At 39.4% G+C, this 72,089-nt stretch overlaps 3 protein-coding genes across 5 annotated transcripts in view; 2 read left to right on the plus strand and 1 right to left on the minus strand.

Moving 5' to 3' along the window:
* Positions 1-7,833, plus strand: part of RB195_009384 (uncharacterized protein) — a gene marked incomplete at both ends in the record, with an annotated part of 25,452 nt that extends 17,619 nt beyond the window's left edge. For both annotated transcript variants that reach the window (XM_064189921.1, XM_064189920.1), the window contains 8 exons: positions 2,298-2,450; positions 2,550-2,633; positions 3,216-3,368; positions 3,455-3,635; positions 3,720-3,867; positions 5,760-5,827; positions 5,966-6,108; positions 7,699-7,833. In XM_064189921.1, coding sequence (XP_064047502.1) covers positions 2,298-2,450; positions 2,550-2,633; positions 3,216-3,368; positions 3,455-3,635; positions 3,720-3,867; positions 5,760-5,827; positions 5,966-6,108; positions 7,699-7,833 — 1,065 coding nt within the window. The remainder of the gene's footprint in view (positions 1-2,297; positions 2,451-2,549; positions 2,634-3,215; positions 3,369-3,454; positions 3,636-3,719; positions 3,868-5,759; positions 5,828-5,965; positions 6,109-7,698) is intronic.
* Positions 7,834-12,517: 4,684 nt separating this feature from the next.
* Positions 12,518-40,307, minus strand: RB195_009385 (uncharacterized protein; the record flags this gene model as incomplete). 2 transcript variants are annotated; one of them, XM_064189922.1, is made up of 11 exons in its annotated part: positions 12,518-12,632; positions 15,030-15,151; positions 15,218-15,306; positions 16,802-16,927; positions 17,391-17,499; positions 18,692-18,763; positions 18,872-18,971; positions 19,135-19,202; positions 23,706-23,816; positions 25,788-25,867; positions 40,058-40,307. In XM_064189922.1, the coding sequence occupies 11 exons, from the start codon at positions 40,305-40,307 to the stop codon at positions 12,518-12,520; spliced, it is 1,242 nt and encodes a 413-aa protein (XP_064047505.1). The 2 variants fall into 2 exon arrangements, with proteins under 2 accessions (XP_064047505.1, XP_064047506.1); XM_064189923.1 differs by having other exon boundaries at positions 40,058-40,211.
* A 13,716-nt stretch (positions 40,308-54,023) lies between these two features.
* Positions 54,024-70,395, plus strand: RB195_009386 (uncharacterized protein; the record flags this gene model as incomplete). The annotated part of the gene is made up of 23 exons (XM_064189924.1): positions 54,024-54,045; positions 54,128-54,201; positions 54,261-54,323; positions 54,477-54,591; positions 55,640-55,688; positions 55,745-55,831; positions 55,897-55,999; positions 56,883-56,954; positions 57,008-57,103; positions 57,160-57,231; positions 58,262-58,356; positions 61,672-61,743; positions 62,255-62,360; positions 64,295-64,410; positions 65,505-65,610; positions 66,486-66,617; positions 69,117-69,209; positions 69,277-69,334; positions 69,394-69,471; positions 69,581-69,664; positions 69,881-70,006; positions 70,091-70,152; positions 70,270-70,395. The coding sequence occupies 23 exons, from the start codon at positions 54,024-54,026 to the stop codon at positions 70,393-70,395; spliced, it is 2,007 nt and encodes a 668-aa protein (XP_064047507.1).
* Positions 70,396-72,089: the final 1,694 nt, after the last annotated feature.

The following is a 72,089-nucleotide window of genomic DNA, read 5'->3' on the forward strand; positions in this document are numbered from 1 at the left end:
AAATCTACTCTTTTGAAAAGTTTATCTAAAAGTCCAACATTCCCAAATCTTGAGGAAAGATTAGTATTTTGATTGGTTTAAGTCTCACTTTTTTGCTTTGCCCTTTTAATGCACGTTATAGTCCCTGGAAAAGAAACACTTTCTATGAGCTCCAGTATCTCCCCCAGGGACTGATTGTTCAAAGCTATTTCGTGGAATCTTTTGAAGTAATTACGGAATGTATGACAAATAGAATAAAAAACGAACACTACTCTACTTTTTCTAGTCTACTTTTTTTAATCGATGGATGCTCCTTTGTGTCGACCTCCTCTGTGTCGCCTTTATTGAATTCCTCGATGAAAAAGGCTCTGTCGTGGTCCAAAGTGCACTTATTGATTCAACATCGCTTTGGTTTAGGCGGTATGACCTGTAAACTTCACCATTCTTCTCCAACTGTTCAACTTCTTTCAACTGTCACCTCACATTGACTGCTTCATTTTCGTCCGCTGCGAGATTGAGAAGATTATACATGCATATTCACATTTTCAAGTGAAGAGTAATTGCACTAACGGTGTTGTTGTGGAGAATTCCTGCAATTTGGTCATGAGGGATGACCTTATTATTTATTACGCAGAGCTCTACGTAATCTTTCTTGAGATCAAAGACACCGCAAAATGTGGAGGTGTGAGAATGTTTGGTAGACATAGATTTGCTATACACACTTTGCTTTTGAAATTTACAAAGATTGTAAATTTTTGTAAATGATGACCTACATAGAAGTTTCTTTGTGTGCCGGTCGTTTTACCATAGCATCTTTTTTCGAGTACTTGAAGTAAATTTAATTATTTCCTTATTAGTTTGTAGTCGAAGGAGAGATAAGATTGCTTTTCTCCTTCTTCTGCCATATTTACTTTGTAAACTTTTTCTGGATGCTTATCATCAATGAAAGGACTGATAAATGACTCATTGCAAAATTATTTCGAAGTGAAAAAGTAACCTAAAAATACGAAATTAGGCTCTATTTTCTGAGGTACAAACTGGGGCCTGAACTTTTTTTTTGTTTCGGCATATTTCCTTCTCATTTGTTCCTATACACTTTCTTTTTCGTGTTTTCTTAGAGTAGGTCATGCGCTCTTTATGTATAAGGGAAAGTGTCCAACAAAACTGTGTTCTAGAGAACTTCACACTTAGATCTTCATAATATCATGATCTTCTTCTTCTTTGGGATAGGCTTTAATGAAAAGAGATTCTCTAATTATAATGAGTGCTCGTGTAATATTTTTATTTAGCTGATCTATCGTTGAGCAAAGATCAGAAGCTGATCTGTGGCCTATGTAAACATGATTAAATGAGAAATCTGCTGAGCTGTGAAGTTCTTCAGACAGCAGCTGAGGAATTCGGTTATGAAGCCGCCGATCTCATCTTTTTCCTTAGTGTCGGCGAGATCGGTTAATTGTAGTGGTTTTTGCTGAACTAATTATCTGCAAGTATTCTCAAAGGTTCTGTACGATCCACACGTGCTTTGTGGAACCGAGTAATTCGAAGAAATACCATGCCTTCACGCAATACCTGCAGTTGTTTCCAAGAAATTATTCCCAAGGACTTCTTTTTTTTTGGCAAAGGTGATACTCACTTGATGAACGATCTTTCTTTCTCTACAGTACACATTTTATATCGAGCATTTCCATCCGAGCTGTTCTTTCGTCACATCCTTCATGCAAGGTGTTCTTCAGTCACATTCTTTCCCTTTCCCAAACAGGAAAAACCGTGTGATCGGGTATAAGCGGCAGAAGGAATGCCGGCACTGTTTGCTGCATTCATTGTACTGTAATCTAGGCTGCAAAATGTGTAAATTGACCAGCACAGAAATTTTGCTTAATTTTTAAACGATAGTTTTTTCCAACACACACGCACCTAAAAATTAATAAAAATGCGCTTTCAGTAATGAGATAGTTCGACGAGGATACTTTGGTTTTCACGAGCGAAAAAATGACTTTCTCAGTCGAGATTATGAGCTGAAAGTCATTTTCATTCAAAGTCTCACTACTTTCTGATATCTGCGAAAATGCTCCTGTACGATCTTTCTGAGAAGTCACTAAAAGCACAATAGTTCATTAGTTAATTTCCACTTTTCAAGGAATATAATCGCTAATTTTTAAGTTTCATAGAAGCTTTGGGGACAAATGCGTGAGTATGATTGATTGACAATGTATTAATGGATTTCGAAAACTTGGTTGGAATTGACATTGTCAAAGAGACTGATGATTAGAGCCATGAGGGGCTTTTTTTTGCTTTCACTCAAATCTTATCTTATTAAGGTATCCTCGCAAGATTCGGGACGAGCCACTGGTGGATTGGCGTCGTCCCTCTCCCCTATGGATGAGGCTGGCGACGTCTTACCTATGTACGAGTTTGAAATCCCAAATACGTTAGTTGGATTGATCATTGGAATCAAAGGAAAGACAATTAAGGTTTGTTTTTGCGCAGTTTCGGTTTTTCATTCGGCTTTTTTTTATTCTGGGGACTTTGCCTCAGGCAAGAACCATCTCAGGAGTTTTACGCTTTTCTAGGAACTCAGTACCAGAACGGATGTTCGGATGCTTATACGACAACACCATACCCCAGAAAAAGTCGATACCCATCAAATATGTCAAGTATGTGCTTACTGGTGATCTGTGTTAGTACTTCGAAAAGAATCAAAAACTGTTGAAAACTGCCTGGACACTTCGTTGAATGTGATGTAGTTGATGGGATTCCGCTTTCCACTTCCGTCATCGCGAGCTCTCTGTTTCGCCCATCCGTCATCCTTCCTCTTCTTATTATTAAGATTAAACATCTAGGAAGGATAAATTACCAATATAGGATTTTCCACATCAAAAATGGCCATCTCTTAATTATCGGATGCTAACTACCGCTGCTTTTCTCACTATCCTTGGACTTTTCAAATTTCAAAATTTCTTCTCAAATATAAATTAGGATTCAAGCATGACCATATGAATAGATGTCAGGGAACAATGTCATTATTTCGTGATGTGATCATTTTTAGGTTGAGGGTTGAAGGTTTGAGAAATCATAGGTTCTACCTCGGAGCTTTATTTCTAGCATTATTAGCTCACTTGAGCATGTGGTCAGTAGCACTCCAATGCGCTTGTGAACCTATCATGACACTGACGAATTTCTTCAGAATGAGGGAGAACAGGATAGAGATTTATAAAATTCAATGAGTTTCTTTTCAGGTGCGTGGAAAACGGGAACAAATTAACCGTTGTCTTCAAATGCTGCGTAGACGATTCCCGCCGGCACGATTTCCTGAATTGAATTTACAACCGGTATTACCGCCACCACTTCCGAATAATCTATTCGACGCACTGGCTGCCCAGCCAAGCTGGGTGAGTACTTTTTCTTCCTCCAGCTGATTCAATGCTCAACGTTTCTGTTTGATATTTGGACTTTTGATCATTGTTGCACTCTTCAGCTGACCCTCCCTGATGCCATACCGTGTGAGGTTGTTTGTTCTTCGGTGATTGATCCAGGACACTTTTTCTTGCAACAACCAACGCATCCGTCGTTCTCCTCCTTATCACATCTTGACATGTATATGATTAGGCTTTATAGCCAAGGAACAGACATTCCCGATTTGCCAAAACCCTGTCAAAGTGCGTTCCCACATATTTTGACGCTACATTATAAATATTTTTGTTATTTGCCCTTTGCCTATACTGTAAGTACTGAGATTTCAGCTGGTCTCCTCTGTGCGGCTCCAGTACTCGGTGCATGGTTCCGGGCAGTTACTGTGAGCTACTACGTGGATACAGATGAAGTAATGTTAAGATTTGTGGATTATGGAGGTTACACACGGTTACCAAGAAGTGAATTGAGGCAAATCAGGTACGGGTTGAGCTATATTGTGATTTTTGCTCCGTATTTCCACTAATATTCTAATACTATACAATGTTTTTTGAATACCTGCCATACAATCGTTTTCGGTTTAGTGTTAGGAGTCCAGGACTTTAGATAGTTATCGCGATAATTGCAGAGAGCCATGGTGCATTCTTTTCTTTGATCTTTAAAAATATTTCTGATAATCGAGATTAATGATATCATCCACGTCGTTAGTGTTGAGGTTTTTATTGTAGCTATTTTCTTAAGGGATATAGCTGCCTTTGGACAGGAGAAATATCTGCTTCTTTGTTTTAAATGTCGTCTTAAATCAATCTCTCGCTATTTTGCGCTGTGATAATTAAGGGCTGTAATTAGAGGGTGGTATAGTGAGAAATGATTGTGCTTCGTACTAACAATGCCCTTTGTGACAGATGAGAGTGCACCGAAATGCCAGAGACTGCTTGCTGTGCTTCAACACTGTTCTTTTAAAGGCATCACCCCACGAATCTGAGGTGGTGCAGATTTCAGGTGGAGTATTCGTATACGGGATAGTAGATTACGGCGAGGTGGGTGATTCCGTCCATTTCTTGTTAATTGCTGTAAAAAACGGCCCGGAAGATGCGGCGTGTGCACACGGCTGGTGCGCTCCAATCGAACTCGTTGTAGAAAATAGCGCGCCAGAACGCTCGAAGCCGTACTTCCGGGCCGTTTTTTTACGGCAATTAGGAAGAAATGGACGGAATCACCTCCTCTCTTTAATCTACAATCTCTAATACGAATACTCCACCTGAAATCCGTACCACCTCAGATTCGTGCGGTGATGCCTTTAATTTCGAGTTCATTTAGTAGCACAAGATTTAGAGGGATGACTAATGAGGAAAGTTTCATCCTTCGGATTTCGCTTTTCTTAAGAAATGTGGATAATAAACAAAGATATCATTTCTTCCTTTTTCGCAACCTCTTGCCTGATTCCGAAGGGAAACATCAGCTCTGAATGATACAACTCTTCTTCCTCGAAGCATGATACAGCTCTTTTCTTTCTCGGAGCATTGCTTTAGGAGATTAAAGAAAGTCCGCAGGGAATTAATTAACGCATCAAAAGTTGACCTAACCATCATATCGGATACGCAACTAGCTGAATATCTTGGTACTTCCCCGCCGCCGTTGATCGTAGGATAAGAGTCAAATATGTCCACTAGTGAACGATATAACATCAGCAAGACTTGAAAAGATTATTTTGAACTGAATTTTAATGAAATTGTGAGCAAAATTATATTTTTTTTTATGCAAAAAAGGGGTTTCTACTAAGTACTGAAAGGATTCCGAAAGAAATAAAAATAAGATCATGCAAGAGAAGGAAACGTAGCATTTTTCTGCACGAATTTATACCTATTATTACCTTATTAACCAGGAAAACAGTTTTTTTTCCGCTGCAAAACTACTAAATTTAAACATTTTTTCTGCAAGTGTAACATTATATGCGGACGTCGGTTTTTCAATTCAAGCAAAGGAATTATGTAGTTGACAGCGGCATAGAATTACTTAGTCTTCCACGCGATTTCGATTTCGGCCCGGATATAATGTAAAGTGACGAATTTTCAGCTATTTAACTGCGGAGAAAATCCGGCACGCACTATTTCTGTCAAAATTTAGATGCTATGATTGAATAGAGAAATCTGTTGTAGTCATACCATTTCGCTTCTGGACTCTCAGACCACTTAGATGTTACTTACACTCTTTTTGATTGTTATTGTTTTAAAAGAACAGTCTCTGAGTCGTTCAACGGATTAATTCATCTCGCAAGATATTTTTTCTTTTTGACGAAAATACTGGTTTTTTGCTGCTTCTCTTAGGCGTTCTTTTTACCCGAACGACCACTAACAAATGTTCATTTTCAGGACAGATTTGATGTCATTGCCGTTCCAAGCGATTGAATGTTATTTAGCACACGTGCAACCAATTGATGGTAAGTCTACGCTTTCATTCCCTATTGTGTTTTTGTTGCATGCAATTTGGCCGTTCTAGTTTTTTTTTTTTTACTGATTTGTTTTCAATTCCATGGATGTTGATTTTACACGTTCCATTATAGCAGGAATGGTTTTAGGTACATGGCAGTGGGGTGAAGCAGCATTTGCACACTTCCAAAAATTATGCATGGGTAAAGTGATAAATGCCACAGTTGTTGGGTTCAACGTGAACGACAAGGTTCCGATGGTGGAGCTCACAGTGGTCGATGAAGAAAATAAGGTGAGCGTATCGAGTTACTAAGATTGCGGGATTCCCTCTTAAAATTTTCTTTGCGGATGTTCACGGTTAACAATAAGTTGCTCTATTTAATGTGTAAACTTTAAAAGGTCGAGAATTGAAGTGAGAGGGGAATGTCATTGTCAGAACAAGGTCAAAAATGTCTGTCTTAAGTTGATAACATTTGTCAATTGAGTAGCTATTTCTCGACAAATGTCTAATTGAATTTCGTGTTACTTGATTTTGCACTTAAAGGCTGCATACCACGAATCTGAGGTGGTGCGGATTTCAGATGGAGTATTTGTACACGGGATAGTAGATTATGGAGAGGAGTGTGATTCCGTCCATTTCTTCCTAATTGCCGTAAAAAACGACCCGTAAGATGCACGCGTGCACAAGGCTGGCGCGCTCCAATCGAACTCCTTGTGGAAAATACTGCGCCGGAATGCTCGAAGTCGTATCTTCCGGGCCGTTCTCTACGGCAGTTAGGAAGAAATGGACGATATCACCCTTCTCTCAATAATCTACGATCCCGTATACGAATACTCCACCGGAAATCCGTACCATTCCAGATTAGTGGGATGATGCCCTTAACGTATTCTGCGTGTCTAAATCTGTAGTCGAGTTTCAAACGATCTTCTGACGAACCTTCTTTTTTTCTGGTAGTTGATCGATCTTTGGAAGTCGGGTCTGATCCTTTACGAATGCTTCCATAGCAGTACTTTTTTTTCGAGATTTGCATTGCAGTCAATTCTTAGCTTCCTTGTAATTATTTGAATTTTTTTTGTACTGGTGTCGCAATGAAAATTGAGCAAAAAAATGAAAAAAGTGTGTGCCCCCCCCCAAAAAAAAACTCAAAAAGTATTCACACTAAAAGTACAAGTGCGTAGATGGAAGAGAAAATAATAACATAAAAACCGTGAATCCATAAATCATAGCAAACATCTTTCTTCTGAGTCTTGGTGTTCTCTGCGGAACGAACTACAACAATAGTACAACGTGACGAACGAATGAATGATTTCCGCTGGTGTACATCTCCGACGCATTCATCCGTTTCGTATCGTAATGATTTAAAATAAGGATTTCTAGGTTTCTTGATCACTCTTTTGAGTGATGATGTTCAGGCTGGCGACGCCTTTTTTCTTCTCAATAATGCGCATTTTCGCTGGGGGAATATGGATTCCTATTCTCGTTCTGTTATGAATGATCTGTTCAATAACATCAGCACAACTAATAATGTTTTCAAGCCGCGAAACAGTTATTGAAAGAGCAGCACGAATTGATGAAATAGATAACAGCGAAATCTAAGTTCACATGAACCCCAAAAGCAGGAGCGAGGCACGAGAGCGTCCAACCTTCGTTTTGATACGCTGATTCTTCATAGAATGTATGCGGAAGGTGAAGAAGAGTAGTGAAAAGAGATCTTGCTGATACTGTTCCGGCTTTTCTTTCTCATTTATGCTTCCAGGACTATAGCAGAGGAAAAAAAAGATAGTCGCGATGGTTTCCTTTAGGACTACATGATTATTCCTAGGAAAAGAAGCAGGATCACGAGCACAGAATGATTTCATACATAAAACTGTCTACTTTCAGACGATACGTGTCGATCAGGATCTAATGGAGAATGGTTTCGCTAAGGCATCGGATCCATCGAAACTGCAAAAAGTTGCAGCAGCAAAATCTCGACCGCTCTCCGCACATTCGGCTCCAATGGTTGCCGCTGTTTGACGCATTGTGAGCCTGTAGGGAGTAGCTAGGTGAACGCAAAGGAGTCTTGCCAGTTTCTTTTCACATGATATCACAACGCCTACAGTAGTGGATCTAATAAAGCGAGCAGCTCCGCCATCCTACTTTCATTTTTCATATCCGCGAAAGTTATATAGAATCAAGCAGTCACGACGATCATATATTTAGCGTCTAGAGTTTAGCACCAATAGCCACCTAAAATATATAGCCATTTTGTTGTGTTTGTGGTTGGTTGTTTCTCTCGTTTTCCCATTTTTTTCCTTTTTTCCCCCCGAGTTTTTCTGCTATCAGTTAACGGTTCCGTCCTATAGCTGCATTGTCGTTTTTGTCGTTGATTTTTTTTTCGCCAGGCTGTATGTCGTTCCGAGTGTTTCTCCATTCTATCATTATATTAACACGAAGAATCGGTTCCTATTGTTAATAGAGAAATAGTCTTTAGTGTCTAGGCAGAGAGTTTATCGTCAGTCGTCATGAAGCGCAACCGCCGCCTCTCCCCGGTCTGCTATGTGTCCCACAGTTGCCTTTTCTGTTTTGTTCTGTTTTTTTTTCGCCAGTTTGCTATCAAACATCGACATCAACTATGTTGATGTAAGGTTCTGTCCTGTTTTCTTTTTTCATTGAAGAGACAAAATTTCATGTATTTCTTGGTCACTTCGTCTGTTCTAGGGTCGACCTCAAATGTCGAATGGTTTCGTTCGCTCGTTCTGTTCTGTTTCTCTTTCTATTTTTCGTCTTTTTATCACAGTTTTTATGCTTTTCCCTGAATATTCTACAAGATTGTTGATTTGTTGACCGATTTCCTAATCATCATTATTATTCATTCTTTATTCATTCGTCGATTTTCTCTTAATCAATCCCAATTTACTGCTCTGTTCTAGTAGTCTACACTCTTTCATTCTTTTTCTTGTTCGTAGGCCGTTTTAGGGCGAGAGAAAATGAGTGGCGAAGAGATGTACATTGTCCATTTTAAAGGACTTTTCGAGATTTTTCGTGACGGATGTATACTGTATGTACTGAAGTAGTATGCGTCTGAGCCGAATTTTTCTCTGCAGATTGACGTTTTGTTTGTTTCTACGATTTCTTCCTTATTATTTGTTTCATTAATCAAATCCATCAGCACCCGATCACCGAACCTCCTACCACAACCCTCCAAGTAATATCTGTATATTCTTCTCATCTCCCTGTATCCCCTGAATAGGTTTATTTCTACCCAAGACTTCATAGTGCTTTTAGTGCGATTCAATACATATTTTATTCAACGATTTTTGTTACTTTATAGTTCAGCACTTCTATTTTATAGGATACACGACTGACATCATTCATAAAGTGCATGTTTAAACATCGCAGACCATTGGAAACGGGGCTTCAGCTGTGTAAGATGGATTTTAAATAGAAGCCTCATAGATATTTTGCTCGAAGGCTATTAGCAATTTTTTGGGGTTCTGGAAAAAATATCTGTAAGCTCCAAGGATTTAACGAGGCAGAAATCAGCCGAAAATTGCATGCTGGCTCGTAGCGTCAAAGGACCGACGTCTGAATGGGTTTATGTTGAAAAAGAGGCAAAAATACAGCGATTAAGAGATATTTATTCAAAGAAGCTTGGATTTGTAAAGAACAGAAAGAATCAGCTAAGAGCTCAGAAGGTCAGGCTCGGGGACCTCGCCTACATCACTAAGGGAACATAGGAGCATCCTAGAATGACAATTGCGAGAGAAAGGAACGAATGGATGCGGGGGCCCGCATGATCAGTAAAGAAGAACGATCTAGGTAGGAATGGAAAGACTTCCTAGTAATGCCAAGCCTATGAAAACTGAAATATTCCTGAAATTAAAACTAAGGACATATTCAAAGTTATCGAATGCTTTAGTGCGTGAACGTGTCATACTGGAAAGGAATGAAGGAATTGAACAAAAGTCTCCATATAAACTGAGATAAATCGGCTAGAAATGTTGTTTTGGAGAATTGGAAATTGATTTCAGTTTACGTGAGAACTGCATAGCATTAGTCGTGATGGTGTTATCGCCTGACGTGCGGCTGCCGGCATCTTCGCCGAGGCGTGCCGTCCTTGAGCACAGCTCTGCCCAACCTTCTCGATCACTATCCATCAATTCGTCCGTGTTCCATATCCTGCGCAGCTTAGCATCTCTTGCGATGTGCCCTTAAAGGCATCACTCCACGAATCTGAGGTGGTGCGGATTTCAGGTGGAGTATACGTATTTTATTTTACGTATATAGTATTCGTATACGGGATCGTAGATTAAGGAGAGGGTGTGATTCCGCCCATTTCTTCCTAATTGCCGTAAAAAACGGCCCGGAAGATGCAGCGGCGCACAGGGCTGGCGCGCTCCATTCGAACTCCTTGTAGAAAATAGTGCGCCGGAACGCTCGAAGCCGTATCTTCCGGGCCGTTTTCTATGGCAATTAGGAAGAAATGAACAGAATCATCCTACTCCCCATAATCTACCACCTCGTATACGAATAATCCACCGAAAATCCGTACCACTCCAGATTCGTGGGGTGATGCCTTTAAACATCGAGTGACCTAAGTACTTTCGGTAAACAATAACGAGGTGGAGAGTTGTGACCAATCATTCCTCGCTCCCTCTATGTAACTGACCTATTTGGGATGGGGTTTGGCAGTGTGCTGGACATCAGCACTTTTTTTTGTGATATCGGGTAACTTTCATCATATAACTGTGCACGTTATCGTTGGCTCGTGCGTGTCCAGAGCTTACACTCAAATGTCTGATTGCCTTTAGTACAAATAAGGAAATCGGGAAGGAGGAAGAGGAAAGAGGAAGCAATCAGACTTGCCGTGTACGCAGCCCTTTTGTTAAAGACAGCATACCACGAAACTGACATGGTGAAGGAATCCGCGAGAAAATTTACGAGTTAGGGCTGTGGATTCCGGGATCCGGGATGGTTTCCCTCTTCTCTCTCTAATCGTCGTAAGAAATGGCGTGGGGGACGACGTTTTTTCCTTAAAAGACGATTTCAGTTGCAACCCGGCAGCCTCGTGCACGCGTCGCATCCACGTGCAAGCGGTCGGAGATCAGTAATGTCTTCTCAGCAGCCTTTTCAAGTGAAATCAATGTATAGCCAGCTAAAGGGACAGGAACATGTGCATATAGGAGCATTCTAATGTACCTCATAATGACCAAAGCGGTTCCCACGCCGTTTCTTACGACGATCAGGGAGAGATGAGCGGAACCTCCCTTGATCTCGCAATCCACAACCCCGTCTCCTGCTTTTCCCGCGGATTCCCTCACCACGTCAGATTCGTGGTATGCTGCTTTTAACGTTGTATAACTGAAATGTAATAATGCAATTCAGTGTAATTCAGTAATGGATAGAACAACACATTACAGAAATACAGTAATGTTTTTGTGACAATATTATTTAGCGGATGATTGTAGCAGAGTGACATGAGGATGCGCTGCGTTCAGGAATGCGGTGGTCCGATGGTTAAATACCGGAATCGACCAAAGAAGTCTTTAATCTCTCCGATGTTGACGACTCGGTGTCACATTTGTCTACGCGGGTAAAAATAGATTGAATAATAGAATAAATAATAATAGAATAAATAAACTTGACACATCGAGGCCAAATGAGTTCATAAATCTCTACAATTGTGACATTTAAATACATGGGCGCATCTCGAACGGCATAATCAATCCCGAATGTTTTATCCTTTATTTTTTTGGTATAGTATGACGTATGTTGATGTTGGTAGTTTCTTTTCATCGAGTTAGTTTTAATGATTCAAATCAGAAATAAAATATTTTTATTTGCTGTGGTTTCCTCCAGCTCTTCGAGCTAACTGCTCTCTAATATGAAGTCTTTTTCCTTTAGTATTTACAAAAATCTCGTCAGCTTGACATCATTGGTGTGCGGTATTCCAGAACCCTAGGCTTTTTTTCTAACTCATTGGTGCCTTGTGCACCTTCACCTCCTCGTGTTCTCAGTGTTTAATCGTTCGTGACGCACCATAATCTCGGATAGTTTTGGATATATTCCAGAAAAAAAAACAACAGCAGAGTTATCCAATTATTTATTTAAATTGCAATATCAGCACTATGTACAAAAAATTGACTATTTGGGTGTCACCGCCCATTTCATGTGATCTACGTAAGAAATTTTCCTCATAGCATCAGAAATTTGACTAATACAATTAAAGCTATTAGCGTCAGAAGAACAGAGAAGGCGGAAGAAGAAAAAAATGGGAAAGTGGAGGTCATAATCACAGATCACCGGGTTTCAAGGGACGGCGTGAGGTTGTGCAACTCGGGGATGTCGGAGAGGAACTAGTGAGACGGTAACGAGGAGGAAAAATCGTCCTTCCTTTCTCTACACGCGAACGATCGCTCATCTCATAAAAAAGTGTGCTGTATGGAAGAATCTCTTACGATAATGCGTCTCTAGTTGAATACGTATACGAATGAATACGGTGGTCACCGGCTGTGGAACCGGAAGCCCTGAGCAAAGAGAAAAAGAAACGGAAGAGAACGAAAGAAGAGCACAGCAGGCGACAAGGATTCTGCGCAGGACCCGGCTAGCTGAGTCCTGTTGTGTCTCTAGTAGAGCGCACTACCTATATCAGCTTGTCGATGCTGTCTACAATCGTTAGTGCCTAGTAAGTAAAGTACCCGTGAAGACGAGTGTACGTCTATGCTTGTCGCTTATAGCGCAACGAAAAACGAGCTGTTCGTCCATTCGGATGATAAATGATGAACACTTGGTTGCTCTCGGATACAGTGTCCTCCTTAGGTCGATAACAGCAACTGAAAATGAAGAGAATTAGGAAAAGAAGACCAAAGAGAACGGGGAAAAAATCCCTGCACATGCCATTCACGTGATTGGCTGTCAACACGTGATTTTTTTCTCTTCCGGACCACATCACATATGTTCAAATAAATCTCTAGAGTGGAAATAATGACAAATTTACAATGTTTATTCATCTACATAGAACGAGATTATAAATTGGAGAAGTGCCACAATTTGGCATTGGAGAAGTGCCACAATTTCTGTCGAAAATTCTAGAAAGGGACCAATTTGAAATTAATTTATGTTGGAGGCTGACTATTAGCGCAAGTTGCTCTGAGTGTTTTGGTTAGTAAGAAAAAAAATTCGAGGAAAAGTCGGGGATCTCTCTGCATCGCATCATTTTATTCAAAACCTCGGATAAATTAATGAAAATAATTTGCAAAGCCAATGAATTATTTTCTCTGCGATTTTCATGGAATTTGATCATTTATTTCAGGAAAGAAGTCACTTCCCGTACTCACGAGTTACTGTCATTAGTTTGTCGCACGCATGTCGCACGCAAGCAAGTCCGCAATACGGTTAGTGCGAAAACAGCATATGATTGCGCATAAGCGTAGAATGAACGCCGAATGAGTACGACGCATCTGTCGCAACGCACAATGTATACGGCGCAAGCGCTTGTGTTCTTTCAGTCCATACATTTATTTAGGGTAGACAAATTTTGAATCACTTGAATTACAACAAAAAAACAACATTATTTTTTTACATATGATACAATACAAATTTAGAAAAGCAGAGTAAGCTGATATTATGTATTGAAAGAATTACTTTTGACGTACGAGCTGTATCACAAATTTTAGTAATCCACGGAAAATAACGATTTAATGGTGATGGAATAGCTGAAACCCAGAAGTAAGCGGTTCAGGACGACATCCGTATGGTTCTTGGTGCTTCAAACGACCATTTGAAAAGGAAAGCAAGAAATTCACCTTCAACCGTGTGCTAACCAGTTTTAAAGCTTAAATGGTTCCCGTTTTAAGTTGCCTCATGACTTTTTCTATCCATCATCCATTTTATGGTCGTATACACATGTGTATACCGTAAACAGGATCATAAAAGGACAGCAGGGCAGAAAGTGACGAGGACAATTCTAAGTTAATCTACGATCGTGTGATCATGTGACATCATCGTAACGACTGACTCTCAAAGTAATGGAGTTATAAATAAAGGATAGAAGGAAAAGTTAAAAAAAGATTATTGAAGAAGGGATTACTTCACTTCTACCTAAACGATCCATTTTTAGATCAACCTCTTCTGAACCCCTCCTCTACAGCCCAATAGGGAGAGGAGGCCAAGCAAATTTCAAAAAAAAAAAAACATTATTTCATTTTATTATTGTCATTGTATTTTATAAAAGTTATTTTATGTTTCTATAAAATTTATCTATTATTTATATTTATATTTATCTTATTTATATTTATTTACATATTTATTTAAATTATATTTATTTCGGTATTTTTTATAAAAATGTAAGGTTAGAAGTTAAAATCTGCTATCTATTAAATAGCAGAAAAAGAATTAGAGGTATGTAAGGTCAAGAGTGTAATGAGGTTGCCTCAGCTTGCGGTCTCTGGGTAGTTTCCTTCGTCTTCTATTTTATAATATTCTATTCTATATTTTATTTTATTTTCTCGGTAATGGAAATAGATTCCAAGGGAATTTGGGATGTTTCATCGTTGGCTGTGGACTCGCTCTCAGATCGACGACGAAACCCGAAATTAACGACGACAGGGCGTTCGATGAGTTTATTCAGCTTTGAAGTGTGTAAACAATGCATAGGATGTATCGTTCGGTTGATCGAGGCGGATGTGAATTTCATCTAATTGGTATCGTAATTGCGGAACGCAAAGGGGAAGTTCAACATATTAGAATTCTTAAAACTATATTTACATTATATTTTGATTACACATTGGGCATTTTTTTCGAAGAAAATACGAACTTCAAGTGTTTGCCCGGGGGGAAATAGCTCTCTATTTCTGGATTTCGGTTTTTCTTCTCGGAGAAAACTATGTATTTCTTCACGTATCAATAACTCGTCCTTGTGAAGATGACAGTAATACGATCCTTATCTTCTAATACGTGTCTGAGGTCACCTAGCAAACTCGTTTAATAGAATGCCGAGGCTATGCGAGAGGACAATACAATAGCAGATAAAGGAATCTTATCGTTGTTTGCTTACGACCACTTGGGAAGCGCGACAGTAGGCATTACAGGACTTATGATAAGATGTTTGCCATTAACAATGCTCCTATAGGAGGGATTTTTTTTCCGGAGCGAAAACAAGCGACATCTGATAGCGATGAAAAGGGAGATTTCTCGCCGGGAGGATCTCTTCAAATCCAATGAACGCTCACCTCCGGAAACCGGTCAATCGAATATCAAGTTTATGCTTGATTTCTACGTACGATTGACATCCATACGAGCAGGGGAATTCACCGTCGGACAAACGGAAACGTACCCGTGAACCGTCTTGAACCTGAAATTTTTCGCATAAGTGAAATTTCGGGAAGTATTCGAGGTGTAATCGTTTTAAAACGCTCACGGATATTCTCCAATAACACCTGACATCTTTTCCTGCTGGGCTGTTCAATGTTTGCCACTGATCGGTTGCGTGTAATTCACCGCCACATGCTGAAAGAATTTAAAAATTTCTCATGTATCCAATAATTATTTCATTCGGTAAATGTTACGGGGTTCTATACATTCTTTTTTTCGCAAATAAAATAAAAAAAATCTCTTAACGTTCAAAATATGCTATTTATCTCACGTCCAACAGTCTTCTACTGTTCACTTCCATCTTTCTGGCGGACTCTTAAGGTGCTTCTCTGAAATCCACTCTCTCCTACCTCCTTCCCTCCACCCATCAGTCTCTAATTGTTCAAAAAAGCCGCATTATTTGTCGGATCCACCAATATCTATGGAATTTAACAACACCAAAGCAAAGACGGGAACCGCATAGTATACAGCTGCATATATCACCGTCAGTGTGATACGAAGAAATCCGTTATACTCCCAACATCTCAATACGACTTCATGATCTCCATGATTTTCGGGATAATTTACCAACTAGCCCGTGAGCTCTTGTGGAAGCTATGTGGACCATGGACGAAGATTCGAAGTAAAATCGTCGTCAGCACACTAGGGAAGCTCCTCTAAATCCAAACTTTCGACTTCGCTCAATCCCTTTTGGTCTATAACAATGTATGGTTTACGATGAAAATTTCTTACGGAAGCAAAATTTTCGAAAATTTCAGAAAACTCTAAATGTTTTTGAATTCTAATTTGGTTCCGCGAAAATTCCACGAGAATCTAGCTGTGAAGGAAAAATGCGAGTTGTTATAGCATCAGTGGGACATGTGAAGGTCCCAGCAAGACAGCAGCTCCCATGAAAATTGAAGCGCTCAATCAACCATCCTTGATCATTCCTGAACTATTCCTCGAATTTTGCCTGTCTTTGTCACTTAGTTGAGCTTCATGTGAGGTGTAATCCTGAGCGTCAGCGGTATTGTAGATCGAATGGATGAGGAAACGGCGGAACGCAAAACGGCATATCTCTCATATTTTGCCGAACTATGGTCTAGGGTTTTAAATAATGAGTACAGCCTGCGCCAATGTTAAGATGCTGTCTGAGTTACAGTAGCCACATTGCTTGAGGATGAAGTATATGTTGCGGAGATTGTAAATTTAGATTGTGGCAACTACCGTGGTGAACACAACTGCTTATTATTTACATCAGACATCCACAAAGTTGTCTTGGAAGTTGTCCGCCCTGCCATCCATGATTCAATTTGAATTGTGTCAGGACAGAAGGAGGAGAGAGTGCTTCGAGCAGAGGAAGAATGTGCGGTCGCGTCGCAGTGTCGTCCGGATAAAGAATTTTGGTACCGACTACATATGTCAAAGACACAAAAAACTGTGTTTTTGTGAGATATCCATTTGTGCAGTTCCACGGTCTACGAAAATGTTGTAGTCGTTAAAAAATTACACGAAAACCACGATTATTCAATCGTACGGAACGATCAGCTATCAGAACGCATGTCGACGAGATCACTCGCTGTTTCCCAGCATTCATGGAACAATATGGATAACTGTAGCACAAATATTACTGAAAAAGCCGAGGACTTACGGCTAGGCTGCAACAAACTGCAGTCGGCTCCTCCGAGTCCTTCAGGACATCGGCAAACAGCACAGTTGTTTGGATCCGGATAGCCCCCTGCCATGCAACGTAGATTTGATCTACCAACACAAGCGTCTGAAAAAGAAAATGATCTACATATGGGTCAGTTTACTTATACATTTACCTACTTTCTTGTAATATTTCCTTATATGTGTAAAGGTGTGTGTGCGTGAAAGGAAGGGGAAAACATTATCGAGATTTTCGAAGTGGAATTTAACTCTTAACACGACTATCATCCTACTGCAAGAGGCGAGGAATTTTCCCACCAAGAAAGTTTTTTTTTACTTACTAAAGAATGTAAGCGCTCGAATTTTCGAATTAGATTTTTCTTCTTGTTACTTTACGTTTATGAAAACGAAATGAAAGGCAGAAGAAGTAGAAAAATTAGCAAATATGAATAATTATCTTTTGAGTACTTAAATAAACAAAGTGCTACACGCACACCCAAATTGTTCCAGCAATACATACTGTATAGAAAAAAAAAGAAAAAAAAGAAAAAAGTGAGAATTAAAAAAAAACTCCAAAGTGCTGAACCTACTTGGACAGTAAATATCGTTAATCACTTTTGCATCCAGGAATGCCATCTTCTCGGTGCCCATTGTCGTCACATATTTAAGCTCCTTGGGAACGATTGTGAAATCGGATACCTAAAAACAAAAGCCTTTGTCAGAAAAAAATAGCTTAGAAAAAAGAAAGGCAGAGAAGAGCGTAAGTGAGAAGGAATTATTTTCTTAATATGAGCGAAATATCCTCAATTACATTTTAGAGACTCATTTTATAAAATGATCCTAGGAGTAAGAAGGACGACAATGGTAAACATAAATAAAATTTTATCAAAAACTTTTTTTTTAACTATGTCTATTCTTTTACTTTTTCTCCCCTCGGTAATGTCTCATGAACAGTTTTTATTTGAATTAGATTTCCATATTTGATCACTTCCATAACAGAAATTGAGTTGGGCAGGGGAAGTTCCGCAGCAAGAACTGTACCAACTAACTATGAGCACTCAGTCATTCGAAAATTTGAAAGGGCAAAAAATACTCCGGTATCTTTGGAAAAGAAAATAATGCTTGAATAATGATAATGATTTCTATCGAAGCGTTAGATCAGAAAAGGTAAAAGAGCGGATTGGAGCTTGGATCGCTTCATTTTTTGCGGCAAATAATGAGTGTTGGTAACATTATTATGCTCCTTCAACAGAATCTCCGAGATTTTCCAAATCTTACAGTAATTCCGTGTTCCAGAAGTATCCTCAGTTAAATCTATTTGGTCGGTTGATAGCTGAACTCCCCCTATTAGATATTTTAATTAGGCGAGGTAAAATAATGGCCGAGAAAACAAAAAGTGGAAAAAATAGGAATGATCACGCAATGATCATAAAAACTCGGTTTTTTAAGGGACGCATAAAGGAATTCGTATCCTTAGATGTGCTGATTTAAAACATGTCAAACAATTACATTGGGATTACAAGACCAGATGAAATGAGTCAACAAAAAAAAAGAAAGAAAAAACAGGAAAATCAAGCATGAAGCTAGCAGATGAACAATAATTAGTCGAAAATTTTCACCGAATGGCTGAACCGGGTTTCAAATACAAAGGAGACTTCTTGACAAACCAAAATCAATAAAAAAATCTAGCAGATTAATTAATTTTAAACAGTTTAGAATACTTCACTATTGAGACCTGTTTGGCAGGTTCTCATATTCTGCAAACAAGCCATGAAGGGAAACAAGTTGAAAAAAACAATTTAAAAAATCTGATGATAAGTGGCAGCTCTTCTCTTTTTTCTCTTCCCGCTTCGTTTTTTTCCGTCTGGAAAGGAAAACACCAAGGACTTACTTTAATTGCGTGAGCGACCGCGTGGTAGTGCATCAAAGAACCGTAATCATAAGGTACGCGTCGAGGAGAAACCTACAATTAGCTCTATTCAACTCATTTCAATTAGATCCTTCGGAAAAGAAATTTAGGGACATTCTCAAAGAAGAACATTGCGGGATTTCATGGATTTGAGTGAAGTACCTGACGAATTCCAAAAGCTTGTAACATGCTACGAAATGGCATAAACGATGCTGTCGCTTCTTCCATCACATTTTTCCAATTAATAGAAATATGTCTGTCTCTGAAAAAGGAGAATAGGAATGAGAAAGCTTGGTATGAAGAAAACTCGAAGATTTAAAGGAAAGCACCGTAAACTTCTTCTAGAAAAACACCGTAAAAGGAGTTTATGGTAATTTTCTCTTTGAATCCACGACTTGCTACGGTCTACGAGAGAAAACTCAAACCTGTCAGGCCGTTGATGTGTATGCCAGAAACCAAGAGCATGACCAGTCTCATGCGCTACCACGTATTCCTGAAAAAAGCTAGCTATGATGAAGTGGCGACCTTTTCGAGGAAAAAATTCAGCATTTCCGGGAATAATCGAAAAGGAGGAAATTAAAAAATTCCATTAACAATTATTCAAAGCGACTTCTTTATTTATCATCAACTGGTGTAGGAGTTAGTAAACCTTCCATCGTTTAACCGTGATAAGTTCCATGGATAGGTCCCCCTAGCAAGATTAGTCGGCTCCATAAACGGAGTCGTCAGGACACAGCATATTTTCTTCAAATTTTGTTTTGTTAAGCGTAATTGTACATTCTCCCAGGGAAGTCATTGTATAGGCCAACACGCGTTCCAAGACCTCAACGATTACGAATCCCAGTACAACGCGTTGGCGCATCCGAAGTGGATTGATACGCCAGTGACTTTATCCTTTATTCTTTAATTGTGCATCTTTCTCATCCATGCGTACAGTTTGCTTAAGGGGGTGCTCTTCCACCAACTAGATTTCCGTAAGCTTTTAGGTGAATCCGCATCGTCTATCTCATTGTGATATGACGCAAATGACACCTATTAACTACGGTAATTTTGAGACTGTAATTAGGAATATGTTGCCGCCAGCGTTGTGCGTTTTTTTTCGGTGGATCTCATAAAAGATATAGTTTCGATGAAATTTTTTATTACGTTTTTTTCCTTCAGCACAATTTCTAGAATCATATGCGAAGTGCTATTATTAGATAAGAGAATTAAAAGAGGATACTGTATATAAAGCCTGTAATGTTAAACTAAATATTGGTTATGTTCTTCTAGTTTACTGCTATTTTCATTCCAAAAACTCTCCAGTCAGAAAGGATCAAAAAAGTATCAAAAAACGGGAAGAAACGTGCCGTGTACGATTTGTTGCCATTCAAAAGAATCAAAAGACAAGAAAAATCCAACTAAGTTATCATTAGTACTTTCCTTTTTTAACGAAATAATTACACATGTACATATTGCCAATGATTGCTGACCTACTACCGTAGTGTTTTCTTTGTGATGAGGAACAGGCAAAAAAAAGAATAAAGAAGTTTGAAATAGCAGTGCTGAGCAGAAGATTATCATAGTATTAATTCTATTTTTCATCGCAGTAAATTCTGAATAATAATATGTAAATTAATGGATACGCAATAGGTTTTAGTCTTCTAAAACCCAAATACTATCGATGAAAAGAAGAAGGAATGAAATGCAGAAAAAGAGTTCGGAAAAAGAATAAACTAGGAGAAGAATGACAAAATTTTCCTTCTCAGTTAGCTAATTTCCCCTCTCTCTAATTCTCTTTCACATTCTCGATCCTTTTTGAAAATCAACTATTTTTTCCACCTAATTCGTATCCTTAAACTTAAGACCGGTTCCATCACGGCGCGTCAATAGTTTCTTTCTACGATTTGATTCCTCTTCCATAATTATCTTCTTTTTAGAAGAGTAACGGGAAGAAACGTGCCGTCCGCGTACGATCTGTTGCCAGTCACTGGAGAGCATTGAAAGCAATAAATAGTGATGTTGAATGCTATTTATGAAAAATAACCGATATTGCCGAATAAATCAAAGACAACATTTATTGTATTACGCTTTTTTCGACTAAGAGGTCCATTAAGGCCTAATGGATGTCGGCATTATGGTAAAGGGTGGACTCGTTTCTTGTAGATAAATATCTGAGTGCTACGAATTGGTGAGTGCATAGTTTATTTTCGTGGACGCACATGAGAAAAACTGTGTACATTATGGAAATACCAAAAAATGTTGTTTTATCTGTCAACGGGTTAAGGAAGATTTTAGGATTCGGCGTAATCATAGCATTTTATAAATATTCTCAACATTTTGTTGGAATTTCTTCGCTGAAAAAACCTCCGAAATATTCATGCACGGAACCAAAGGAAGTAGAAACAAAGCAAAAGAAGTTACTAATTCATCTACAGTTAGAAAAAGGATGAAATGCAACATTTTGACGACATTTTCTTCTATTCATTTACTTTATTCTTTTCTTTTTATTTGTTATCAATCTCAAAGTTCACGCCCATTGGAAGTATCGGATATTCGAGAGTATACTCGTGGGAAGGGATGGGGGAAGGAACTGCCATTTAGGTGTTCGTTTCCTCATTCATCCATTCATTCGTTCATTCATTCATTCATTCAGTTAGTCAGTCAGTCATTCACTCATTCATTTCTTTTTCCATTTTTCGCTGGTATATTCGTCCTGATGTTCACAAAAAAAGCGACTTTTGAGAGAAATTAAGCAAATCTGAAGAACAGTGTATAAGGAACAGGAGAGAGTTTGTGAGCAAAAATAAAACAACAAGTTTGAATCAATGTGCTTCAGCGGGAAGTTCAAATAGTGAATTTTCAACTGCACTCACTTCCAGAAACGAAAGAGCGAAGCAGAATCGCCTCAGACATTTACAAAACCCTACTCGCGGTTATCTTTGAGCGGCAGAATTTTTAAATTTCGAGGACAGGACGCAATTGCGTGCGTTTTGAAGGTGTAAATTACACATCAATTCATTTATATTTTTAAATAGGCAGAGAATAGTTTCGTGTCGTTGTGTATGTACTAATTCATTGAATCATTCCCTGCAATAATGCGATGTTCAGGCTTCTCTAATTTTTAAAAATTAAGATGAAGAACAAAGTTTCAGGCGGATGTAGCGTAGCGGTTAGAGGTTCAGCTGTGTCTGTGCGGTCGATCGGAGGTTCCATTCCGCTCTAGCGCCAACCAAGCCTTTCATCCCTCCGGGCTCGATAATTTGGTACCAGACTTGTCTGGGAGGATAAAAACACTGACTTGACACATCGGCTAGCCACCGCAAGTCATTGTGCGGCCAGTTACACGTTCGTGAACCTCAAACGATTCTGAATTGAAGTGAACGTGGGGGCGAATCCCAAGCGGATTGATTAACGCCAGAAATTTTAACTTAAAGATGAGAAAAACGTTTTTCAATAGAACATCGTTACTCGTAACTAATTCCTCATACAGTCTGTTCCAACAGTTAGCTCCTCATATCATCCCGAAGGTCAGAGGTTTCACCAGTGAAGTGTTCAAAACTTACAGCGAAGAGAACTCGTATGAAGGCCCGAGTCTTGAAGTAAATTATTGAGTCAATGAAAATAGAGGAAGAAATCCAACCTCTCCTTCTCTTAATCTACGGTCTTTAAAGCAAGAAAAAAATGCGAGTAGATCGTTAGCTGATTATCTTTACTATCACTTTTCTGTATTACAGGAAGGGAAAGAAAGCAAGTAAGATGGACTCAAAAAGAAAAGATAAAAATGGAAAGAGCGCTTAACGAGCAAGAGAAAGAATTTGAAGAAAATGCAAGAAATAAAGAGAGATAAACAACCAGAACCAGTTGCTGAGAAGTCTGGATTCCAGACTGAAAAGAAGGTGCATAAGAGTTAATTAAAAAGAAAAAAACTTCTCATCGAAATATTTTGTTAGCGCCTACTATTTTCACAAAAGTTTCTGTTACCTATCCTGTTGAAATTAACATCTTCTTGTAATTATACCGCTCCAGTGCCAACCAAGTCTTTCATTCCTCCGAGGTCAATGACGTGCTACCGTACTCGCATCTGGAAGGATAAGAACACCGTCTTGATCGTCCCCTGTCCGCCCGCAAGTCACTGTACAGGTTAGAGATGCGCTCGTAAACCCCAACTATGTAATACGAATTACAGTAAAACGCGTTGGCGCATCCGCAAATGGATTGATACGCCAGAGAGTTTTTCCTATTTGTTTTCATTCTCTTCTTACTTTTGTGATACCATTTATGATCATAAATTCAATTCTAGTTTGTTTTACTGTGATGCCGCATCGGATTTATACGGAACTCCACTACAGTAATTCTTCTTACAACATTCTTAGGATATAATCCTTAGTCCTATCTTCGATGTAGTCGCTTGGGGAATTTCCAGAAAGTGTGGGGAAAATTCTTAACATTTCAGCATTGCGTCGGTCGGCAATGCCCTCGTCAATCCGTTGCCGTCCCTGAAATCCCTTTTCCTCGTGTGTCGGACCGAATTTCCGCTGCCTCTCCGGTCTTTTGTCCTCCCATTGCGTAGCTAATCTACCGTATTAAAACGCTGATTCTATTCACGATGACTGTCAGATTTTGTTAGTTTTGGATAGTCCTTGGTTGAAGGTCATCGGGATCGTGGTGTATGTGGATGTGTGGTGTGCGTGTGCACGTAGGTGTACGTGAGGGGGGAGCGCGATACAGCAGCAGCATCGTCGGCCGGCACAAACCAGTTTCTATTCGATGAACGTTGGAAAGAGCTGCTAATCTGGCTGTTTGTCTAAAAACTGCCATAAGTGTGTGTTTGTGTTTGTGGGTTAAAGAAGAAAGGATAGTCGAGCAATTGGTTGCAATCCATCAGAGGTAAAAGTGAAGTGACTTGAGGTCCTGAGAAAATGGTGTAATTTGGTTTTAATTTCGAACAGCTTAAAGAGTACCGTAGAAAAACAAGGATCAATGCGCGGAAGTACCGTAGCAAAACCTCACTCACCTCAGCACATTCACTTCCAATGATAATATCCTGATGACCACCGTTTCGGCCGATATATTCGGTAAAACAACTGTCGCCTTTCTCCAACACGTATCGGATGGCATCACGTGACTGAAAGACGTGAAAGTTTGAAGGACATTTCCTTAGAGGATTCTAGAAACATGCTATTATTAGTTAGAATTTTTAGTTCGAGTTCATCATAGATTATGTGTCGAGATTTTTTTTCTGTTTTTTTTTCAAATATTTGCTCACGTAAATCTTGTGAAAAAGTAGTGAGAACTGCTCTCCTTTGAATCTTCTGAAATACTCCTTTAAAAATTTCTGGGAGCCTTCAATTACTACTTCTTTGCGCTTAAGTTTATTATTTTTATAGTTCTTTATTTTTCTTCAATTTTTAATAGTATAACATTTCTAAATGTGAAAGTTTAACCAAGTGAAAGCTCATAGTTTGGAGTTATAGAGCTATTTATTAAATTGCAAAATTACAAATCAAGATTAGAGAAAAAAATTTTCAATTATGTGAGTGTTGGTTAAATACTGTCAGTGCTAGTTCCCCGAAGAGTTTTTATTGGGGAATAAATAAAAAAAATTAATAGTCTATGCGATACAAAACCAAACAGTACTGAACGAATTAAAAACGTCATTGAGTTATTTGAGTTACTATTGTTTCTGAGCGAAAAAGGAACTGAAGAAAACAATTTATATATTTTAAGATCTCAGCACTTTTTTTTCAAAAAAAAAAACAACAAAATAAAGAGTGTGAAAATAAAAGTACTGGTAGTTGTGTGGTATTATTATTAAGGGCAAAGCTATCACTATGGCTGTTTGCATATAATTTCCGTTTTTAAATGAAAATTATGATAATAAGCAGATCACAGAGATAGAAAAAAACCAAGTAATTTACCCCCTTAGGTGGTTAATTACTGCGCCTGTACATAAAGTGCAACCCATCACGTACATGTACGTGATAAGCGCCGAAGCGATTAGGAGAGCAGCAGTCGCTCGGATGAAAGCGAATTTCTTTCCACCCTTACATTGTTCTGAATTTAGATCCGCATTATGACGAACGCGCGCCCACGCAGCACGCGCTGCTAATCGATAATGAACCGTGACGCCCGATCGACGCGGTTGCATGCGCTGTTCGCGTTGCGGCAACTCGCGGTACAAAGAAATGATGCAATAATGCTTTTTTTACTACATTAAATCATTGTTCATTTTCAATCATATGAAAAGTCATACCAAGATTCAAGCACATTCTAACATGAGCACTACTAATAATGTTTTTGTTAGGGATTTCCTTGCTCTTCATTTTGTGTACAGAAAGCTATCGCTCTTCAGCACAGCTCAAGTTAGAAGAAGAGTTTTTTCTCCTCACTGACTCATATAGGTTTTAGTACAGAGTTTTTTAGTGTTGAATTCTAAGTTTAATTTTTTGTGTGCAAAGAAATAGCTCATAGCTATACTTTTGTTTTAGTAAAATAAAATAAAATCAAGCCATGTAAGTGAAAATGGTGGTGAGTTGACAAAAGTTCTGAAAAAAAATCAAACCGATACTCTTTTTCGAAAGTAAATCGCCCAAAATTTCTGGCACTTTCTTCTTTATGCGCAGCGCATTTTATACGCTTTCATAGACTTTTAGGCCGCTATTCCGCAAATGTTTTTTTCCTTTTAATATTGGGGCAGTTCCTAGAGTCATACCGGTTTTTTTGACAGCTACGATGTTCATTTCCAAACACCCTCGAGTAGATTTTCACAAATTTTCAAGCTAATCTCTTTAACATGCTAAGAAATAAATGTCCTACAAACGTCAGTCGCCGTCGACGTCGCCTCCGATTTTTCTGCCATCATGATAATTGGAGAAAAGTTTGTTTTTCATACTGTCTGTTTCCATATATGTTTAACAACATTTGTGGAACTAGTTACTGACTAAGGCTTCAAGTTCATGACCAAATTATAGAACTCTGAGTGAAAAATGCATCAATGACCTTCAGAAACCTGACTATTCGTCGAACACATCAACTCTGTCCTTTAAGCCGTTTCTAGAAGAATTTACTTCGAAAAAAAAAACACACACACACGTACCGCCATATTTTCCCGAAAACGCAAACATGTCGACTCCTCCCACATTCGAATCCCACGTCGGATGAGATTTTGGAAATTGTCTGAAACAGCGCCATAATTAGTTCGATGTCGCAAATTTCCGGATTCGCTCTAGCGAATCAGGTGTTTCGTTCCATAGTGAGAGTGAATCCCCTCGATGAGGGACACTGGATTTGAAGGTGAGTTAGAGCGTTTTCGTTCTGGAACGCTTTTGGAGAACGGGTTGGATGTTTGCCAAACGCGTGCGCTTCTCCTCTTAGTGGAACGATCCGACGAACATCGTCCCGATGCAACGACTATTCGGATGTTTGGATGCACATGGATAGTTATTGATTTGTAATAACGCGCTTCCAGACGTGAATGGTTATTGCAAGGTACATAGCTACAAAAAAAGAAGATTGAAGAATTTCGAACTTGACAAAGCGCACGAAAGGACCACATCGGATTTGAGCGCTTACTTTAAGCATAAAATAAAATATCTACGAGGAGGGGTGAATATTATGCGCAATATAATTAGCAATACATAAGCTGAGTTAGTATGGAATACAAAATTCTTCTGTACAGACATAAGCTGAGTAAAGTCGATTCCGATCCAGTGAAGAAATAATTTTGAATTGGCACTTTTTTAAATTTAGTAGTGATTTAGTAGACTGGAGAATTATAGTAAAGAAAAAAAAACGCAATCAAGATCCTCTCAATATCTCAAAAATATCTAAATATCTCAGAGACACAGAGACGTTACGAAATAGAAGAACATCTTAAATTTGTTATCGTTTTCAGCAAATTTTTGTTGACAAAACACTGAACGCAATAGGGAAAGTTTTTTTGTAAAGAAAAAAAAACCGTTCTATACAGTAAATCACACAAAAATTTTAAAAAAGCCGAAAAAATTCAAACATGTGGATACATTCAGAAAACCGAGAAAAATCGAGAATGGAAATAGTTCTATAAGCATAAGTATGCGAATATCGATTTAGGCATGTCCAAGAATAAGTGAGCTGCAGATTTCGACAAGTAGATGACCTCTCTAAACCCATGAAAAATCTTCTAGTTCGATCTCGTATAAGTCAACTAGCAAAATTCATCCATGAAAAACTTTAAAACTGTGAAAATTGTAGATGTTCGAGAAAGAAGACAGAATGGAATGAATTCTCCATGAAAATGAAGAAACCAAAAATGAATATTCAAACTATAACTACGGTCAGTTTTATTAATTGCACTGAATATTGTACATAGGTCTATAGTGCAAACACATGACACAACGAATATTAAATTTATTCTAAAATATCTTTCTCTTTGGATTGTTATAGAATATATCAAAATTTCCATTGAATACGCCAGAATATTATTTTACTGTGTCGAAAAAAGCGAGTATTCTTAGATTAGTGCTCATTTGGACGATGGGCACTAATCTAAGAATACTCGCATCGTGTTTGCTCTCATTTCAGGACATACTTGTTCAAGTATTTGTGACTACGTAAATCAACGAAATATCAACATTATTATTATTTGGCATGTTTTTGTCTTTTTCTTTGTAGACAATCACATATTAAGGAAATAGAACTTGGCTCGGAATTGTTTTTGGATGTCAGTTTTGACAGCGCATTTTGATAGAGGTGCAGCCAAGCTTCAGTACAATCGCAGTCACATGATCGTATAAACTGTTAATCGACATATTTATGCAAAAAAAAGAAAAACAGTTGAAACTAGAGTGATCAGGATGTGGTTCATATTAAATGGAATACAGCCTAATGTATTAGTAATCTACTATGCTCTACTATGTAATAATGATGATAGTTCAATATGATTCGTATATAGTCGACGCCAATTGCGTTCAACCGCGTGGACGCGACGCGTCGACCGCAACGCGCACTTTTTCTCTGCTCAGCACACACACCTCTTTCTCCACTCTTGCCAGCCTCCAAGCTCATAAAGCTAACCCATTTGAACACACTCATCATATGTTTCGAAATGACAATAAGAAGTTACTGTGGTAAAAACACATTAATTAGGTTACTGTAGTCTTGATCACACTTGGAGGTCTCAAACAAACCAGAAAGTTTGCATGGTGAACTCAATCAGGGCTACAATTATGCTTTATGTTCGTTAGAAAAAGAAGCGACTAACAGCCGCAGTAACCAAAGAAACCTCAAAAACGAGTTATTACCGATGAAGTAGGTAGGACAGGTTCCTATTGGTAAATTATGCTAACAGCTATGAATCCTACGGGTTACTGTAGCGAATTATCCTTTTTCCATTCGTTCATTCATTCATTCATTCATTCGTTCATTCATTCATTCATTCATTCATTCATTCATTCATTCATTCATTCATTCATTCATTCATTCATTCATTCATTCATTCGTTCATTCAATAATCCAATCATTTCCTTTCATACTTTCCCCACTCCCTTCACCGTCTTTTTCTTTCTGCAACTCTGAAATTGTTATTTCTTCGTTTTTGTCACTTTTGACTGATATATTGTATAATAACAACAAGCCTTAATTGTTTTCAGGGAACGAGCGGTCTCACAAAGAACGTACAACTTTTTGCAATCCTTCCGATAAAGCGAACCTTTTAAGGAACGTGCGCCTGCCTTCGGGACGGAAACTTAAAGGGATTGACTTAAGCCAACAAGCCGCGCGCAGTGATGTTTATGTGCATAATGAAATCATAGCGATTTGGCTAATTTGTAAAATCAAACACGAATGCTAAGAAAACTACGACAGCAAGATAATTCAATTAAAAATCAATTCTTTCGTCTTTGCTTATCGATTTTTAGGATTTTCCTGGAAAAAAGTCAGGAGAAATTAGAAACTACTGCAATTTCTAGTTCAACGATCAAAAGAGTTACTATGAGCTCTTGAAAAAAAAATCTGGTTTTCTTTGTTTCGGTGGTTTGTTATGCCAAAGTTCCAGGAACCGTCCTCTATCTTTTTCGAATACACAGACATGACGAGCGCTAATAGCGAAGGAATACGTGCGAAGACGGAGGTGGTGAATTTCTGGATTGAATGCTACTACTTTAGCCAGTTACATATCAAAAATATAAATATGATGCTATTTCTTGGTCACATCGAGATTTAAGTGAAGGTGTATATGCTCGGCTAGCGATAATCCTAACAACGAACTATTTCTTTCTTTTCTTTTCGGATTCCAAACGAAATGTGAACATATGAAATTGTGAACTCTGCTGGATGTGTTTTTAAGAAAAAAAGGAGGAAAAATAAAAGGAATGACAGAACTAAAAAAAAAAAACGAAAAATCTCCTATTCGGAAGAAGAGAGATTTAACTGTCAGAACTCTCTAGCCGCGAATCGCTGGAGGATAGATCCACTATCCTAAATTAGAAATTGGAATTTGGAGAAAAACAGCAATATTGGAGTTTTTTTACTGTTTCTTACATTACATTCTTACTCTTTTACTTCTTTCTTACATTCTTTCTTACATTGCAATAGAACTACTTTTTTTTTTTAAATTACAACTACCTTTTAACTACATCAACTCCCATTTATTAGTTAAATTGACGATTCAAAGACTATTTAGTTTATAATGAAAATAACACGTGAACACGTTTTTCGTCACAAGTGACAAAGGAAGGAGTTCCGAACACTTCCTCGGATCATAGGGATCGTCTTACTCATTTGCTAATTTGTTTCGTTGTTTACTATGTTTAATTATGCATAAAAACACTAAAATTAAGCTAAGAATAGATTTACCCTCTAAAAGATAGTGGAATAATAATAATAATGATAATAATAATTATTATAAGTGATTGTTGGTGTATTTCACTTTGTATTCACTTTGTAATAATGATAATGTAATAAAAATTAGTAGTAATAATTGTTGGTGCATTTGATTTTTCGAATAATTCACGATCCCTTTCAATATGTTGAAAAAATTATAATAACAGCTCGAGTGTATAGAAAAAACGACGTTCAGTCATCCTTTTCGATGAATCATGAAACGTATACAAATCGATCGATTTCGTTTCCCATTTGATTGTGTTTCTCCGAGAGCATTGAATGCTTTTTGCAACAATGAATTTTCGTGTGGATTCCCGAACGAATCCATTCAAGGAACGTGTACGATAATCGATTATCGATCAGTACTCGTGTGTTTGTTGGATTGGATAAAGCACTAGGAATGGGGCTAGTTAGCTGCATGATGCTGCGGATTGTCATTCGATGCTATTGTCTCGATCGGGTGGATTGGTGGAGCGGTGAATGACTAGTTCGTCTAATCGACAACGAAACCTAAGCAACTACGTCTCAACTATCAGTAGTACTTGGTATTTGTGACAGTTGTCCGCTCCGCCAACTGTTCGAATATTTGTAACAGATTGAACAAGACTGCTTCTCATCTTAGCGGCAAAGACTAGGCCACTTGGGTCATTCCACAAATAATTCAATATTTCCTACCCGCTTTGTTTGTCAAAATTAAATTAAAAAATTTTTTCGAAGCAAAATATAACTTCTTTCATCTTCTACAATCCTCTTTTATCGTTTTGGTGGATTTTGAATACGCCTCTCCCAAAATTCACTTGGTCATAACGGGAAAAATTTTCTTTTATTCCAAAAAACTTTTCAAAAAATCTTCATTAAAAGAGCGCGGTGAAGGACCGATATTATCTTTGTGGTGACCCAATCCATGTAGCTGTACATAGAAGTTGTAGAAATATCAATGTCAAGTCATTAAACAACGTATATCGATGGATTTGTTTAAAATGAAAACTTCAAATCAAAATTCAACTAAAATACAAATTTGAAGCTTTGTAAAATGTTGAAAAGACACTCAAAAAAGTAGGAAATATTGTAAGAAAAATCTTCTTTTGGTTCTTTAAGTAACAATAGAAATCGCGAGGCTTCCAGAAAACTCTCGCGACATGGTGATCTACGAATCTGTTAATTCACGTGAAAAGTAAGTACTTCATACTTACTCGCATCTCGTCGTCAATACGCAAATTTACTTCTTTCAAAAGTTCTAAATTTTGTAGTTTATTAGCTAGTTTACTTAATATGCTCCATGATAAAGTACGTGCTGTGATCAGACATCTTCGGGAAAACAGTTAAATTCAAAAAAGGCAGAAATCAATAAATCAGTCTTAAATAAATCTCTACGAAGATCTGCATAGAAATACTATGGAAATCATGTAGGCCCATATAGTCGACGGCAGATGAAAGACGGTTTGGCCTGATTTGAATTATTAAAAATCCCATCCGATATTTTTGATGGAATATGAGAACTTTTTTGAAAAAAAGAATTAAGAAAGAAAAATATAGAAATCTTGAAAACAATCCTAGAAAATTTTGAATCGAAATGCTCCAGAAAAACTCTGGAGTCAAAGGTTTGAGAGGAAGTCTTATACTTATTACATAAATATATACATAGCTGAAATTTTGCACTCGAGTAGTTTTGAAGAGGAAATTGACAGGTTGGGGACGACGCTATGTAAAATTTTAAAAAAAGAGAGAAAAGCACAAGAAACGAGCAATTACGAACTGTTTCGAATGCAGGTTTTAAAAAGCAAGCATCCCATCGTCAACGTGAAAGAATTCCCAAATTGTATCGATCCATTAACAATATTTGGGATGATCCCGGTCAGAGGCTGAGAAGAGAATTCTTAAGAATTTGAGTACGTAGAAATTGTACGTAATAAATATTTAAATAGGTGAAGAAATAAGAAAAATCAACAGGAATACTTCAATATCGAGTGAGAACTAATTTGTGACAAAATCTGATCAAAATGACGGGAATCAGTCAATAAAAAAAACGAGAAATCAGAAAACGTTGCAAAATATTCGCCACGAAAAGGACTAGCCAGGTTTCACTCACACAAAATTCATCATTCAAAAATTTTTCATGAAAAATATGTTCTCACTCAGACAATGTGTGTTTTTTTTTCTTTCCTTTTCTGGTGCACCGTTGCTGTATGTGAATAAATCAATAAAGTTTATGGATTTATAAAAGCTATAAGCTAAAAAAAATTGGAGAAATTATTTAATAACCGAACAGAAAATGGCCTAGTGCTCGTGAGCTGCTCAACGTTCCCCCCGGAAAAATCCCACATCTCAAGGGGTCAGTTCCAGTATCATCTCCTCAATGGATTCGATCCCCTGATGTATCGACTTTTCAGTTTGTATATCGACCGACGCAATGTGGTTGTGTGTCGCCGCCCCTCTGAAGAGTTCGACCGGTTATTGTAAGCGATTCATCGCCACCAACACCACTACCACCACATCCAGCACTCACTGTAGCAGTAGTAGCTGTAGAAGCACGCGCAGCTGTAGGCTTTTTTAGGCTTAGTAGCCTTGGGGCGAGCCTCCGGCTACGTCGGTGCTCAGTGGCATTTTCGCTCAGGAGCGAGTTACAGTAGTTGTGGTTTTCGTTTCAGGTTACGTAATCGCGCCGCCTCTCGTCGCGCAATTCACGATATCATCGCCTAGGCGAAAACTCGCCGAAGTGGAAAACTGACAAGCCGCAGCGCGGATTGATAGCATCGGTGACGGGTCGAAGGTGCGGAAAAATAGCTAATCTGCCATTTGCAGTAGCTCATGCGGAAGAAATGAGATGGATTCGATGAAGCCGACAAAATATCCTGGAATGACTGCACTTTTTAGTTTAAATTTGTCTCGCATGGATTGCTCAAGCAAAGCTTAGGAACTTATTTTTCTATGGCTGCACATATGTTTTGACCGGATTTTATAGTCGGAGATCAAGGTATTGATTGGCGCAACGGAAGAGCTGCGATCCGATGTCCATTCGTGATTTTCCAGTCCACAAGAAAATGTACTGTAGACTGGAAAATTTGTTTAAGTATCGATGATATGCCAGGACACGAGAACATGCTTATTGCCTCCCATTTTATCCTTTGCCAAAAGGTTGTCTAGGATTTCATCAAGGGAAAAACACCCAACAGACGACAATCAATTAAATTCGATCAATTTAATCCAATTAAACCTCTTTCTCTTGAAGAGGTTCGGGTATGATTGCACGATCGATCAATGGTTCAAAGCCGCCCTGCTTCTAACCAAGCGTTCCATCCCGTGGAGTCCATAAATTGGGACCCGGCTTGTCTGCGAGGATAAAAATACTGACGTAACACATCGGATCGCTCCCCTAAGGCATTCTAGGGCTGCACGCGTGTTCATAAAATCTCAAAGGATTCCGAATTGGAGTCGTACGCGTGGGCGAATCCCCATAGGGATTGATCAACGCCGCGCACTTTATTCTTTCATCCCTTGAATCTGTCCACATCGTCTCCAATGTGGATTGTTCAAAACTGTCGATAAGGCTAACGAATGTTCCCATCAATCCAAGGTTGAAATTTGTGCTAGACTTGTCTGCAACGACGAGAACGCTGAATTCGATATCGATGGATATTGATCCCTGTAAAGTCCATGTAGGGTTTACAAAGGATTTATAAACCTCAAGTAATCCTAAATTTAGCAAGTCGAAAGGTGTTGACACATCCCAAAAGGGTTTACCAACGATGAACACTTTGGTATTTATCCTATGAAATTAATTAATTAAATTAATTCAGATTAGGTTAATTTTTTTTTTCAAAAGTTATGATTATCCACATAGGTTAATCCTGTGGACCTGTTGTTCAGTTCAATTAGACAGCGTAAATGCAAGTCATCGATGTTTCATCTGTGGTACTTGTCCCAAAGCAATTTCACGATATTCTGAAGAATAGCAAGAAGAAGCGCCAACAAGTTTCCTGGCAACAGGCGAGAAAAAACGAAGAATCTGCCGGGAGCTGCAGGATTTATTGCTGAGATTACGAGCGCGCGGTAACGCGTAATAATCTGAACTGGAAGTAATTCTACAGCAAGAAGTGCTGAGAACAAATTGGCTGCGTGAAATGTGCGTATTGATTGGCACATTGCACACGCTCACATATCGTAGCCACCTCAGCTACCGCGAATGAAATGAAAAATCAACAAATTAATAGTACATTTTATTATATTATCTTTTATCATCATAAGGATATTTTCAACGGTCCTGAGTTCGAGTTAAAAAGGAATGAAAGAATTTTTAGAGGGCAAGCTACCTCCATATTTACTTAGAATACAGTAGCTTTAAAACAGAGGCATTTAAAACATTCTGATTGATTGTTCAATCAGAATAGAACGAATGGAAATGTTGTATAGTTTTATACAGTACTAACTGTTATACCGTTTTAAGTGTCAATCCTAGAAATCCTGATCAACAAAAGATGCTTAAACAACAAATTTAGAATTTTCTCTTTTTGCCCTTATTGATCTGGTGCGATCAGGGAACGAATGCAAGTAGGAGAGGGTCACGTGTAAAACTCCCCCCCCCCCCTTCAAATGGTAACAGTATGGTTTCAGAAAATTTCTGAAAGCTTTAAATGTTGACTGGAACCTGGTGAATTCTTTGTGGTTTCCTGCGGTACAGTATGGCTACAGTAATGGTAAATTCCTCTTGGTCTCTTGTGGGAAGGTCAGCCTTGTTGTGGAACATGGATTTCTCGTAATTAACAATGCAAAATTTTGAAAGTTTTAGATAAGTCCGAAATTTTCTGGTTTTTTCCCCAAAGTTTTAACTGAAATTGTACTTTATCAAAGTTTTGAGGAAATTAAGAAGGACGAGGCAAACTTGCCAAATTTTATCCCAAACTGCCATCACCTCATGAATGAAACTAAGAACTTCACCAGTGATCACCGCATCCAGATCCTATGGAATGCAGAAAATCCACAATGACCCAGTTCTGCCAACATGAAACTGCTCTTCCACTGCTACTGTTGCTGGATGATGGTGTTATCGTGCGGACACATTCGCTATTCGCCCGGTGACACAACTATTTACCAGTATTAATGGCTAATGAACAAGTTTTACGGGTTTTCCCCCCTCGCACTTCATAACGATGACCAAACAAGTTTCACTTGCGACGACCACGACGACGATGACGATCCCCTGGACGACGAAATCTACGAACGTAGCACGACGAACTACTGGCTGGAGTTCTCATAAATCCGCGCGCGGCTCAACGCGAAGGCACGCTGAGCGCTTGAGGATTTCAGTGACTGGCAAAGTCCATAGAGACTGGATTACGCGTGGATTTGGCAGCCGACAACGTCGACGAAATCCGACGCGGGCGCGGGAAAACACGTGCACCGAGCCCGTTTTCGGCAGCGAAAGTTATGCTATACTAGCATAACAACCACATCGCGATGCGCCAGTCATCAGTCATGTTAAAAAAATGGCAGCTTCGCTCGTAAAAAGAGAAAGAAAGAGCCAACCAAAAGAATAGTAATGTAGTAAAGAATGGTAAGTAATAGTAATAATGGAATACAAGAAAAAAAAAACTGGTCACTTGAAAAAATCTAGCCGAAAAACTAATATTGTAAAAGATAAAATAGTGAATAAAGCGATTGGTGTTGATCAATCCGTTTGGGACGCACAGACGCCGTCGACTTCATTTCAGAATCATTTGAGGTTTATGAACGAGTGTCTACCCTGTAGAATGTCCTGCCGAAAGAAGCCGAAACATCAAGTCAAAGGCGCTATTCTCAAAAATTCCCAAATTCTCCCACTAATTTATTGGCCTCGGAGAAGTCAAAGATTTGGTTAGCAGAGGGGTGGTTTCGAACCAGCGAACATATCAACTTGAACCGATACCAACTTATCGTTACTCGGCAAGGATGGGAACGTTCCACAGCCTTGGTGTTAGCGTCGATCCGTCACCGGCGCAAGCGCTGCGGAATTTCATACCATTGCATCGTTCAATAGTGTAATATAAGATAATATTAGTGTAATGAAATCATATTATAAAAATTTGAGTGTACTTATTGTAACGGAGTATTGTTGTAATAATACAGAGTAATATTTAGCGATATTGCAATAATATTATTAGAATATGTATTCATGAGATATGAAACGAGACAAGGATTACTGATGGATTCTTCTCGCACTAAACACTAAACTGAACCAGTCCATTAAATATTTCAGATTAGGTTAAATTTTTTCCCGTAAGTTCTGATTATCCCCTCTGGCTTAACTTTGTAGACCTGTTCAGTTCAATTAGCATAAATGCAAGACATCGATATTTCATCTATGGTACTTGTCCCAAAGCAATTTTACGATATTCTGAAGAATTCTGAAGAGCAACAAAAAGCGTCGACAAGTTTCCTGACGTTAATGAAGGCGAGAAAACTGAAAGATTAGAAAATTGGGGGAAAAGAGTGAAAAATACGGCCGACTAGTTTTAGGTCTATTTAATGTGTTATGCGTAACAATCGAGAAGGAATGCGTAATTAAAAGAAAAATAGTGCCAATTTTACATTTTGAATACAATTTTTGAATTTTTTGATCTGCACTTTTCATCTTCTAGGTTTTCTAGTTTTCTATTAAAACCCCTTTTAGAATGCAGAAGGTACCATGAGGATTAGAAATCTTTTCCCAAATTATTTTGTTTCAATACGACAGGGAATCGATATCACTTTCCAGTGTTCGTAGTTCAGAACCTTTTTCTGCATAATTACGTCAATGCTCCTTCTTTGCGTTCCTTCCTTGCATAACTAATTTTATTTGTATAATTAATTTGCAAAATAATTACCCTATTTCTTTTCACGTTAGTTTTTTCCGGTATGGTTACTCTAAAACGTATTCGTTCTGCCTAGTTGTGCACTTATGGTGACTAGTAGATGGAAATTCACTGGTAGTCATAAGGTTGAGAGTTGAGTCGTCGACTATGAATACTGTATTTTAGAACAACTACGCATATATTAGCTTATTACAGTACACATTACAGTATGATGTATGTAATGGTGACAGCAATCGTGGAAGAACATGTTATCGAAGGTGATTGCAGAAGCAGAAGGGAACTAGATCCGAGGCGTTTTAGTTTTATCCGCAAGCTTTATGTTATACTACGCTAATACGCTGCCTGCATACAATACCACAATAGTAATAAACCTAACAGAGTACGGTAGAAATCATTATATTGACAAAACGTGACTGGATATTACAATAATAGAATGAGATGCTGCTTGGCAACTATTACTAGCACGAAAAAACGTTTAAAAAAGACACCTACCGTATCATTACGTTAAAATATTACAGCAATAGCTGTAAATTATTCCAATCCTGCAATAGTACGGTGTATTTTGAAAATTTGCGCTATTTTACCTTTATCCTACGAGAATCCTCCTCAACGGCAGAGTGCGAAAAAGTGCAAAAGTTTTTCTACATTCCGAAATAAAAGCGTACGGATCTTTCCAAACCTGCTCGAGATCGTGGGTAATTTCCCGGCTGGAAATTTCTTCGTAGCTCGTCTTTAAATAACGAAAACATGTTAGAATGTGATCTCTTTGCTTAGATGCACGAATCATGCACTTTAAGCCTAATTAAGCAGAAATTTCTCAATTACTTAAAATTTTTATTCGCGTCGAAATTCGGTGCAGAGGTGCTTCGAAAAGGAGGCAGAACGGCGACGTGCCGAACAGAATTCTCGTCGCGAAAATCAATAGTTAGGAAAGGTCATTAAACAACGGCAAAAAAGGGGAGAATATGTATATAACTCTTCACTGCCTTACGAACGCATGTTATCTTTCAGTAGACCGCCTTCAATTTATATAGCTAATTTAAGTCATTTTCTCACTTTTTAAAATTTTTCTAGTAACTTTTTCTTTCTCTTTTGTTTTCATAAACTTCTAAAGGTCTTATTGGTTTCAATTCAAACTACAGTCTATTATAATTTTAATTTCACTCAATTCAGCCAATTAACTTGAAGAATAATTTAATTAGGTGAGTTTGGAGATAGAAAATGCCTTTAAACAATAAATAGCTGAATAAAATTTCCTTCAAAAAAACATAAACTGAACATGTCTTTCGATTTATTGGAGAAAGATATGACTCAAAAGTTTAAAAATAATGTCATCACATCGCAGAACATGTCCGAAGCGAAGAAAAAGGTTTTAGTCGTCATGAGAAATGTAAAGATACCATAAACTACGGTAATGACGGTGCTCATGATAGTTGTATTGCCTCTGTAACCATTCCCATCGCTGTTTTGTTCTGTGATTTAGTTAACCGTTTATTTTGGGGTGATACCCGTGTTTGTAGGTGTAGTGGCGCCAGATGTGGCGCCAGATTTTCTAAGAATTATTGAAAAGTGTGAGGTGATCGATACATGACCAACAATCAAAAAAGGAACTTGTGAAAAAAATGTCTAAAAATAAAAAATACATTATTGAGGTTTTATGGCACGCTTATGAGTGCTTACAAATGGATAAATAAATCCTATTCCCATTCTATCTATTTTTGCTTGAAGTTATCCACAATTGAGCACAAAGCTAAGCTGAATTCAACGGCTCTGGGATCGCATAGGAATTCTTCCCATGCTTTTACGTACGCGCGATCCATTACCGCATAACCGCATGGAAAAAAACACACCACCGCTTGCGATGAAGTGAATAACGCGATGAAATCGACCGCCGAACTATCCACTCGTCGTCGACGACGATAATAGGCAGGGAGTGGATTAAATGGATATGGATTTAAGTGCGGTTAAATCTGCAAGCGCACCGCTAAACGCCGTTGTTGTTGCAGCTTAGGAAATCAGAAACTGATCCAGAATAACTGTTTCTATTTTCAGCACCTGCATGTGCGATACGTACTGCGGTACTTAAAAAAGAGCTATAAAAACAAGATGTGAAAAAAGAAAACGCAAAAAAAGAACTATGAAAAAGGACCAGGAAAAAAAAACAAAAAAAAAGCGAAAATCTAAGATTCCAGAACAGATTAAAGAAGATCTGGATTGCAAGTGTTCACTTATTCGTTACAGTATCCATAATCTTCGTCAGTTCTTAGTCATCACAATTGAATTACTCAATAAAAATTGAAAACCCTACTGGAAATTTGGATACGTTTTTCACGTAAGTGCTATTATTGACTCCAGAAAAGAGAACTATCCAGAACGGATGATAACAAATGGACGAAAGGTGTTCATTAATAATTCAGAGTTCTTGCCATTTTATTTGAATCGAAATTCTTAGTGTTATAGTGGTATGTGTAACTTCAGCTGAAATTTTGAAGAAATTTGATAAGATTGACGATTTATGCCCATTGAAGAATTTGTCATTTATTATAAACTCTGCCAAATTCTCTAATCACTAAAATCTAGACAGAAAATCTGAATATGAAGAAACCTAGAGATATTTATTTATATTTTATCGATATAACCTTGCTCATTAAAGAAAAATAGGTTTAGTTAAAGGAAATCGTGGATGACTATTTCATCAAAATAAAACAACAATAAGTTCATGAATAGAACAATAAAACGATGTGATTCAAACAGTTAAGAAAAATATGAATATATAACGTGACTTAATCGTTCCATATTAGTCGAGAATTCATTCCTCTCTCTTTCTCTCTCTCTCTCTCCACTCCCTCCCTCCTTTACTGTTGTTAACAAATTAAGAGCACTGCAGAAAAAAAAAACTAAAAACCCATTATTGAATAAATTAAGTCGAAAGTTTTAAAGGAAATTTCATTTAAGAGCAAGACATGGTGTATTTTTCACATTATTACCAATAATATTGATAATAAACTAGTAAAAAAAACAATATTGCTAATTAATACATCGTTAAAACGTATTAAATTATTTAACAACATTATTTTTACAATATAATATTCGCTAATCATTATTTTATCGTAGCTATTCATTATTTCGTCATCATATCATATCTATATCTATCATAATATCATCCTCTACTATCGTTCTCTAGGAGTCGTATAATAGGAGGAGATGAATCATTCATATCGGACCTGATGCGTATGAGTCCACAATAAGATAAGCAGGAAGATCAATAGGATCAATAAAGATCAAAAAATCATAATAGCGACATGGAATTACAGTAAGAAAATGAGGTACTTGATGATTAATGGAAAAATACAGAAAGTGATTTCGACCTATTAGAGCTCCTTGCACTCTATGAGGCAAGTGCATAGGAGATTTAGAGTCTTAAGGAACTATTCTGGAACAATTATCCGAAGTAAAAATGTGGTTCGCGAAGTAGACTAACGTAAATGTACAGAAATATGTTAGAAGGGAATCGAAGAGAAACTAAGGTGGTGATTTAGTTCCTTAGAGAGGAGAAAAATGTAAAAAAAATGCCCGAATGCGTCCGTAAAAATCAGGGTTAGAAATGATCGAAAAGGGATTTAGTGCGGCGAGAAATTCGTTCGTGAACTCACAATCTGAAAAAGAAAATGAAACTCACAATCTCCTCCCCATATTTGATAGGGGATCTCATAGGAATTCCAGTCGTAGATCGGTCCAGCGATCACTTCTCTTCGATGACGATGCCATTTCGTACGGCTTACAGTTTCAATAATCGTATAATGTGGATATTTATCGGATGCCATTGATTCCATACCAGGAATCAACAACATCGATGTGTTCGCGAATGTTTTCGCTGTGATCACTTCGAATAACGAATATAGAGAGACGAAGTTCAGCCAGAGTAACATATTTCGGGTGGAGATGTGCCGAGTTTGGTGAAGCGGTGAACGAAGTGAATGAACTGGGAGGTGAATGCACTGGAAGTGATGCTGGAAAGAATCGAGACGTTGCCGTTGGCACCCGACGCCGCCACCGTCGCTGTCGTCGCTGTCGTCGTCGTCGTGGACGCTGTCGAAATGTCTTCGTTCGTGCGTCGTGCCTGTGATGGTGGGCGTCTCGCGCGGCCTTCGCTTTGGTGGCGGGTACGTTTAGCACACACACACCACACACACACACAGACACACGTTAGCGTTGACGACCGGGGCCAGAAGATGCCACCCCGCCCACACCGGTCTCACCACATACACACACATACACATACATACATATACCATATACGCATATATATACATATACAACAGAAAGTGCGCAGATGCACATCAAGGAGGTGGAAATTTGGGGAGGAAATCAAAGCGCTAATAATTTTAAGACGATGGTCAGCTAACAGGGTGGTCTCCTGAGCTGAATAGCGTGAAATCTCAGTTAAGGAGATCATACAGTGAAAATTGAACCCGCTTGATCTTTTCTAGGAAAAAAACGTAGATTGCAGGAAATCCAGCAATTAGCAGTGAGCACGTACCCTTTTTGTGTCCTGTGAAGAAAAAAAAAACCATCCGAAGACCTCAAGGAATGCAACATCCAAGAGATGGTTCCAAACGCTCTAATTCTACTATTGGACTCATTGAATGACAAGAGGAAGAAAATTTCTTCTCGAAAAAATAACTAGTTTCACCAGTGAATCAAACTCCCATTACCTTACTAGGTATTGATCCAAAATAATGAAAAAGTTTCCTTCTTGACTACGCAAAGGAATGGTCCAGGCTTTAGCGGAGCATTGTTCACGCAAGTATGGGGGTTTCCAGAGGTAATCCATGGGTTTAAGCCGATCCAAGACAGAACCAGTGCAGGTCTTGAACAGTAGGAGCTTCTTTTCCATCTCTCTGACAAGAATTAGTCGAACAAGTCAACAACAACACTCGAAATCGTTCCATACATTGTTCTCCTGGTCTTTGCATCTCCGTCCATCATCGATCTCTGATCTTCCCATCCACGATTTTATTCTATAAATAGATGCGCGAACAAAGTGTCATTTAGAAATAGAAATAAACAGAAAATGAACGCGAAAAAATAAATTAGGCATTAGGTATCATGCTTAGATGAACGGCGGAAGCAAAAGTCAAAAAAAAAAATGGAAAAAAAAACCAGAAGTTGGAGCACGAATGAAAATCGAATGAGAGACACTACGGTACGGACTACAGCTACCGTAGATTCTGGAATGGGAAAGTTTTCTTAGCGTTTAATGGAAGAATCAATGTGGACTTCTGGCACTACATCATCCAACTAAACTCACCAATTTCTGGTGGGTAGCTTTCCGATCCGTAAGCATCTAGCAAGTTTCCTTTTCGAATAATTTGAATCAACCGTCTAGGACCCTCGGTGGCACCATAATAATAGTAATAGTAGTAGTCATGTAAAGAAATTGTTCCGTGATTACAATGGACAGGGTAGGAAAACAATAAAGAGTTTGGATTACTGAAGTGCTACCGAAAAACGAGGTCTCTTACAAAATCCTAGCTGTTCATTTCAATTGATCTTCAGAAACAGCAGTTTTTAGTTTTTTTGTCTGGTTTTTTTTTTTTCGGAAATGTCACCTGACCAGGTTCTTCCTACTCTTATCTAATCATGAACGGATTTTAAGAGATGCTTTCAAAGTCATTCTTGCTTCTTCTGAGAACTGTTCATTGAACTTTTGCTGATTTTTATGACCTTAAGAGAAGTACTCGGATACTACCTTCAATAAAATCTTAATGACTTCGAATCCCAGGACGCTAAGTGAGCTCAATATCATTGGATCTTTGGATGAAATTTTCTACAGACAGCAATCTCTTTCGTTGAGAGTCCTAGGAATATTTGATGGTGTATTTTTTATTTATTATTATTTATTTTGCTTTCTCCCCTTTTCCCCTTTTTTGAAGCACCCGGGAGCTTTTTTTTACAAAGGAAAGAGGTCTAAAAACTGTCTGCTTGTTGTTGTTTCTATTTTTTAAAGGACGAATAGGGGAAATTAGTTTTTATTTAAATAAAAATAAAGGAAGTAGAACTATAGTTCTCTGAGTCGAATGACGCTTCAAAAAGGTCAACTCGCAGACTACACAATCTCAGACACTTCACTTTTTCTTTAGCTCCTCCATTTTTCCACTTTACCATCTTCTATGACTGGTTTGCTCGCTCAATTGACTTATATGATTTTCTCAGTCTTTTGAGTAAAGAGTTCGCAGTGGACGAAGTGCGGAAAATAAGGAGCAACAAATTTGGAAGATTCAGAACGAGCACATAGCTTTTCCATGCACGAACTGAGGTTCTTTTGAGGTTCAGAACTGGGAAACCTAGCGATAATAACATGGAGAGTTCAACAATTTTGCAGTGAAATACTAAAAAGTGGTGGATCTCTACACGTAGGCAAGTATGTTGAGATTAATAGTCTTAGGATTCGTAAAATAATACAAGAATAAGATCATATTGAATTGATCATTTAATTCATTTGACCATTTCGTATTGATCATTTACAAAGTAGTATAATACAATGAAAGTCACTTTCCATTTATGATAGTGTCCATTTTACAGATAAATCGGTAGCGCTTGTTTACTTATTTGTTTACCAATAATGTTTTTCCGTGTTGGGGCCGATCCCCCGTTTATTCCGAAAGAAGCAAGAAATTCTATGTCGTTCGTTCCAAACTTCTGAATTCACTCCTGAAGTTCTCACTGAGGATAAGGGATGAAAACAGAAGTTGAACTTGACGAAATCGGAACAAAACGAGTGAATCAAAAAATTTGAATGCTTTTTGAATCACACTCTTTGTTTCGTTGTCTTCTTAGGACAACGAAAGTTTCAGGAGGGGTTTTGAACCTCACATTTGGTCTCCTGGACTCAATAAGAAAAATTCTTTCCGATTAGTTGTTCCACTGTCTGTAACTGGTTTCTCTGCATTTTTACTTCAATTCTGTTACTTCAGAAAAATATTGTAGAATTATAAAATTGTAACAAATTTAAGCGCACCAATATTTATTATAAAACTTCAGAAGAGATTTCCAGAACCGCACATGATTTGTCCTGATTTTGCAGGGTTTTTTTGAATAGTTGTGGAACTGTTGTTTAATTGTCTAATACATACAAAAAATTTAACATCTAAGACTTATGTTCAATGATCAAATTGTTGTAACAATTCCAGTTCAACTTGCTGCAACGAATAAAAATAATATATGCTAACATTGTAACATCAAGGGAAACCAGGTTTTCCAAGTTTCCCGATTGAATCCTTGCGGGAAGAAGTAAGAGAATGAAACGACTGTGAGAGTAATAAATCATGGCGAAAGTTTTTGAACTGATGACACTTCTTTGCTTTTAAAACATTAGAGATCGCCCCGTGAAACGAGACGGTTTGGTGAGTTCACGGCATCGAAAAACGTTATTGATTCCTTTTGCTGTTCCTACATTGGAAGCAAGCTATCAAGTGTTTCGGATGAGGAAGATTGTGGAGATTTAAAAAAAAAGCCAGGATTGTAGAATGAATTCTTTATACGAATTTAAGAAGTGATTTCAAAGGAAAACCGGTAATCGCGAGACCGTTCCAACTTTGACTTGAAACTATATTTTCACGATTTTTCCTTTGAAAAAAACGAAAATTTTATTTAAATATTGGAAGCATAAGACCCTTTCAGTTGAGTTTTCAGCACTCGTAGAGTGTTCGGATAACCTTTCCTCAAAGTTATAACTCCAATGTGAGTTTGAATTGTCTTCTTTCTTTGATAATCGATATTTAGTGTAATAGTAAGTAATTATGTAGTTATGTAGTATATGTATTTATGTGAAATGTAAGGGTACTGTAAATTTAGTGTAATATACGATACGTGGACTGGTGGTTTCTCCTTTCGGCGAGTTGGTCCCGCTAATTTCTTCCCGCATTTGCTTGAGCTCCACCTCCGATTTATTAAGGAAACTTTCAAGGCAAATTTATCTCTGTTGTAAATCTTATCAACAAAGAACACGATAACTTCAACCTAAAAACCACCTTCAAGCATCGCAAAGAAAAATCCAATGCCTTTCTGGATCAGAAACGTCACCGGCAGGTTGATCTTGCAGCAACATGTGTCACTTTCGTTCGTTCGAGTGAACAGCTAAGGAGAGACACTCTCACTGCAAGAGAAAAACGACTATTTAGCCCATTTTCCACTCATTCAGGTTGGAAAAGTATGGGAAATAATTCGAACCCTCCGAGGACTAGTTCTCGCTTAGATATTTAAAAAAACATCTTCAGTAGGTAGGAGCATGTTATAATATGAGGTGTTTAAGTTCACATTGTAATGCTGCGAGACATTTACGGTCACACGAGTCGATCAAGGTTCTGAATTTTCTTTGAAATCGGTCGAGATGGATTTTTCTTTCTTGATGCTACTTAACAAATGTTTATATAGTCTAAAACGAGAACTTTGGAATCGGTCATTTTTCAGAGAAAATTTCAGGATATTTATAATATGATGTCTTTGTCGGTTACGGTCTTTTTTATAGTTTCAATGAAAGTGAGACGCGATGTACTTTGCGATAATTATTCTTTAAACTATAATAACTATAATTACAGTATAAATAGAGCTCTATACTGTAGTTTTTTTCCGCGATATGATTCATAGCGCTCCTCAAACGAACAGTTTTTAATCGGACGTGAGCGCTAATATGCGAATCTTTGCCGCAAAGAAAACGAAGAGGTTCCACTTGAGTATGTCCTAACTAGAAATCATAAAAAAAACGAAAGTCTCAAAGGTTCCAGTTGGATCTCACCATATATTGATGCAAAAATTTCGAACCAGTTTCGGTCTGTCTGTGTCTTCGTCGGACGAGAACGTTTTTCATTAATCGGACATATCTGTTTCCGATTCTCATACGAATTGAACGCGGCTAGCGAAATGTGATAAACATTTAAAAAAGAGGTATTTTTCGAGATTTTTACAAAAGGATGACATTGAAATTATTCAGGTCATGGCTGTACAGTTGTACGAATGGATTGTACGTTACGACGACGTGAACGTTCAGTGCAAATGTTGTCGTCGTGATCGATGTTGTAAAAGAAAGAAATTCGCCTAACCGTGGGGAAAAACTATATGGGCAAAACGAAAATTCGTCTCAATTTTTCTTCCTCCACACGTATTTCCATTCGAATTCCTCTTAACTTCCTTGTGATTCGGGAATTCAGTCGCGGGAGAGAAGGAAGGAGTTAGGAGGAAGAGTTTCTAGTGCAGCATTGTTTTTGCTAACGTATTGTCGATCAGTTTGATTTTGTTATTCAAATAAGTAGGATTGTTCGTGCATCCTCATCATTTTTCTTTCGATATCTTTATAGCAAAACGGATTGGTTGGTGTGGCGCAGTCGGTTAGAGGTCCGTTATAGCCACACCGTCGATGGTTCGAAACCGCCCTAATGCCAACCAAGCCTTTCATCCCTTCGAAGTCGATAAATTGGTACCAGACTCTTCTGAGAGGATAACAACTCTGATTTGATCATCGGGTGGCCCCGGCAAGTCATTGTTCCATGGGCCAACACGCGTCCCAAATCCTCAACGTTTACGAAATGCGGTAAAACGCGTTGGCGCATCCTAACTGGATTGATACGCCAGTGACTTTATCTTTTATAATAAAGCTGTTCACTTGTTTACTTGTGCTTTATTGTTATCAAAAAAAAAAAAAAAAAATAATAACTAATAATAATAAAAAAAAATAATAATAATAATAGTAATAATAATAATAATAATAATAATAATAATAATAATAATAATAATAATAATAATAATAATAATAATAATAATAAAAGCAATCTAGCTGTGAATTTCGATTTTTAAAGCAAATTGTAATTTCACACCTTTTTCGGGCACACACTATCTGTCGTGGACAAGTTTCATTTTTCGCAGTTATCGATACGATCGAAGGAGAGTTTTTTTGCCAGTTGACCAGTCAGAGATCATCGAAAGTTGAGCTACTTGTTCGATGAACAACAACACGACAGGTTTTCCATGATTGTGCTGAGTGTTTCATCCGGATAAGTGTAGCCAATGTCGTTGTTACTTGTTAGATCCGTGGATCCGGTAATCTTCATCCGCTCCCTTCCTGGATCACACCTAATCCAGTCTGAAATTATCGCATCGTTTCAGAAGAAACTGCCACTCTGTTCACCTACACCAGATCATCATCACTGTCAAGTGTCATCGAACTTGACGACGATATATGTCGGTGTCAGCGCGGATATTTTGTGTAATGGATGCGAAAAACATTCGAAAAAAAAACACCGAGCGACATCTCGCCTCCTCATCGCATGATACAGGAAAGGTGACTGAGTGTGTATTACATCGAAGAAGATAAAACTGGAACTGGTGCGCGAGAAACGAGCTGCGAACGATCAGCAGCAGCAGCTTCTGCCTGGTTGACCTCCTCCGATCCGCTGAAGATTCTTCTCGTTCGTTCGACGTAAGGACAAACCTTCTCCCTCGTTCAATCGCTCTTTCTATAGCCTTCCAGCGAAACTTGTCCCAGCCGTCCAATCCTCCACCCCACCCCAGCTGATTTAACCCGTTGAAAAAACAAAAAGAGGAAGCAACCTCGATCTAGCTAATCCTGAGAAGAAATTGTGAACCGGACAACAATTAGAAGAAATTGACGCGTTTCCCCGTTCAGGTGACTATGTTATAAAGAAGTTGATAATTGTATTGAGTGTACAGTTAGCACATCCTTCTAAAAAAAACAGAAATCCGAAAAAAAACAGCAAGTAATGATAATGTTTCTTTGTTTTAAATTAAACATTCAACATGTTTTCCTCCACGAAAAAAAAAACTGCACTGACAATAAATTGGGCGTCGATTTTTTTCTCCAAGTGTTCTGTTTCAGACAAAGTGTGTTTTTTTTCTTTTTTTTGTGCACCATTGGTGTATTGAATAAATGAATAAATAAATAAATAAATAGATAAATAAATTGTGTTCGCCTTAAACTACAGGTCTATCTTGCGACGAACTACCGTATCTGACATGGTGCCTCTTTCTACCCTCAACGTAATAGAAAAACTTATCCTTGCTGTTCTGAATTGCATTCCCAAAAATTGACTGATATCTGTAATGTTAAAGAGGGAGCAGGTACGGTTCTCATCATTCTGATCTGGTTTATTGATTGAAACCATGATTCAATCGATAAATGTTGATGTTATGTTGTTGTCATTTTTCACATAATAGCCTGAACTACTAGCATCCATACTGCAGTGAGAGGATGACAGCGTGGAGGCACTCGAACGTCGTTGCAGGACCTGAGCATGATCCTACAGATGGTTCTCGAGGATGGTGGTCATGTAGCGATTTATGCCATTGTTCCTGAGCAGGACTGCCATGAGTCCAGGACAACGGGAGCCTCTTTCTCGTTTCCCTAAGGAGGTCCGTCATGAAAAAAGCTGCGTTAGGCTGTAGCTGTAAGTGAAACGTTGGAGTTTACTATGTAATAGCGCTCCTATTATACGTCGAGAAATGCTTTATCTTCCGCTTACGCTTCCGATTCATCCTATGGAGATTTTGTTACTTCCATTATAGTTTACAATACCATGGATTTCAATTAGGCACGTCTTTGATGCGTGATGAAGGTCAACAAACGAACTACAGTCGTATTCGAAGCGCCAGCGTGCTTATCGTATCGTAATCCTTCTACATGAGGAACTGTAGAAGAATTACGATAATACGATTACTGTAGAACTTCGTTACCTTTAGATTTCCTCCTCTGATGGATTACCCATTAATCGAATTTCCAATAATTCTGTACAGCCGTAGAACCGCTGTAACAGTACAACTTTTAAAAATTATAAAAATAAACTGAAGAGTTTTCAAATTATCTACGCAAGCGTAAATTACCGGAAAATTTTGATCTGTTTCTGCAGAATTATTGGAAATTTGATCAATGGGTAATCCATCAGAGGAGAAAATCTAAAGGTAACGAAGTTTGCCTAAGAGAGAACTTGGAGAGGGCGTCAGGAATGCTATGTTATTTCCTGGGAAGAAGGATCCTTTGTTAACTGAATTTCCGTGATTTTATGTTCAAAATACAGCCAAGTGGAGCGTTAGATAACGTCTATTCCAGACAACGTCCAGAAAGAGTTGTATTGTTGCATGAAATGAGGACGCAACTCTTTCTAGTCGCTTCTTAAGATTTTTAAAGTTATTAACAACTACAATATCAGCTGTATAACATTACAAGTACGCTTGAACAAAGTTCATGAAATGTATGGGCATCGATATTCGAAATTTATGAAAATTAGATTTCGAATATCGATCCTCATGTATATGAATTTCGAACATCGATCCCCATACATAATTATGAAAATGAAAAAAAAAACGGAAAGGATAAATCTGATTTTTTTCCTAGGATCGACAGCTAGTTCACGCCCTATATATTTTCGTATACTTCTAGAACTCTTATTTTTTGGGTTCCATTCATTAACAAAACGGAGAGGAGATTCGAAGAGAATCGTCAGAAATTTCCTAGAGGAGGACAGCTGCATCCAATCCTGCAGCTGAACTTGAACGATTGATCGTGACGAGTTTCGAGCACTCTCTCGAATCCATTAATGGTTGCGCAATGCGCGCGTTGTCAACGCGATGAACAAGTCTCGCGCGACCTTCTCTGCCGCAAATTCGCTTTCCTTGAGATTTGGATCTAGCCATAAGATGACGAGAAAGGCATTGAAGAAACAAGATTCATAGCCGATTTCTTCAACCGCCGACATATGCGTGTGTGACAGGTGAGGATAAGTGTTCTTGAAGCTCAATCCCACGTAAGCTCAAGGACATACGTTGGTGTGGAGGAACTTAGGGACGAAAGCAACTCTCCTATGATCTGTCACTGGCAAGTCACAGCCAGCTCCATGAAATTTGGACCATACCTAGAAGGAACTGCTACAGTATGGTACAGAAGGTAAATGAGAGGAATACACAATGATGCGAACAGAAATGACACTTTTATTCAGAGGGAACAATTACACTGAAGCCACCGCATCCTACAATGAACCCCAGGAAATTACTAAAGACGGGAAATGGATCTTAATAGGGTGTGTGATCACCACGGATGGGAATGCATGCTCTGAAACGTGTTACCATGCTGACCATAAGGTTGGAAAGGAGTTCTCGTGGTAGGGATTTCATTCCTCCAGTAGCGCGGTTGACAACTGCTTGGTGGTGGATCACGCCATGTGACGTCCAGGTTCTACTGCTGTTGAGCGCGGCTGGAGGACTTCTGGTAACATAATGTCGCAATTTTATTCTTTACCATCGAGTTGTTAATACATATGCAATGTTACTTTACCTATCTTGTTCTTAAGATGGCACATCAGTGTAGTGGCAGATCTATTTCATCCATACCAAGTAGTAAGCACTACTGCTACCATTTTATGTTTTTTTAGAGCGGTGGTTCAAATTTTCGTGAGCCTCAAATCTCAACAGATTGATAAACCATCGTTTGCTAATTCAAAAGAAACGAATTGTTTAAAAACCGGCACCTCTTTCTGATCAGGGATTTCCAAAACGTGCAACCTTTTGGAGAGCAAAAGTTTCTGCTCAGAAGAAAACCACCCCGGAGCGTAACCATCGAAGTTAATTAACTGTCAGAAACAATTTTCCACACCGTCATGATTGCTATGGAACTCTTGGCGGAAACGATTCCCATCCTTCGAAAAAAATGATGGTTTGCTAGAAAAATGTTGCCCAAAACTTTGTAAAGAGACATTAAAGGCATCACCCCACGAATCTGAGGTGGTACGGATTTCAGGTGGAGTACGGGATAGTAGATTATGGAGAGAAAGGTGATTCCGCCCATTTCTTAATAATTGCTGTAAAAAACGGCCCGCAAGATAAGGCTTCGAGCGTTCCGGCACGCTACTTTCTACAATGAGTTCGATTGGAGCGCGCCAGCCTTGTGCACGCGCCGCATCTCCCAGGCCGTTTTTTACGGCAATTAGGAAGAAATGAACAGAATCACCCCCACCCCCCCTCTCCTTGATCTACGATCCCGTATAAGAATACTCTACCTGAAATCCGTACCACCTCACATTCGTGGGGTGATGCCCTTAAATCTTCTGCCATATTGGAGAGCTCATGTTTTCTTTAGGGATTTGTTGCGATTTAGTGTCCCTTCACAACGTTTTGTCATCTTGGGGAAATCAACCAAATTTTCCGCAGATTTAGATTTATTATATACACATTTGACATATTTTATATTTATAAATTACCGATTATAGTTACACTTCTTAAAAGAACCTAATCCTCTGGATTAATGAATGAATGGGATAAGTAATGAATGAAGTGAAAATTGAACGTGTTGTTGTGTTTATGTAGGCGAGCAAGGAACCCTAAATTTTGAAGGAATAAAATAAAGCTATCTTCCAAGAGACGCATAGCTATATTTTCACAAACATACCCTCAACTCAACATTCTCCTCCTTGTAAGAGGTCTTTTCTCGGAGATTCTGCTCAGTTCAGCGTCCGTTTGTAGCAAATGTCTAATTCTTTGGGGATGGAATGGCTAATTTAAGAGAACGAGTGAAGTGTTTGATTGTAGGTGCGATATAGGATTTGTGACTAATATGAACGCTTACATTTTACCTCTTTATTTCCCTAACAGAACTTAACAGAAATTCGTCAGATGTGAGTGCAATCATTTGAATACACGCATTAAGGTCCAACAAAGGACGATCAGGACGGTTTATCGAGAAATGTGCGCTTATCTCGTACGTACTTTGATCATAACGCAATTACCTCTGATATTAGGAGAGTTTTCGATATCCTGGACTGTAGTGGTGTTTTTTGAAAGAGCTCAGATAACTATTTCCTGAAAGGAATTAGGAGTTCAGTTCCCGTTCATGTTCCCTTACCATGCCGTTGACGACGAGTTACTGTTGAAGACGTACGGAAACCTGACACTGCTGTTTATGACATGATTCGGTGAAGTTTGCAAGAATAGAATTGAGTTTGACAAGATTTTCAATGATTCCTGCCTTCTGTGACCTTCAGCGCACACAGTCTCTCAATCTACTAGCGAGCAACATTATCTAAGTAGACCGAAGTACTTTGACTTCGCTCCTTCTAAAAAATTATTTGTTCCAAGTCGTTTATTTAATCACGCTCTTAAAATACCAGATCTGTATTTAATACTTATTTGCAGGACCTCTGATGTGCTGAACGCTTTCTTTGGGTAAAGATAGAAAGTTTCTCTAGTACGTTTTTCGAAAAAAAAAAAACAAGCAACGGTAAAGAGGCGGTCAGAAGTTCTCGGGTTTCTCCGCTAGACCTCTCGACCGTAGAGCTCTTCGACTATAGCTCTGTCGTACTACCTTTAGAGCGGTTCCTATACATTGAGTCACACTAATAACTTCTTCGATGAAAACATCTGCCCTATCTTTAGACTCAAAACTACTACTATATAGATGATAGCGATAAAGGATAAAGGATAAAGTTTCTGGCGTTAATCAATCCGCTTGGGATGCGCCACCACGTTCACTTCAATTCAGAATCGTTTGAGGTTTACGAACGTGTAACTGGCCTATACAATGACTTGCGGTGGCTAGCCGATGTGTCAAGTCAGCGTTTTTATCCTCCCAGACAGGTCTGGTGCCAAATCATCGACCCCTAAGGGATGAAAGGCTTGGTGAGCACTAGGGCGGATTCGAACCTCCGATCGATCGTGCATGAGGCGGAACCTCTAATCGCTACACTACACCCGCCCAACGTTTGAATACGTATTCATAAATCACTACTATTCCGAGGCCAAATCAAATGCGTTGGCGGATCTCAAAGAGAGCGGTGAAAGATAAACTCAAAACCAAGTTATGTCTCCGTGAACGCCAAGCACTTTGTGCTTTGAATCCAGAAGCATTTAGTTCCACAGACAAAGGAGTGATCCCTTCCCGATTGTTAGTCGTCGACGCGTACCTTGGTCAGTTCGTACAGTCGTGGTCACCCCAAACCCTAGGGAAAACGTAGAGTTCGGAGTGCAAATTGCGGAAACGAGCGCGGCTCCTCTCATCCCTCTCATCACTTCCTAATCATCCTGAAAAACGGTGTGGGATCCTCTTTAGGTCCTACGAGGTACGTGAGAACGTGCTACCCTTTTACACGGCCTTGTTCGCCTCAGCAGCCCTCATTGGTTTTACTTGGATAGGCTGAAGAGGAGACCTCATTGATCTTCGACCGTTCGCTTGTGGACGCTGCGAGTGTGCCAGGGTAGTCCCAATTTAACCCGTAGGAAAGGACGGCAACTTCCACGCCACCGGAAAACATGAGTGAAACCTCACTTTCTCCGCAATCTAAAATCGGAACCATATGTCTACTCTGAGTTTTCGTACCACGTCAACTTTGTGACACACCCTCTCTAATGCATAAGGGATATCAGATGATAAAATAAGGTAGATACAAAGTTAATAGGCAAATGCATCAGCGAAGGAACGCTTTGGAGTAATAGAAGAGAAGTTCCCTTGGTTGCTTAGGACTCTTCAATCGCTGCTTCTTCGTAAAATTAAAATTTGCAAACACCATAAGCTCTCATGCCCGTAAAGAGGCCACAAATATCGTGAAGCTGACAGTGAAGTCGTGACGCATCCGCCTGCGCAGCGGTGTGAACAGATCCGAAAGCGGTCATGTATTCTGTGCATGTTAGCGCCTTCAAAATTCCAGTTAGCTGTTTTAACAACACGTGTGTAGACATTTTCTGTATGAACTTAGATGTGTTGATATTTGTGCACATCTCCGAAGTAAAAAGATACAAATAACTCCGGGTACTTCGGCGTTCACAAAAGTTCTAAAAAACGTTTCTTAATATATATTGTTTTCACATGAAAATGCTTACGTGGAGTTAAGAGTTGGCTTTTCACTTTTTCATCTCTTTTTCATCTCAGGTACCGTTGTCAACGATGAGAAGACTCGGAGACCTTCTCAGATGGGAAAAAATGATGCAATATTCAAGAGCTTAATGTTGACCGCTCTCACAAGATCTGCTGATGATCCATCCTATCATAATTTTGCTTCAAAAACATTCGTGTTTGATTCAGTAACCCCATTTATTCTGCAGAACTATATTATGCGTCCAAGTTGAGTGATTAAACTATACATCACAGGTGAGATGACAAAAGTGGTTGAAAGTGAGACTATAGAGTGACTAATTACTACTACAAGTGAAATTATGGAAAAATAATTGAAAATATTGGCCGAAATTAAATATTGGCTTGGAGTTTTTTGACTGACACATACACGTGACAGAATGAGCTCTTCATTACATATAGTCAGGTCAAAACGACATGAAAGACGGTGCAGTTGCGTAAGCGATTGCGTTCGACGCGGCGATAGCGGTTGGAATCGAGATGGGACCATCGCGAGCTGCAAGAATGAACTGTGATAGCAGGGATCAACTCCTGACCGCTATGCTCCACCGCACCGCTTCGGACTCAACCGCGCATGCAGCAGCACTGTGCTTCATGTCGTTTTGACTGTATCATAGCATGATAAGCAAAAGATCCCTCAGTAAACATCAACAACTATGTTTAGATGTGCTCACCAACCAACTGAGATGACTGGTTTATTCTTATTGTTCGGTCGTTACTAGGCGGTCCATTGACCTGTACAATGTCAGGCGATATATATCCGAGTAAGCTGTCTTCTTCCACTTCCTCGAATTAAGGAAATCCCAGCGCCTAAGTTGTCTCAAGAGCAAATCGCTTCAATCCTAGGATCAAATGAAAAACCATTAGGAATCCAAGACGGTCGTGGTTCACTGGAGGACAGCGATTCGAGTGGAACATTGGTATTTTTGCTAATGAGACATAATTCTACAATAAGTGCATAGAATTTTTTTTCTTTTAGAGTCTTCATACTCCACAAGCAAAGAGCGTCTCCGCAAAACTAGCATGTGATAGTCCTACAAAGGTTAGTCAAATGTACAAAGCACCATCGCGCCATCCATAATCCAGATCCGATCTTTGTTTCCTCCGTTTCCTTGCTCAAAAGGGTAGAGAGTAATTAGAGTGTAATTAGCAGAGTGTAATTCCCAGCGATGGAATACACATGCGAAAATTTCAGGAAGGAAAAAGATTAATATGGAGGGACATATATGCAGAAATCCCACCACAAAGCACATTTCTTGGGTTTCATCGGAACGATCTTGGGAGTTCGACCAGGGTGGTCCTCGATCAAGGTAAGGCTAGCTTGAAAGTGCGAAAAGGAGGAATTTTGTAGCGATAGCATCGCGAATAATTATGGGTGTCGATTGGAGGACTAGGACGTGAAAAGTTTTTCCGTAGTCTGGTACTTGAGAGGATTTTTCCAGAAGTACAATTATGGGCCTATAGTTGGGTCAAAACGACATGAAGCACGGACAGTTGCGTGAGCGGTTGCGCTCGAAGCGTGGACCTTTGGCTGCCCGTAAAGTTCAGAGGCGCGCGTTCGTGCGGTTTGGTGGCTCTGCGGTTTTGGTGGTTATTGATCGCACTGTTGTTGTGAATAATCAATAACCACCAAAACTGTAAAGCGGCCAAACCGCGCCCCCGCGCGACTCTGAACTCTGCGGGTAGCCTTAGCGTTGGGGATCGTGTAAGGATCCTCGCTACCGCCACCCATCTCTGCAGATCGCCATGGTCCTACCTCGATTTCAAACTGTGGCATGTCAGAACCAGGATAAATTGGGGGATAGACTATGAATAACTTTTCCAAATTAAAATCTTAACCAATCCAATCATTTCTTCTCATTTCACGTGTATTTCTATCCTCCCAAACAAGTATGGAGCGAACTTCTCGATCAAAGAAGAATGAAAGGGTACTAAGGTGATTTCGAACCATCGATCGCGCAGTGATAGGCGAAACTCTTATCCACTGCGTTAGATGCGCTTTTTCCCGAGATGAATTGAAGATAAAGAAATTAGTGTCCCTGATTTCCAGGTGAAAAACAACAGATTCTGACCTTCCACACTACAGAGTGAGGTCTATATTGCTCGTAATCTCCTCCATCGTAAAGAACTGTGGCAGTACATATGATTATCGAACATGACTTATTTTCTTAGTAGTTCTAGTGAATCCAATTCTAGTTTAAGTTCTATTGTTTTTCAATAGTTCAACACGAGAGTTTAAGTTAGGACATGACATGTTGGCATTTTCGTTCTTAATTTGCGAATTCATTAGCTCTTCTAATAACGTAGTTTCCATACCACAGACAACCTTATTTGGTGGAGTAGTTGTGTCTGTTTCAGTTTCTGGATTTGCTGAACCTGGGCAAGTAACATTTATAATGGGACCAAGGTGAAAGAAAGTTTTTTTTTTCATTTCGCCCTTATTTTTTCAGACTTTCGTTTCAGTGGAGCAGGAAAATCAACTCTTCTTAACATTCTTACGCAAAAGAAAATGCGTGGAATGCGTATCTACGGTGAAGTTGCTATAAATAAGTGCGCAGACATTTAGATCTTAAAATAGCTAAAAAAAATAGTACATTGTAATTGGACTGTTGAAGCTTCCTCCTTGAAATTGGAGATATTAAAAGATACAGTGCATATGTGCAGCAGGATGACCTATTCATTTCTGACGTGACCGTTCAGGAGCATTTGATGTTTGCGGTACTGGTAACGATCTATTTGAAGGCGATGTATCACGAAATTAACATGATACGTAAACCCCAGGAAAAATGTAGAGTTCGTGCTGTACGTTATGGAAACGAGGGTTGCCCCGTTCATCTTCCCTTGCTAGGCGCGAAAAAACGGCGTGAAAGACGGCGCCCTTTCGCTGTGAAACCAGTTGCAACGCGCCACCCAAAATGCACGCGCCACATCCACGTGCGAGCGTCATCATCAATGAAGTCTCTTCACTAATCAAGTAAAACCCATGAAAAGGTTCTTAGCGGAACGTAACGTGTTCCTAGAAGCGCGTTCTAAATTACCTCATACGAACTAAACCGATTCCCACGCCATTTTTTCTATTAAATGTCGCGCAGTTGAAGCAGCTCTCGACCCACGCAAGGAGAAAGCCTTACCTCTAATAAATAAACTGGGCTCCGCTCATCTCCCATCGGGAGCATTCTCGAGAGGCTCGAGAATGCTCCCGATGGGAGATGAGCGACAGGCTAGCGATGCGGTCCTTGGTGTCGTCGTCCCGAGCGTCCTTGATCGGTGCTTGGTCTGCAGGTATCCAGTGGCTAGGGTGCTCTCCGTGTGCTCCAGGCATGGGCTCTTATGAGCCCAGCCGCGAGACTGCTCCGCCTTCCGTGATAGATAGCTCCGCCCCTAAAGGGAATGTTACAGTATCGATCAACTTGCGATAGAGCGCATTATACACATCACTTACATTTTATACAATGACTAGGAAATATTGAACGGGGCAACGATCGTTTCCGCGATCGACAACGAGAAAACTCCGTTTTCTCCGGGATTTTCGGACCACGTCAATTTCGTGATACGTTGATTTTAGTGCAGAACATATTTTTAAAACGGTCTCTTGACGCAGGCCCGCCTACGATTGCCTTCAATTATGTCAGAAGCCATGCGTAAGGAGATAGTAGAAGACATCATCACAGAAGTAGGCTATTCAACAGTACACTGTATGAACATGTTGTCGATCTGCGCTTTTAGATGGGGCTAGCGAGTTGTCGAAACACAAAAATTGGTAGCGATTCCACAAAGAGCATTTCGAAGGGCGAAAAAAAGCGATTATCATTTGCTTCAGAGGTATGGGAGAAATCTTTTCGCTTTCTCCTCTAACGAATGATAAGCAGTGCTTTCAGATTTTAACCAATCCATCAATCCTATTTTGCGATGAGCCAACATCTGGACTTGACTCGTTCATGGCTCTGCAGGTGATCTTCATAGTCCCGCAATACTAGCGAAAGAAGTTGTAGAATTCTCAATCTACGATTTGCAACGAGCCTCGGCATGGTGATGTCTCAGTATTTGGTTTCTTTGATAGGAGCGGACACGAGGTTGTCATTATCCTTTATCCATGGCTAGCCTTGCGGCAATATCGCCTTTTTCAGAGTCTGAAAGGGTGAAGTCGAGCGTGATTTATCCGATCAAACAAACTATATGCCCAACAAAGAAAGTTCTAAGTTTACTGTTCGGTCCCCTAGCTACAGGTTGAAGAGAACATCGTACCTTGGGATCAAATGACTAGCCTGCTACGGCTAGATATCTGTGGTGAGGTGACCAGCGCAATCGAATATCAGCCTTAAACCTGAAGCGAGTTCGCGCTTAAGGCAGAGACAATCGCTCTTCGCTACTCTCTTCTACCTGTACGTAGGAGACAAAACAGTAAACTTAGGACTTTCTTTTTTTGATTTTGGCATTTGATCGGATAAGTCACGTTCGATTCCACCCTTTCACGCTCTCAAGAAGGCGATATTGCCGAAACGTGAACCACGAATAATGGATAATGACAACCTCTGCCCGGCTGAGTTAAAGAAACTAGAGCTGTAGAATATTTAGGAAGGCTTCGTATTCCGAGTTTCACAATGGATCTTCCTATCTTATGTTTCCTGCTTTTTTTTGCGCTTATTAAGGTCTTTTTGGTTCATGCTTCTTCGACAGTTTCAGCAACCCGTTCAATGTTTAAAAAAAATCAATGTTTTCAAGACTCGACGTTGACCACTTGAGACTACACTTTAACGACCTGAAAAGATAAGACCCAATAAAATTGAAAAAAAAATCGGGATGCGACTGTCTTGTAGAGCGAAAAATTCCATATCAAAAGATGTGGATCTGCGAATGTTTTCTATTTCGAAGTATGTTTTGAAGTTTGGAAAAAAAAAGCGGCATGAGATATTTCTTAACCCAATACTGAGCCTAGATTCGAGCATTTCTATACTATCCCTATATTACCACGATTTTAAGGTTGCCGCTGCTCTGAAGTTGTTAGCATCCAGAGGCAAGACCGTCATCACTACGATACATCAGCCTTCTAGCCAGGTTTATGAACTCGCTGACAGGTATTCATTTAACAAACAAAATACTCTAACATACCTTTTTGTGGAATCTAAAGCAGCTCATCACAAAATTGACGGTAACTCGATCGATTTGAAGCAAGAGCGGAAAATACTAACACTCTTTATTACTGCTAACGTTTCGGCGTCGTCGCCTTCCTCGTCAGAGCGTGAAAAGTCAGAACATTTGTACCATAGCTTCTCAGAACAAATCATCCCATAAGATGTTATATCCGAAACCAAAAACCAAAGGAGCTCAAATCGTTGCACGTACCAAAGTAGCCGTAATCGACAAATTTATTTATTTATTTATTTATTTATTTATTATGCTCAAAGGCGTGCCCAGAGTAAGAGGCAAGGAATGAATACAAATAAACAATAGAAAATACAGCAACGAAAAGAGTAGAATGAGAATAAGCAGGGATACGTCACGCGAACAGTAAAGCAGGGGACAATTTAGTAATTTCAAAAAGCACATAAACTCGACAGGGTGGGGATTAAGACTCTTGGAAAATAAGAAAGTACATATAGCCTATAAAAATTAGTTGGCTTCCAATCATATCAGCGAGCAAGATGCCCTCATGAAATTAATAGGTACAACACCGGCAGTTCAGCAAGCGGGTATACTGGCTCACCCCGCTCAACCGGTGAGTAGAAAAGGAAACACTAATATTATAAGCTAGATAAAGAAGTAAAGGGGAATAACAACAGTGCAGAGAAGGTTCAAACTAAAGATCAAAGGAACTGCGCATTAGAACGCATTAGACTGATCCCTGCTAGGAAAGCAGAAGCAAATAGAAGAAAGCTAAAAGTTGAAAAGAAGAACCAATCAAGATACCAGTTAAGTAAATAATAAAACAAGATACAACACCGAAGACGAAACAAAGGCACCGAAAGGTCAAATATAGACGAAATCGAAGGAAAGACTAGAAAATCGAAAGCAGGGAGTAGGCGATCTTGCTTAGGATGCCATACGAACTGACATTGTTGCTGAGGAAGATGAGGAGATGAAATGTCCATCGGGAGAAGCTGAAAGAGTAAGCTGGAAACTAGGGAATTTCGAGGTTGTTGTAGTTGTAAATTGTAGTTATTATGCCAATATTCAAGAAAGACAGAACTTTTGCACTTTTGAAATTAACGGTATTAAAGTTTCTCCAAATAATAAATAGGAGAAGGAGTTTATATCACGGTTGTGAGTGTCATCATCCTCAATCCGCTTGGTGATCCAAAAAAAACAGAAACAACCTCGTTTGCACCGGACGCGCCTACGATGCTGCTTCTTGCGCGATAGAATGCAAACTCCGACGTCGTCCAAAGTCGCAATCCTACTAGTATAACTGAAGTAAGAAGTAGAAGTAACTTGCATAATCAGAGACGCGTTACAAACTCCCATCTTCTACCCTAGCATTAGGTTGACACAAAAGTAGAGCGTTTTTCAAACCTAAACTAAAAAAACAGTTTAGCTTTTATGTTATTAACCAGTTATTTGAAAAAATGTTTCTTTATCTAAAAGGCAATGTTTTTGGTTTTTTATGCTTATTTAATTTTCGTTAATTTTTGGATCAATATTGTAAGCTGTGTGGTTAGGGGCGGTAGCACGTTGGTCGCAACGAATCCTGTTTGAATTTCCCAGAAGACCAAATTCATCCTAATGGACTATCTGCTCGCCTAAAGATCTCAACATAACCAATTTTGTGATGTGCTTCCTCAAATTTTCTTTGACTCGTGCACTCTGATGTCGGATGTCATGCACTCGTCCGAAGAAAACTTAATACAGATCTTCATAAGTCGACACAGGTAGTGAGAATTGTGCAGCGCACTCTGCTAATGCTGGTTCTTATTTTTAAATTCCCAACAGATATATTCTATTACAAAGTAATTTTGGGCTCTAACACAACTTCGTAGTTTTTATCTACTAAAAAAATTATTGATTTTATTACAACTACTATAAAAAGCATCTATTAATGTACACATTCTTTGTCACTGTTTACAACACCCTCCAGACGCTGTCTCAACAAAAAAAAATCCCTCCGCGCCCATCAAAACGTCCATTTTGAATTCAGCAAACAATTTCTAAGCGGTAATATCGCCTAAAACACGTCTCTTCGTACACGGCGCTTAGCCTTGACGAAATGCGAACGAGAGTAGATGACGAAAGCTATGATTCTTGTTTTCGCTCAGAGTTTCCACTTTAAATTAGGTTATGTTATTTGGGGTTGGGTTATTCAGTGAAAATACTACACCAGTCCCGTAGAAAAGAGAATCTCTTTGACAAATAAAGTTCCATTTAATTTCTGACAAAAGCGAAAATGAAAAATCTATGAACTTAGTTCTGCTCTCTTGTTTTGGGAACGAGATTTTGATGAAACATTATTTATGATCGAAGTTTTTGATACTATGCTTATCCCATTCAACTCTTACTCTGCCTTTGTCGAGCTTCAATATCATTTTAACTACACTACGAAAAAAATTCAAACAGCTAAACAAACTGTGTGGTCTCACCGAGTACTGGAGACCATTGCCTTTTCATAGGTTTTCACTCAAGGTGAATGAGATCTACATACTCTGTAGTATGCTCAAGTATTGGTGGTGAAGAAACTGCAGTTACGTGTAAAAGTGTCTACGAACTTATGTCATATGTGTTTTTCGGTGCAAATCTCTTCTTCCACAATTCCGCCAGGAACACTTGAAGACATCACCCCACGATTCTGGAGTGGTATGGGTTTCAGGCGGGTAATGCCCATAGTGGGTCGTAGATTGTGGGGAGAGTGATTCCATTCATCTCTCCCTGTATCAGTGTGATAGGACGACGAAACGCCGTTTCTTATGATGTTCTTTATTGCATCGCTTGGGCCATCACGCCTGCGATTGGCCGAAAACCCATTCGGACGAATCGCAGGCGGGGGCGGGGCGCAAAGGTTGGGCAATACAGCAGAAGCCGTCGTAAGAAACAGTTCCGGGATCGTCCTTTCACACTGATACAGGGAGAGATGAACGGAATCACCCTCTCCCCCCAATCTACGACCCCGTATAGGCATTACCCGCCTGAAACCCGTACCACTCCTGATTCGTGGGGTGATGCCTTTAAAAACGACTAAACAATTTCAAAAAAATTTCCTCCAACCCAACGAGGAGGAAATCATGCGACAAATCTGTAATATTATTTCAAAATCGAAAACCTGCTTGCAGCTGATTTGACGTCGAGAACTTGTGAATTCCAGAACCGTAACAGTATTTGTTTCTAACGCACCTCTTCCGAGATTGCTGCATTGCAGCTGAAACCATTTTATTGTGCTTGGAAACCATAAAGATGTTATTGAGGTTAATTCTAATGTCACAAGGTCAAGTAGCTTATCAAGGAGTTGCTGCCGAAGTTGGAGAATTTTTCACAAAGTAAGTCCACAACTTCCGTTTTCATCCGTTCTCTGTTTAGTAACATTACAGAAGCCTTAAAACAAATTTGCTGATTAACACTATATGTCAAAAACAACACGAATTCGAAGTAGTTTATAGCACTTTGACTGAGAAGCAACACAAACAAACAGAAAAGATGACACATAAAGATTGATAGTTGATTTTTTGAAGAGAAGGTAACATTACTGATGTCTTTATATTGAATTTGAAATGAATCAACTAAGATTAGTGTGTCATAAGTGACGTATAATTGTAAGAGAAACGGTCGCGATAATAAACAGATATAGTAAAGTCACGAATAAAAGAATAGAAGGATAAAGTCTTTCCACCCTATCAATCCACTCGGGATACGCCAACGCGTTCGCCTGCAATTCGTAATCGTTGGGGTTTTTGTTGTGGGACGTGTATTGGCATATAGACTTCAGCTTTGGCATGTAGTGCGTTGAGTTTCTCGCTTCTTCTTCAGCTCTTGTGAATGGTTTTTTTGCAGATGCTCATATCCTCGCCCTATATACACAAGCTTACCCGATCACTTCATGAAGATTTTGTCCAGAAACGAGAATGAAACAGATCAAGATTACTATAAGAGAGCTGAGGTTATTTGATCAATTTTTTTTATATCTTAGCCACCACGAGAATCCTAGATTAAACAAAGAAAAGGTAGTTCGATCACCTTGATCCCTTTGTTCTCTGAGCTGGTCGAGTTGACGCTAGTAATTTTCCCATCTGTCCTGATCTCGGGACAGAGTCGCTAAGTGGTTCCTCCATTCGCGTGATACATATTAGCATCATAATTTTCCTTGAAGGACTTCGTGAAGACATCTGACCATCGGGTCGGCGGTCTTCCTGTAAAGTGTGGATAAAGGATAAAATGTTTGGCTTTAATCATCTCGCTTGGAATGCGCCACCACATTTACTTCAATTCAGAATCGTTTAAGGTTTACGAACGTGTAGTTGGCCTATACAATGACTTGCGGGGGCTAGCCGATGTGTCAAGTCAGTGTTTTTATCCTCCAGACATGTCTGGTACCAATTTATCGACCCCGAGGGGATGAAGGGTTTGGTGAGCACTAGTGCGGAATCGAACCTCCGATCGATAAGAACGCGGAACCTCTTACGGACTGCGCTACCTTACCCCTGTGTGGTTCTTCCTGCAGTGCGCTTAATATCGCGGGGAGCCCAGGAAGCTTGGTCAAAGCGCATCATGTGTCCGGCTCACCTTATTCTACTTTCCTTGGCAAAGGCGGCGGCTTTTGTAATCTTCGATCGCTGACGTAGGAAAGAACTTCAAACCCCGTCCCTCACTTGCGTGAAGCGGGATACTCCTAGCAATCTTTCTCTAACTCTTTCGAGCGTTCAATGACGCTCACCACATTTTCTTCCTGCTTGCGAAGTGTCCAGGTTTTTCAAGTCTGGAAGCACGGAAAACAGAAAGCACGGAGTCGGAGGTGTTCTTTATCTTCTACATCCTCGATGCTGTTATGCGCTCTCCAAGCCGCTCGTTTCCTCCTGCTCAGCTCGGGGGTTAGATCGTTGTTCATGTTCGTTTCCCGACCCTGATAAAGAAGCTGATCATTCCGATATGTTCGTTCCGTTGCACGTAGATGAGGCATCCGAGACAAATCCGTTTCACATGAACATCATATTTTGAGATTCAGACTGGTGTATCCACATCTTTCGCTGAATTCGGCCAGCATACGTTCCGCTTTGCTGACATTAGATGTTATTAGAACAACGTCATCAGCAAAGTCACAGATGGTGCAGCTGGCAAACATCAACTTCCACTCAAACGTCGTCCCATTTCAGCCTTCGCATTGCATTCTCGAGAGGGTCCGTAAATTTTTTAGCTGAAGTGGTGTCATCCTGTCGAACCCCTCCCTTTACGTTGATGATGATATTCTTGTAGAATGACAAAATTCCGGTCGTGAAATTACTGTACAACTCTCAGCGGCTCTGCGGTTTTGGTGGTTATTGGGCGCACTGTTGTGAATAACTACTAAAACCGCAGAGCCGCCAATCCGCGCGCCCGCGCTGCTCCGAACTTTGCATGCAGACCAAGGTTTCTATGATCGCTTCCGTCTCCACGGAGTCGAAACCCTTCTTCAAGTCGAAGAACGTGAGATAGAGCAGCACCTTGTACTCTAGCAATACCTTAACGAGTTCCGAAGCAGTATGAATGTGGTCAGTCGTGGTGGATCTCTTTCGAAACCCCGCTTGCTCCCATGGCTGTCCTTTATTTAATACTTTTTCAACCCTATTAAGGGTTACTCTTGTAACGAGCTTGTGGATCACGGGTAATGAGCAGATTGGGCGATATTTGTCGATGTCATGTGGATCTTCCATCTTATACAACAGCATTTTTTTGCTGGTCTTCCACTGTTTGAAAACCTTCCATTCCGAAAGGTAACGTGTAAAGAGCGTCACCAGGGTGTACCGTCAATTAATATTTTACGCATATCACAGTAAGGGCATTTAATGTGAACTAAATAGTAAACTAGTCAATGTAATCCAAATGTGGACCATATTTTAGACTATTATCGAAGCTTTCGAAATATCTGATGCAGCCAAACATGCGCATTATGTGACGCATGTTATGACTTCCTCCAGTAGAAGAAGAATCAAGTATAATTCTGGAGTGGGAAAAGGGTGAGCTTTGAAGTATTTATCTCTGTTAGGCAAAACTCAACAGAGTGGTTGTGCGCACTGAGCGCACTTTTTGGAGGCTTCCATACCAGAATTCCAGTTTTTTCGTGGAAAGAAAACTAAAATAGTGGAGCGGGTGCGGCGCAGTCGATTGGAGGTCCGTTGTAGTCACACGGTCGAGGGTTCGAAACTGCCCTAGTGCAAACCAAGCCTTTCATCCCTCCGGGGTAGAGAAATTGGTACCAGACTTGTCTCGGAGGATAAAAACACTGACTTGATCATCAGCTGGCCCCCGCAAGTCATTGTATAGGCCAACACGCGTTCCAAAACCTCATCGATTACGAATTCCAGTAAAACGCGTTGGCGCATCCCAAGTGGATTGATACGCCAGTGACTTTATCCTTTATCTAAACTAAAATACTAGCATGGGAGCTTTCAAAAGGCTTTCAAAAAGCTTAATTTTTTACATTAACGATTGAATCATAACATTTTGAGATACACTTCTTAATAGCTTAATAGCTTTGTAATTGCATTTGTTTTGTTTTGTTTTGTTTGTCTCTACATTTATACCTGAAGGTTTCTTAGGATTATTTTGTGTCAACCATTTCTTCCCATCTACCATAACCGAAAAAATATTTGCAAAAACGGTGTAAACGTATTTAAAGTTGGACGGTTTTCACGCAGGTTGCCGCTTCTGTCATATTTCTCATATGTGATACATACATATACACTGTCTGGGATACTCCGTATAAATGGTGTCAAAAGGACAATGCCTCTGTGGTATCAACCCGCTCAGAATGCGCCAAGGCGTTTACTTCAATTCAGAATTGTTGTGAATTGAATTTATGAACCTTGGTTGGGCTATGCAAGGGTCTGCGGGGGCCAATCGATATATCGAGCTATCCTCTCTGTCAAGTTTTCACTAACTTATCGACCTCAGAAGAATGAAAGGTTTGGTCAGCACTAGAGCTGTTTCAAACCATTGATCGATCACACAGCCACTGAGGAACTCTAACCAACAGCGCTACACCCTCTCCATACTTTATGAATACATAGAATAAATCCATGTATTAAATATAAACAATATATGAGTCCAGGTATGCTGTATCTTGGTTCGTTCAAACGTGGTGGTTATTCGTGCGATCATTCCGCTCCATAATTAGAAATCCTATCGTACTTCGTGTTCGACTTATCCATATATGCGTACGCTTGTTATATTTATTTACTTCTCATTATAGATGGCAGTTTAGCACCATACTCAAAATCTCATCTGTCAGCGAAGTGTTCACATAGATTCGGCTAGAAATGAATGGTTATATGACGACGCGACGCATCCTCCGTGGGGGTGTACACTGAGCCCCTTGGTTTTAATAGTTTTTCGTTCTTTTTTGTATAAAGGTGTATGAATAGGATTATGTGGTATTGATAGGATAATTTCCCATTAGTTTGATAGTACATTTTGTTCCTTGAAGACATTTAGGAGTTTAACTTGTGCACGGTTTTCACCTTCCGTGATCGTACTTCTAAGAAAATTCTTTCTCGTTAGTTCAGTAGTTTCTCCTGACTCCTCAGAAACATCAGTTTTCAGGTACTGAATTTCTGCGCAACTTTTTCTTTAATCGTGTATGGTTAGCCTTTTCTACTACGCATTTTGGAATTTCTCTGTGATTCGGATTGCATTAAACGCTGATCATGCACAACTGCACAAGAAAATGGGACAGAAATCAAATTCCTACAAAGTAGAAATCTAAAAGACTCCTTTAGACCAACAATAGCGGTGAAGCTACTGAAAGAAGGTTTTGTTGAGATTACTTAAGCCCATTCAAACACTATTAAAAGAGAAAAGCATTGATAAACTATGAGAAAAAGCCAGAAAAATGTTTATGGAGTTTTCTGTATACCGTAAAAGGAGCCCTGTACATACATACATCGAGGACGCGCCACATAGTCAAATAACCACGCGTTGAAATGCTGACTGAGGAGCTTTGAGCTAGATGTTGACTGTTTTTTTTTGGACTTTTCACCCGTATTTTAAAAACCTTTAATTTTTCGGAATGAAAGCCTGTATTCTATTTTAGGCTATCTCTATGATACTTGGTTGCATATATTTTGATAGCCGTCTCACCGAAAGCACCCTGATGAATTACAAAGGGGCTGCATTACGTGCCGGAACCGATATGATATATATGTTCCTATTTCCGTGTATTTTTGTGAGTTCCATAAAATTCCAGTTCACATCTGATGCCGTATAGATGAGAAGAGTATGGATTAATACGCGTCGAACTTAAAGTCGTTTTCTGAAACGTACTTGCTTTTTTTAACCCTCTCTATTTTTTTTCCTGTTCTCTTTCACCCCTACCTCTTTCTTCCGACTTAACTTAAAGGCACTCCACGAATCTGGGGTGGTACGGATTTCCTGTGAAGTATTCGCATACGGGATGGGAGACTATGGAGAGGGGGGTGATTCCGTCCATTTCTTCCTAATTGCCGTAAAAAACGGCCCGCAAGATACGCTACGAGCGTTCCGGCGCACTATTTTCTACGGTGAGTTCGATTGGAGCGCCCCAACCTTGTGCGCGCTCCGCATCTTCCGGTCCGTTTTTTACGGGAATTAGGAAGAATTGGACGGAATCACTCTCCTCCTCCTACCCCCCCCCCGTGGGGTGACGCCTTCAAACGGCGGGCTGATGTTAGACCTGACGCAGCCATCTGCATTGCATATCCAAGCCAATCCTGTTTAACCTTCGGCTAAAGGTCGCGTAAAATCTATCTCCGTCACTATTCTATAATCTGCAAAACTATACGTCTCGACTGAACTGAGAACCTTATACATTACCCGTAGCACTGTTATTTCTCGGCAATTCGTGTTCCGTTCCGTTCTGTTATTTAATTCCGTATTTCGACGGAGTTTCTTGTAGAGAGGAGTCATCTGTCTCCACAATTCATGTATCCTTTCGTCGATCCACATTGGACGGATGATCTTCGTCAGTTCACGGATACCAGAAAGAGGAAGAGATCAGCATTTCCGCGCTAACCGTTATCTCCGCTAGACTTTCCATTATTTATTTTTTGGCTGCTTGCTCATTCAGCAAGTTGCTAAAATGTTCGCTCCAGATAAGCAGGGTTGCCTCTTCAACAACGACTCCGCTGGCAGTGTTATGGGAAGGTGAACCCCTCTTCATCTTACCGCTGTGCTCCCTTAACAGAGTACAGGCTTCTCTCGGGTTCTTGTCCTCTCACGCCTTTTCATACTCCATCGCTCTTGATGTCCGTCTTCCCACGATCACGTTTTCACAATTTCAACTGGCGACGCAACCTCTTTCTCAGACGCTGAAGGCGGATGCGGATGAAGTCACCAGTAGTGCGAGCTACACATACAGAACTATACGTGGAACTTGTCTTCGTAGAAGTAAAGTCAAACTTCGCTTTGAAAATCGAAAGCGTTTTCGTTGCAGCGCACTGAGCGCGTCTAGTGAAACAGTCACTGTCCTCCACTCTCTTCTGGGCCGTAATCCATTATTTATCGACACTCGTCGGGAGAACTTCATCTTGGACTCATCGTCTTTCAAACCTGCTATGTCGAGGTTTGATGTTGAACTCCAAGATTCCTTTTCTAGAACCGTATTATCAAGGAATAGAAGAACTGGGCAGTTATCGGAACGCGGCAGCTCTAGATTTTCTGATGTCTGACAAAGAAAAGTTCCTCGTAGGAACGTAATCGAGCTGAAGCTTAAGACTCCACATCTTTCGCTTTCGCTGCTCATATAGTGTTAAAAGGGTGGTCCCTTGCCACGAAAGCTGATGGCATCGATGATTTTTCCTAAAGATGAATGCAATATTGAATTTCGAGTGCTCTCAGTGACTACCAGACGACTTCCGTTATCCGATGTTTCCTTCTTGACATAAGCCCAGCGGATTGTTGTTCAAGGTCCATCTTTGGACTTGCATCAATTCCAAAGACTACCGCCGGTTACATTTCACGTTCTATGATAAACCGAATACGTTGGTATCTTTGACATCAACGTATTCGATTCATCATAGAACGCGAAATTGTTGTAGTTCTCCGCGGTTTCCGCAAGTACGTGAGCACTTACGATTTGACTTGACTCAATTTCCTCTACCAGGTTGTAGTCATTCCTAACATCGCGCAGCCTCCTACTTTCCTTTCATCAGCATTGTCGGAGTAGATTGCGTAATTGTCGATACTGATTATGGGGCAATTTTTCCTGCAATGCAGCAAGCGGTATATACAGATGACGCAGTAGTCTGGACATAGCGGAGTTCTTCTGGACATTCTTGGAGTTCATTTGACAGCGGCCAGCATTCCAAAGCTATGAAACGGATGCTCCTTGTCAAATCTTTCATGTTTCTCTCAGGCATTTGACGTATGAGGAAATAGGGTCCGGCAGGGTGTCTGAGAGCAGCATTTTTCTGCAATCTTTAAGAAGCATCCACCACATAAGGGTACACGTTATATAGCACTACTAAAGCGCTTTGGTAGTTACACTACTAACGCGCGTACCCAGACGCCCGAATGCATTGAGAGAAAGCAGGGCCACGACATGCAGGTAACAATCAGACATGTATAGGCGCATCCCTCCCCCTTTCTTCCACACTCGGTTTCCATCCTGTTTTTTCCAGTTGAGCTGAAATAGAGGCAACCTTCGACCTAATAAAGGACACTAAAGTATGAGTTGGATCTATTGTAGGTTTTCGTAGCCGAACTACCCGTTGTAATCCGAGAATATCAATCCAATATTTATTCTCCAAGCGCTTATTTTATTGCAACTAATGCTGCAGATGTAAGACCTCATAGACTTCATGACAATGAAACTATAATGTGCCCAAGATCAATATGAAGGATTTCAGGCTATTCAGTACATTGTTTTTCCCACAGCGTACTCTATAATTCTCTATTCACTTGCTGGTGCGATGTTCTAAATCAGCCCGATCTTATTGCAAGCAACGTTATCACAATCCTTTTAGGGTATTCCCGTTCATTCCAACAATACCTTGAGTTTAACTTCGTAAATATAATTGTGGCCACTCTTTCCGCATCTTTGGGTACGTGCTTCTTTCGCATAGGACCGAATATTCAATAGAACTCCTAGAATCGTTCCAGTCTTTTCAAGTAAGTCATTCCTCTCAATCTTCAAGAAACACTCTATTCTAGGATATGCTGCTGCTTGTATATGTGGGTCAAAATCGATTGCTGTCACTTACGTTCCTATAGTTGTCAGTCCACTTTTTGTATTTGGTGGGTAGTTTAAAATCGTAGCCTTACAAATTTGGGGAACTGTACTACTGTACAGCGTAGTACTTCCTCTGTAATTTTGGAAAATATGGTGCAGAACAGTAAGTATAGAAGTTATCGCACGTAAAGAAAATCTGGATGAATCAAAAACTTTAGAGTTTAAATATCGAAAAAAAGACTTCACCTCTGAACATATAACAGATTATCGGAATATTTTAGCGGGTCTCTATATCGATCTGAGGACTATTCCTTTTTATTTTCAAATATTCCCTCACATTTCCTGGTTCAAATATGCTTATGAAGCACACCTTATTGTTCTACTAACTCCTATTGAGGAAATTGAAGGTGCGATGATTTTTTTACGTCTTTGTGCCTTAACACTCATTTCACAAGACGACTGGTTGCTTCTTCATATATCACCATTCCTAGGTTGCCAAACGAATAAGACTTACGACTCTACGTCTATATGTTCGTCGAACAACGGCCGTGATGTAAGAAGTTCCAAAGATTTAATTTGTACATTCGTTAATATTTTAGAAGGATTTTCAGCATATTTCATACATATGTGCGTCAAAAAGATATAGTGTTGATTACAAATTTTATTTTAGCTTCTGAGATCCCTCGGCTTCTATCCGGATTATTATTGGGTGAACGTAGTTATTCTGATGATGATGATAGTATTTATACGTGGTTTAGCTTTACTTGCATTCATAATTAGAGTCAGAAGAAGTTAATCAAGGTTAAACGGAGAGTTGTATCTCAAGTGACTAGTTTAAGAATAATAGAACATTCCTTGTGATTTACAATTAACTTCCATTAATGTCTAATTTTCCATCATTTTGTGATTAATTCAACTGTAATAGACTGAATAAATTGTTTTAAGTTGTTCGAGTAAATATTGAGGCTGAAGGAAGAGAAGTGTGATTCCTATACATTAAACGCTTCAGAAACATTCACGTAAGAATACGTCCATGCCTGTAACACACATATTTTATGCGTTGTTTGTTATGCAGCCTTTGTGATTGCAGAAAAGACCGGAGAAATTTGCTGATTGATAATTATCACTAACGGCTATATGCGGATCCAAAAACGTTGATAAACTTGACAAAGGATAAAGGATAAAGTTTCTGGCGTTAATCAATCCGCTCGGAGTGCGCCCCCACGTTCACTTCAATTCAGAATCGTTTGAGGTTTACGAACGTTTAACTAGCCCGTACAATGACTTGCGGGGGCCACCCGATGGTCAAGTCAGTATTTTATCCTCCCAGACCAGTCTGGTACCAATTTATCGACCCCGGAGGGATGAAAGGCTTGGTTTGCACTAGGGCGGAACCTCTAACCGACTGCGTTACGCCCGCGCTAAAGTTGATATCCAAATTCAATACTTCCGAAGCAAATCCATCCATCACGTAGCGCTGCGACTACTCGGCTGTGATTTTTCTAGTGAGGAGGATACGTGCTGGGATAATAGGATAACATATGAGCAGACTTTAACGACCGATAATTGCACTCTCTTCGTTCGCTTTATTCGGCTGATTCGGCTGATTCATCATTCTTTTAACTTCAAAGATTCGAAGCTAATGCTGCCTAATGTGATGTAAAATATAGAGAGATTACACACAAACAGGAGGGTGGCAATCGTAAAAAAGTCTCTTTAACCCTCAACGGAAGAAATATTTCCGAATGTTTCAGCTATGTGTATCGATATCGTGAAATCAACATGACGAACGACCGAACTCCTAAGGAAAGAAGGAAAGGCTTCGATGGGAGCGTAGCTCATCGAGAGAGGATCGAAAAAGAAAAGGAACGACGCACACCATCTCCACTTTTTAAGCACTACCGTTCTTACGGTTCCTACTGCTCTTATTTACTCCTTTAAATTCTGCAACCCCTGCAAGGAGAAAGAAAAACGCGGTTGGCATCATCAAAAAGGTGATGTACAAAAGAGCGGCAAGCCATTCGTTCGATTTCTTCACGAAATCCCTCACTAAAGACGTGAGGTTGTGCGCTTTCCTGAGGTGGCGAGTTACAGGGCAACTATCGTGCAGAAAAGAACGAACAGGGAATCACTATCATTTCCGGCTGGGACGAAAAGCTGTGTTTCAAAGTCTAAAATCAGCGCAATATCTAACCTAAGGTAGGAATTTAAGAGTTGTCCATAGACATTGCCATACATACCAGCCATTGCCTAGTCATAAACATTGTAGTGGTAGTATAGCCATTCTACAGCGATCACTGAGACAGTACGCCACCACTTCTACGAAAGTTACAGCACGATTAGAAAAAAAATAAGTGGAAAATCTAGTTGAGGGAGGATGGGAGGACAGTGAATGGCCCCCTTATTTCTCGACGCTCTAACTTACTTTTTCTTTTGGTAACTTCAGCTCATTTGTCATAGGATCCTCCATGAGTAATGCTTAGGTCTTAA

Source organism: Necator americanus, chromosome III (genome assembly GCF_031761385.1).
Source record: "Necator americanus strain Aroian chromosome III, whole genome shotgun sequence".
In the NCBI taxonomy this organism is placed as follows: Eukaryota; Metazoa; Nematoda; class Chromadorea; order Rhabditida; family Ancylostomatidae; genus Necator; species Necator americanus.